The 60,948-nt window shown below is 39.4% G+C and overlaps 4 protein-coding genes across 11 annotated transcripts; 1 reads left to right on the top strand and 3 right to left on the bottom strand.

Moving 5' to 3' along the window:
* Nucleotides 1-534: 534 nt before the first annotated feature.
* clec3a (C-type lectin domain family 3, member A) lies at nt 535-2,439 on the bottom strand. 2 transcript variants are annotated; one of them, XM_041038482.1, is made up of 3 exons: nt 2,266-2,439; nt 2,089-2,181; nt 535-1,251 (listed from the first exon to the last, which is right to left on the bottom strand). In XM_041038482.1, exons 1-3 carry the CDS (start codon nt 2,375-2,377, stop codon nt 854-856), a joined length of 603 nt encoding a protein of 200 aa, XP_040894416.1. In that variant the 5' UTR covers nt 2,378-2,439; the 3' UTR covers nt 535-853. The 2 variants fall into 2 exon arrangements, with proteins under 2 accessions (XP_040894416.1, XP_040894422.1); XM_041038488.1 differs by having other exon boundaries at nt 2,089-2,175.
* Nucleotides 2,440-6,474: 4,035 nt separating this feature from the next.
* On the bottom strand, nt 6,475-16,476 carry vat1l (vesicle amine transport 1-like). Its single transcript, XM_041039839.1, has 9 exons — nt 16,262-16,476; nt 15,516-15,645; nt 15,057-15,272; nt 14,562-14,704; nt 12,760-12,863; nt 11,730-11,785; nt 11,385-11,579; nt 7,268-7,351; nt 6,475-6,573 (listed from the first exon to the last, which is right to left on the bottom strand). The coding sequence occupies exons 1-9, from the start codon at nt 16,474-16,476 to the stop codon at nt 6,475-6,477; spliced, it is 1,242 nt and encodes a 413-aa protein (XP_040895773.1).
* Nucleotides 16,477-17,191: 715 nt separating this feature from the next.
* On the bottom strand, nt 17,192-19,568 carry bola3 (bolA family member 3). Its single transcript, XM_041036677.1, has 4 exons — nt 19,429-19,568; nt 19,211-19,334; nt 18,789-18,877; nt 17,192-18,525 (listed from the first exon to the last, which is right to left on the bottom strand). Exons 1-4 carry the CDS (start codon nt 19,495-19,497, stop codon nt 18,460-18,462), a joined length of 348 nt encoding a protein of 115 aa, XP_040892611.1. The 5' UTR covers nt 19,498-19,568; the 3' UTR covers nt 17,192-18,459.
* Nucleotides 19,569-21,335: 1,767 nt separating this feature from the next.
* mical2a (microtubule associated monooxygenase, calponin and LIM domain containing 2a) lies at nt 21,336-57,738 on the top strand. Of its 7 annotated transcripts, none has more exons than XM_041059297.1 (24): nt 21,336-21,457; nt 29,181-29,553; nt 33,660-33,867; nt 34,434-34,550; nt 35,980-36,081; nt 37,740-37,895; nt 38,201-38,301; nt 38,516-38,773; nt 39,935-40,050; nt 40,147-40,273; nt 40,387-40,477; nt 41,411-41,558; nt 42,960-43,159; nt 43,890-43,993; nt 44,108-44,176; nt 44,268-44,402; nt 44,824-44,928; nt 46,214-46,480; nt 47,943-48,050; nt 50,165-50,345; nt 50,446-50,522; nt 51,677-51,773; nt 53,669-53,730; nt 57,538-57,738. In XM_041059297.1, the coding sequence occupies exons 2-23, from the start codon at nt 29,293-29,295 to the stop codon at nt 53,722-53,724; spliced, it is 3,084 nt and encodes a 1,027-aa protein (XP_040915231.1). In that variant the 5' UTR covers nt 21,336-21,457; nt 29,181-29,292; the 3' UTR covers nt 53,725-53,730; nt 57,538-57,738. The 7 variants fall into 7 exon arrangements, with proteins under 7 accessions (XP_040915231.1, XP_040915148.1, XP_040915070.1 ...); XM_041059214.1 differs by having other exon boundaries at nt 57,535-57,738; XM_041059136.1 differs by having other exon boundaries at nt 53,642-53,730.
* The last annotated feature ends 3,210 nt before the right edge of the window (nt 57,739-60,948 follow it).

Genomic DNA, 60,948 nt, shown 5'->3' with positions numbered 1-60,948 from the left:
TAAAAAATGACCAAAGCACCCAAAGAGTAATGTGTTGTAACAGAATATGGAAATAAGCATAATTTGAGTAATTCCCTCATTGTCACCAAACATGTGGACATCAATGCGAGCAGGATGTAGAGATGCATTTTCTGCACTAGACATTCATTGGGCCTGGATCATAAGAAGGATATGCAGTGTACTGGAATGCATATTAGCCGCCATGTTATGGATGTGGCTGGGATGGTGTTAAGGAGTCTATGGGATCACTGTGCATTAAAATGGAAATAGGAATAGACTTTATTTCTGAAATGGGCACAAAGCTTCTGTTTGCTTTTCATGTCATCCATTAACAGGTACCAAAGATACCAATAAGGCCCCAACAGTTAATATCCTATTGCCGGTAAAGTGAAACGTACAAATTATAACCTCCATTAGGGCCTCACAGTTAGGTTGTAGCTAAAACAAACACTGTTTACTATTTAGAACCAGACATGCTTCCTTTTTCGTCAATACATGTGATAACAGACTGTGGATTAAAAGCAACAAAACAACAACGGTTTAGATTTTTTATTTCTGTGTAACTTCATCCAGAATTTCTTACTTTCCATGCTCTTCGGTCATCACCAGAGGCTTTTGGACTCAAAATAAAAATAAAGTGACATAGCCGGTTACTACTTTGTAGTATTAAAGCTAATTTGCAACCTAATTAATGCATAGAGACAAATTTTATTAAAAGACATTTTACAGTACATGACCAGTTACAAGTCATGCTTCCACCATGAGTTGACACAGATTTGACAACACAGTTTTGGACAATTTTAATCAAAAACCCGCATGAATGATCATCAAGTTGTCAACAACAACATTCCCTTTAAGGAATGACATATTCACAGATGTACTTTTTCATGCTGCGACACACCTCATCGTACCACTTTCCCTGTGCAACCACTGAAAGGGCAACACAGCTCTCCCTCTTCGTTCCTGTGGGCTGCTTCTTGGAGCGGTCCCAGTTGAAAAAGCTGACTGGCAGGCTGTTGACATCTACATACTGGCCTTCTTTCACTATGTCTGCCACACCGATCCAGAAGTCCTTGGATCCTGGAGCGCTCCTCTTTGCATAGTCTCTCAGTTCATTGTTCTCCATCATGTCCCGTGGCGTGGCAAGAGTTCCTCCTTGTGCAATGCAGTCTTCATTGGCTTCATGGTAATGTTTGGGTTCCTCAATTGTAAGATAACACTTCCTGTGAGCTTTGATGCCACGAAGACAGACTGAAAACACAAAGCACTTACTTCATCAGAGACTTTAAAGTGAAACTATTGCAATGTTTCGTTCCCTCAGTAATAGGAAAATGATCATGAGGCACATTATCTGAAAATAGCCTTTTTGAATACTGTATTTTTTTTTAAATATTTTTTTCAATTTTTCTTTCTTTGTAGCCATTCATACAGCCATGTTCATAAACTCATGGCATAGAGTTCACACTCTGAACCGTGACTAATAAATTAGCCAAGAAAAAAGAGGGCACTGTAATAATAAAAATAATAAACAACAATAAATAAATTTATAGCTATTTGTATGTGATCAACCAAGTATTATAAAAAACAGAAAACAAAAGTTAAAAATAATGAAAAATACACAAAATTATAGAAAAAATACACTTATTTTGAATAGGTTTTGAACAGTTACCTATAAGTTGTTTGCTTCTAAAATGCTTGCCCTTGTGCAACACGTTCTATTTTACAATGTAATGATTGAATGATTGTGCTGCTGCCCTCTGCTGGTGACACCACACACTAGGAGGTTCAAAACTCTGGTTATCAAGTTACCAATTGTCTCTGAGCAGTGTCCACACTCTTGTATGACAACTTAGTGGTCTAAATTACAAGCAACACTAAAGGAAGGCCAACAGCCACATGTACTATGAAAAATTTACAATATAACCAGAATCACCATGATAGTATTAACCAACATTGTCCAATAATTTTATGTCTGATATAGCTATTTTTGAAAGAAATATAGAATGCAGTGATGCGTATGAGTCTAATTTACCAATCTGCCGTCATCTGCTCTCTCTTTAATCTGCTTTTATTTAGTGAAAGCAGTACCTGTCTGCAGCGCCTGCATCTCTTTCAGTGAATTCACCTCCTGCCACAACCTCTCAAGCTGGGACTTCACATCATCTTCCTCTGGAGCTGCATCTCGACAAAGAAGCAAAAAAAAGGTCAGATAAGCATCACTACAGAGGACATTACGGCTGAACAATATGTGATATGGATAGTTACCTCCAGACTGTCTAGCTGACACAGCCTTCCTGGTGCGAGATGGGCGACTGAAGCTGAAGTGGAGCAAGGAGAAGCAAAGAACGAGGAAGACAGGGAGGGCCAGACGTGCCATGTCTTAGGTAAGACAGGACACAGTGGCACACCTTATACTGCTGTGAAAGGAACCAAAAGCACTGCAGGCAGCCCAATATATACTAGCCCTCTGTATGGCTTTTTTGCGTACTCTCCCTACATTGGCTCCAACTCTGTTTGTTTTTGTCCAAACATCAGGAGGAGGTGAGGGAGGTATAAGGGTGGAGTGGCAAATAATGATTTCCTTGTGTCTGGCTTTTCATAAATATTTACTTGGGACAAGGTGCACTAAGCAGTATTCCCTTTCATTTCACAAACAAACTGGAAATTCATTGACTACTCCACTATTACAGAGTGTTCTTCATCCCATCCCCTTCATGTGTCAGTTTTGGAAATACTAAGTCACTTTTTGACAAATAAATTTGACACCTTGGTGTGAACGCAGAAAAACTATCAAATGATACCACCTGAAAGTGAAATACACGATTCATGTACTCTAGGTGTTAATCTAAACAAATAAGGGTTTGATTTACAACTGCCGGTGCATGAAAACAAGTAACCAAGTAAATGTTGTTGCTACTTATACACTCTAGGTATCTTTACAATGTTTCAATCACACAGACTTTCACTTGTATAATATTTTAAAATAAAGCCGTTATTAGACCTGAGGAAGTCCAGCTCTGGTGCAGGCAAAGTTATTTTTAGAGTGAGACGTTGTATACAGATGGGAGGGGGGAGCTAAATAAGAAACACCCTTGGGCATATGGGCTCAATATAGCAATACAACTCTCAAAGCCAGCTCACGTATATTTCCCCATTTTACAGGTTTCAGTGATACATTTCTGAGCATTAGCTTTCAGTTAAGCCTAAATAAAGTATTTTCCACATGAATCAAATATAATCTATAATAATGTATTCTAAACAAACATGGTGGCTAATTAAAAACTTCATGATAGTTTTATTAGTTGCTATACTTACACCCACTGGTAATATAAGGTGATCTTCTGAATGTGTCATTTTCCAGCAAGTTGTAGAAATTGTATCTTGAAATAAAAATACAAGTAAATAGAAATTGTTGTTTACTATTGGATTTAGTAGGTGTAAACAGATGTGAAAAGGTACTGAATAACATCTATTTAGAGTCCAAGCTCTCTGTTTAGTTATCATGCATAAAAAAAAGTTGTATTAGCACACGCTATTCCACGGCAATCTCTTCTAACACTGCTCTCTTTCCATCTTGAGGCACACATAACACCCAAAAGTAACACCGGACCCTGAGTAGAGAATGAGACAGGGAGCTACTTTACAGAGGATCAGTAGCTCTGGTTTAATTAATAATTAATGATCAAGACACCACATAAATAAAGCACAGTTTGCAGCAGCTCTGCCAACAGTACATGAACTGATTCCGACAACACTGCTGACAACCTGAGAACATCACGGCAAAGGTCAACAGTTGCACATTTGAGTAATGTTAGAACACATTAATTAGACACCAGCATATTCCTATTTTCCTCCTCTGAGGTACATTCATTTCAGTAACATAACAATATTTAAACCATTATCTGTAGAATGTGAAAATGTTTAAAATGTTGTTTCCATCTGGTGCCAAACTGAGGGATTATGCAAATTTGCAGTATACTACAACCACATTTCAAATTTGCAAATGTATTTTCATCCATTTTCTATACCGCTTACTTCCTTCAGGGTCGCGGGGGAGCTGGATCCTGTCCCAGGTGACTATGGGTGAGAGGCAGGGTACACCCTGGACCGGTCCCCAGTGAATCGCAGGACTAACACACAAAGACAGACAACCACACACACACTCACACCTATGGGCAATTTAGAGTAGCCAGTTGACCTTGTGTGCATGTTTTTGGGATTGTGGAAGGAAGCCGGAGCACCCGGGGAGAACCCACGCAGGTACAGGGAGAACATGCAAACTCTGCAAATGTATTTCACACTGGAAAACATTTATAACATGAGGAGCTTCTAATGACTTTGAGTACAGGTAAAGCTATTATTTCCCATTGATTTTATCAATTCAAAATAAATGTATATTTATATATTTCTAAAATGAATACATATTTCCTGAAATACATTAAAAGAGAGTAGGGGTGATGTTTTTTGATTGAAAATGGAAAGAAATACGTTCAGTGAGGGTATAAATCTGATGTGAAATAAATTCAAACATTGAACTTAAGACAAAACACAACCACAGAATGCTTTGCAGATAAATTTATTCAAGTAAACAGAGCTGTACTCAAAGAAAATACACAACAAAAAAATGTGACAAAAATATACGACCACAGGTAAACCATAGTTTATAAAGAATTTCTGAATATACTACATTGTCAAACACTTCTTTATACACATTTTTCTTCTCTTTTTTTAACAGGGCCATATGAATACACACTCAAACACATGCACTCTCTCTCTCTCTCTCTCACACACACACACAGATCTCATATTAAAGGCATCAAAACTGAGATGTACTTTCAGTGTCTACATACCATTATCTGTATTTCCTAGAAATCAGTTTCTAAAATTATTCATTTGATCACTTAAGTACACCCATTAACACTATATCTCTCCACTGTTTATCATTCACCTTCAAAGCATGCAGTGTTCACTCCTGTTAGTTTTGCTGTTGCTAAGCTGATACATATCTAATTTCTTAAAATGGCATGATCACTAAGCATTGACTTGTTTCATTGTTTCTATATGTGAGAAAATACTTTTTGTTATATTATCTGTGAAGTAGACAATCCAGATAACTAGCCCATATTAAACACACTGAAAAAGCAAGGCCGAATAAATAGTGGAAATGAAATACACTGCAGTTTGCTCTGACTTGGATAAAAAAAAAAATAAAAATAGATTAATCATCTGATTACAAGAGTGTGACTGTGTGGCAAACCTTTGTTCCTTGTCAGCTGTTCTTTAAGTAGAGGGTATTGTACTTAAATAAAGTAATACACAGTGCTGCTCAAACCTAAATCACTCTGCCTTTATATATCAGCTCACTGTAAAAATAATTTATCTTGGAGTCTTATGGCACTTTTGTTGTGAGGCACCAGCAAGTAAACAACTTTGGTCAGACAAGTAAAGCAGAGACTCGACAAACCTCGGCCTGCAGTCTGACTGACTTACTTATCTAAGTTTCTCTTGTGTCAATATGTATTCTGCAACATTTTGACAGATATAAAAACTGATGTTCTCAAACTCTAATTTGTTCTGTTTCCCCACTGTTGATAAAACTGTCAACTTTTTGCGACCTGAAGATAAATGTAATAAAGTTCTGAATACGCAGTTTAGTGGGGAAACATGTCCTCTTCACTACGAATGACATGATCACGCAAGGAAGAATTTTTAATAGTGTATGCATCCGTTTTCACATTCCAGTTAAAAATACCTTTTTTGTTAGTTTGTTCAATATGAACACGAGGAAAGCATTTCAAGTTGGTCAAAGGCACTGGTGATCCCGTAATATTACAAGGCTGGCACCTAAGAATAAAAAGTCATGCAAATATCTACATGCGGCTTTTTCTACCTCTCCTGTCTCACACATTACTGTCGTAACACGAGAAAGTGATTCACTCCCTCGGTCAGAAGCATCGAAACATTGGGGTCATTTTCTTAAACTTGTGCCAATTGTTTTCCTATCTCGTGAAAAAGGTACTAATCTTGAAGTGATTGTAACAAGTCAGCTTGGTTTAAATACTTGTTCAGTCTGTTGCTAATTCAATAAACTGCTGGCAGATGAAATTAACTATAAAATGGAAACAAACCTATTCACATTATTGGCTAGCATAATGTTACCTCATAAAACAGGAAAGAAACTAATAATACTATTTGGAGAATGGCACTTGCACTTGTTGCCTGGGTGACAAACGTGTTGTTAGTCTTCATTTACCCAAAAATTTAGCTTGACCAATCAACTGACAAACAATAGGTAACAGACAAGAGGCACAAATATACACTGTACATACATACATACATTCATGCATACATGCATACAGCACATACTGCACAACACTGGTGTGTGGTTGTGTTCCTCGATGGTGAATCTGTGCAGCCTCTCCAGTCTCTAGACGTGTAGCAGGGGGGTGGGTGGGAGGGGAGGTGTGGTTGGGTCTAATGGATGAAAGGCATTCGCTCCTTACTGTCGTTGTCTCCCTCGGGCTCCTCTTCTTCCTCTCCTGCTTCACTGGTCTCTGTGCTGTCACTAGCCATCTACCGTAGTGAGGTGAACATAAATGTGAGCTGACATCAAGTGGTACAGTAAATATGTGTGGTCTAATGTGGTCTTGAGTAATGGGCAGCTGTATATAGGGTCTATACTTTCAATATGCGCATGTCTGTAAGTCTAATAGTTTTTCTAAGTTTGATGTGAAATCACCATGGAAACGACTGCTGTAAAACAGGAGGAAATCCTACTCACTGCCTCCTTATGACCCTGAGTGGACCTGAAACTGTGCAGCAGGCATCGCAAATGTCAAACTATTTCTCAACCACAGATAACGCATTGCAAGTCAGCCAGCAAATTAGCTGCGTGGTTATTTAAGCACAGACATACAAAAACCCAACTCACACATCGTCTTCTCTTGAATACAGTATTTCCCAAAAGCATTTTCACTGCAGTTGTTCTTAAAAATTAGCTTTACCTTACATAAATAAGACCAGGGAAACCACAAGAGGGGGGTGTTTTCTTTAATCTTCAGCAACTTGTTCAAACTCCCTCAAGTCTGGTTCAGTATCGTGTGTCCTTTTACATCTGCCAATTCATTGCCATTTGTATAATCTCAACCATCAATGTCATATAATACTTTAATAATAATTTTATGTGTTGTTTTTGTCATTAAAATCATATCTGACACCTTCATTGACAATTAAGTAGGAAAAAGCACATAAAAATTATTGTTGTTACCAGAGGGGTGGGAGACTTCTCAACATCCAGAATGAGTTTTCCTATGTTGCCTCTGTCATGAATTCTCTGCATGGCCTCTTTTACCTGAGAATAAAACACAACAATAAACTGACTTTCAACAAGATGAATGTACAGACGTCAACTGTGATAAAACAAATGAAATCTCATACAATGCTGTCTCTCGTTTTTAATGCCTCAAAATAGCATGACTGTTTTAATCATTAAAAAGAGACACAAAATGATTTGAGCTGTAACATATTGTAGTAAATGTGTAATATATATGTACATATCTACATAAGAAATTAGGGCTTTTCACTTCTATTCATAAAATAAATTGCAGAGCTTCCAACAATAAAAGGTCTTCAAGGCGGAGCCTGCAGTAACATTGCACAAAATGCCGGCTGAAAACACTTCTTTTGTCAGCTGAATCCACTTTTGTAACCGCTTCCTGGTTATCACAGACACAGGACTCCTTTCTCTGAACAGCCTTAATCTAACTGACTCTGAGAGAAGAGTTAATGGCTTTAATGCTGACAAAATGATGGTGACTCATTCTGCTGGCTGACGTTTAACATCACACTGAACACCTGACTGCGAGTAGTAATGATTCAAGAAGCTTTACATCAAACTAGCACACTGCTTCATTTTACCGATGGCTACAGGAACTATATAGGTTGTATTTCGTTTAGGAGACTTGATTGACCAGCTTTAGATCAGCAGGGCACAATGGGCTCTAATGACAAATAAATGACATGAATAATCACTACATTCTCATACAGTTTTAATGTGAGTCACATCCTGCAAAAACAAATGATTTTCATATTCACTTTCTTTAAAAAAAAAAAAAAAAGTACACCAACATAATAAAACGCCATGATATCTTTCTGGAATGGATTTCATTTATGAGAGGATGACTGAAGCGTGAAATCACTTCATAGTAATTTTAGTATGGATGATTTATTCAATACTTCAGTGTAACATAAGACACAAATCTCTGTCAACTAGACTCACATTTTCTCAACTCCCATCTCTGAGAGTAATTACCAGACTCCATTTTTAAAACAGCTTTAGGCAGTGAGACTTTACATTGTGTATGAGCACAGAAAAACATAACTTTAGAATGACCCACTGAATGAAACTGACCCATGAATAGAACACTGCAAAAAAAAAAAAGAAGCAGTAATTATGTTTCTTTCGAAATTAGACAAAAATAGTGGATGGTATTTCAAAATGAACAATGACTGACTCATCAGCACCATTTCAACATGACCAAGAGTGAAGCCAGGATCTGCAGACAGGGCTTTTTATCAGTCTACACTCAAAATGAAGGCCAGGCTTCTGTTGTCGGGTAGTCTGTGGAAACACCTGTCCACAGCGCGATTTATTGGCTGACATTTGGTTCAGATTCAACAAACCTTATCCCCTGCTAAACTTAACTGACAAGAAAGACAATATGTCATATATCTTTTAAGGCTGCATGACCTGGTAAACGTCAGCTTAAATAAATCAGAGTTTTGGTCCATATTTTCAATCAACTGCTATGAGCAAGTGTGGTGGAGGAGAAATAGGAGAAGTGCAAGTGCAAGGCCTTCGTGGATAGCACCCCAACAGTCACATCATGGTAGGCTCAAAGTGCAGTCTTCATTCATTCATTCATTCATTGTTTTGCGTACGGTAATACTCAACTCCAGAAAAAACATGATTTGCATTTGCATGACAATAATGAACACCCAGTCATATGATGTATAGGGCAATTGTGCATTATACATTGTCTGGGGCTTCAAAACAATCGTTGTCATATGTTAAAACCCAGAAATCACATCATGTTGCACAACAGCACACTCATGTTTAACAAGTCTGAAATTACGAAGTGGTGGGAGCCAAAACTCTCAGGAAAGAATGACTCAAGCTTTAACTGGAGTAATTTTTGTAAAGCTTTCATGAGGATAACTAATAGTTAACCTTTTTACAACAATGGACCACCTGTGGCTATCTAATGCCTGTACTTTTTGTGGCTCTGTGTCACCGTCTAGTTGGCAAGTGAATTACAAATGTAAAGTTTGTTGAAGGCTGCTAGACCTAACAAAACTACAATAACCTAGCAGGTCCCAACAATAAACAATGAAAGATAAGTGTAACTCATTACAGTGTGTCTGACTTATTGTGTAAAGAAAAATGCACACATCACAAAAGATTACTCAGGATGCCATATCTTGCTTTCTAATTACAATCCACACAAAGACACAAATCAATGTGCCTCTTTGTCTGAAAGCCATTGTGTCACAAGCATTCATTTGTCAAATGAAATACTGGAAATCAAGCCAAGAGCACAATTAGGTCAGAAACTTAGGTCCAGCTTTTGGCTGTGAGGTAGCAAGTTTGCAGAAAAGCAGAAAAGAGGGGATAATTTCTGCTTGCATTTTGGGTAAAATAAGACTTTGTGTACAATGACCAATAATTACTGTGAGATAACGTATGCAGTATCACTTTTATTTTTTAGTATCTTAAACTGATTTCTCCCTGGAACCAAGGGAACCTCCCAAGTGATAGAGAGAGATTAATAGTTTCCTCACTGCAACTGCTGGTGGTAAAAAAAACAACCACTTATTTAACTTCTTATTCTTTTCTAGTCAGGCACCTTCTCCAAGTTTTCATTCCAGAAAAAAAAGGTTGCCATGGTCTACATGTAAACTAATGCCCTCTGAATTCTCCTTCCAGGCACATAAACGAGGCAGGCTGTGCCCCTGACACTACATCCCACGCCATCCTCCCATCTAATGAGATTCTTCATGGGCAGTGATTCTGGTGAATGGCCTGAGCAATCTGCCAAAGTTTAATGACAACAGAACGGGGGAAGTTTCCCATGAGAAATGAAAATAATTTACCAGTTTGACTCTACAATTGTGGCTTATAGTTATATTATATATAAGTACTACCTACAGTGACTGGATTTTTAGGAACTGGGTGTAAAAATGCCCAGTTTAAAGGCAGAGCTACATCAGATTTGACGTGAGGTCACCAGACTTCATGAAACAATACGAATAATGAAGGTGTAAACTCTCACACTACAGGTGCAACAAATGAATAAAACGAGCACAGTATGTAGACAGCCACAGAATCCTCGGTCAGAAATGGTCTAGTTAGGCAAATTAGTGACACCTGTGTAGGTAGAAACCTTTTTCCAGATATGCTGACTGTATCTATCATCTGACCAAAGGAGGAATGTCCTAAAAAGTTTATGCAGCTTCTACTCTGTACTGTAGACCCTGCAGGTAGAGAGTTAGGAGTTTTCTATTCAGCAAAGGCATTTCCTGTGATGTGAAGAGCTAACATCCCACAAAGGGGCCTTGCAAAAATACAAGCATTAAACACAAAGAGCAAATCAAGAAGCAAATTGGTTAACTTTCAGAGGCAACATCTTTGTTTACTCGTCTGCCTGTCTGAGACAGTCCGGCCCTGATTGTCTCATTAGCTGTGGTCCCAGATACACCACAACTAATGAGACACTACACTCTGTGAAAGAGATCACATCTAGTGGTGTGTTTAAATGACCCATATCGTCTCGTGAAAACAAACTGTCCAGTTCTGGGGCTTCGTTTACCAGTTAGTGGTGTCCACCCAAACACAAATACCAAGTAAATGTGATGCTGTCATGCAGTATTTCCTTTGTTAAGAATTAAGGAGGATTGTCGAAACCCTGTATCAACCAACTGAGCAGCACACAAAAGGATTATGATTGAATAAGGGAACCAAACTTCCTCCAGTGTGACAACAACCAAGACAGGCGTCCATCTACAAGGATTCACCAAAAAAAGGGGACTTTGAGAGATTGTAGAAATTCGAGAGTAAAGTGATTGAAATATGGACTGTCGGGATTTATGTAGGTGTGAAATACTGGTGGAACAGGGAGATGCAATCTAGCCACTATCTGTGGAAGAATGTCCAAGAACAGATGACAATGTCCCACAGAAATCAACAGCGACAAACAAAAGATTATGTGCTGTCCATGATATTTGCGCTAAATCTTTTCTTAAATCTTCCCATTTATGTTACCACTGTGATCAGATCTTTTTTTTTATCTCATCAGCACTGACTTCACAGTTTTAAAGCCTCTTACCTCCTCCAGTGCCCACAGGGAGTCCACTACCGGCTTGATCTTCTTTTGGTCATAAAGACACAAAAGTTTGTCCATCACTGATCTCACAAGACCGCATCTCCCTTGTTTGAAGAGGAGGTTGAGGAGCGAGAATCCAGCTATGACTTTGTTCTCCTCATATAGTTTAATAGGGTTCACCTTCTCCACCTGCCACCACTGGAAAAAGAAAAAAACACAGAGAGACACGTTCATCCTGAGTGACTCATTATTAGTGCTACGTGTTCTATTTGCCATGAAATGTTCATTGGGTAGATACTGGGTACTGTTTCCTTCAAATGTTGATGACAGACTGCATCTCTGACTCACAGATTTTGCAAAGCTGAAGAAACTCTTTGTTTCCCCAGTTACCATGTTTGACGCGCCTGAAAAAACAAAAATAAAAGGATTTCTGTATGCTGTGCAAATCGCTTGACAGAAGTGACTGGTCAGTAACAGGCAGCCAAGGAGCATGAAGGGTGAGGTGGGGGAGAAACAGTTGGCACCTTGAGACCCTTGGATTTGTGCAAGCATGCTTTTGCACCTACTCAGTATAACTAAAACTAATGAACTAATCTTCCTCTAATGTTGTTACTTGATTCATGAGGCCCGACAGGAACTTAGGTAATTAACAGAAATCGGTTAAGAATGGCAGATGTGAAAGACAGTACATTTCATTTTCAGGCTATGGAGTATGTTTTATTCAAGGGAGTCTAATGTTTCAGTTGCCAGCACACTGAATGAATGCAAGGCCAATCTTTAAAGGAAGAGTTGGACATTATGGGAAATTCATTTATTCACTTTCTTGCCAAAAAGCTAACGAGAAGATCGATACCACTCTCATGTCTGTCTATTAAAAATGAAGGTACAGCCAGGACACAGTTAGCTTATCTTAACATAAAAATTGTAAACAGTGGGAAAGAGCTGGCCCAGTTTTGTCCAATGGTAACTAAAATCTACCTAGAAGAACCTCACAGATTAGCATGTTATATCTTGTTTGTTTAATCCACACAAAAACCATAGCGTTTTACAGAAGTTTATGTGCAAGATTATGTCTTGGCAAAAGTCTTGTTGTTACCAGGCAGCTATTCTAACCTAAGCTATCTGTCTCTTGGCTCAAACTTCAAAATAACTGGACAAATATAAGAGTGGTATCAATCATCAATCTTCCCATGTAAACTTTGGTAAGAAAACATATAAATGCACTTCCAAGGGTTTCAGACTATTACTTTAAGTGCTAATATCAACCTCAAATGTAAAGTTTGACTAATACACTGATGCTAAAAAAAATTTCCACTTTGACGGCACTAAATGAAAAGATTATATTAACACACGATGAAAGCCTAAGTATTGATCCCACCATAGAGGATGTAGGTTCCCAATGGCTTCAGCAGACTCAGGCCTTTCCCTGTGTTCTCCCCACACAGGCAGTCCAACAAGATGTCTACTCCCTCTGGAGAAATTCTAAAACATTAAAAACAAAGTAAAGTAAGTCCACTAAAAAAGGGGATTCATATAAACTAATACACATGTAAAAACAAAAATACAGTCTGAACATTAGAGCTGCAAATAACAACTATTTTCATTATCCATTAATCTTGGGAATTAGGAAATTGTGATCAGTGTTTTTCACAGTTTTCTGACATGTTACAGGCCAAACAATTAATTGGGAAATTAATCAGCAGATTAATCAATAATGAAAATTAGCTGCAGCTTTGAAATGGTTGCAGATTAAGCTTCTTGTTGTGAAGAGTTCATCTATGAAAAAAAATTTTGAGCAGTTGAGATAAAGTACAATCAAAGGCCAACCTTATACATTCACAGTGATACGGCTGTAGTTCCTTGTTTAAGACTGTGAGCACTAAATGTCCAGAGCATATTCATATATTCAGCCTGTGATTCACATTCTTGGTGCAGCTTCAGGTTTTGTCTAATCATGGATTCGTAAGACATGAACATTGACTCTCCAGAGTATAACTCTGAGAAAAAGTTGCAGCATGCAACCCACGTTTTTTCTTTTGACTCTGCCTACAGATTTCTTGTAAACAGATTACTGATGTTTTGCAGTGCCCACATAACTCCTCATCATTAAGGCATTTTATATCATGTTACAGAAGCTTTATGCTCTTATTGCACACAAAAACAATCAGACAAAAAAGTTTGGCATAATGAGACTCATTAAAGGTACGGATTTGAAAGAATGCAAGGAATGTTATTATCAGGGGCACCTTAATTCCTTACTTTCCGCCTTGTAGCCTTGGACACCTGCTTGGCTAAACTGCTTGGTGGTCTTGTGATTCCCATGGTTTTTGCCTTTTGTAAAAAGATTAATTTAACTGTACTTTGCTCTTGATCCTGAGAAGAATGTGTGGGCCAGAGAGATGAAAGGCTCATTAATCCACTACCACTGTTGAAATGTAAGTAGAAAGCATGACACAATCAGTGCTGATGAAACAATACTCGAATCCCTATGTATTATAAACAGATGAATATAGTTATACAGCGTACTTCATGTGTAGAGTGGGTAATGCATTTATCCTGGTTAAATGATTCAACAGTATAGCCACAAATGGTAGTGAATTACTGCTTAAGCTCTGTAAAGCGGAGGAGGCTGTGGGGTGATTCTCAAAGTAATCAAAAGCTCTGCGACGTCTTTAGAAAAAGACTGAGACAGTAAAGCATAATTGCAGAAAACCTGGGGCATATGTCATCAAATCTCGGGCAGTGTTTGCTACAAGGTGTTTTCTTTGTGGTGTAAACTGGCTAACAGCGTGCTGTGTTGTGAATGAAATGTGTGGGCTATCAGTGCTCAGACCTAATTGGTTCAGTTGTTCCACATTGACAGCGCAGACCTCCGCCCTACACAATGCTGCTGCTCTCTGAGATGAGCTGTGAGTTGCCATGGGGACCGTTGCCACACAAGACCAAATAAGGCAACAGGTAACATCTGCATCCTCGCACTGTCCTCTACTCACTCAGCGATGACCACGTTATCACATTAGATCACATGTATAACATGCGACAGCAAACCCGCCCGGTGTTGCCTTCAAATTCAATCTCATTTTAAATGAACAAATTAATTCTAAAATACATCATGAGGAATTAAATACAGACTCTTCAGTCTCAAATCAACAATAAGACAGACAAACTTTCCATGCTTACTTTTTGACTTCTTGTATATAATCAACATTTCGATCAAATAGGTGAGTCACAGAGTCTCTGATGGCTGCGTGTTTGAAACATGAGGCGATCCCAAACACAGTTACATTGGGAACAGTGGAGCACAGCTGAGCCACAGCTTGACCCTGAAAATAACAAACAGTCGCAACAATTTATAAGTGCCTGAGAGCACAGAGGTTAACTCTGAATGTACTGCACAAAACCTAACACAGAATCCACTATCACATAATAAACACACATCCATAAAAAAATGATATACTGATATAGAGGTAGCATGTTGTCTTAATCATTCATGTTTGTATATGTCAATTGTTAATTACTGTAAAGGATGTTTAAGATGTTTTTTTAGTTTAAAGTGATCTGGATATTTTCATTTTCCACTGTGACATAACCAACAGCCATTAAGCAGCAACAGGGAACAAACAACTTGTTTTTTGTTCTGTGGCGGTGCAATTGTCATATAAGAAATGGACTTACTACACCACCTCCCGCTGAGTGCACCAACACTGACATCCCCTCTCGCAAGTTGGCAACCTCAAAGAGCATCATATAGGCGGCCACAAAGTTCAGGGAGAACGCCGCCGCCTCAGCAAAAGTCATTTCATCTGGCATCTCGTAGACAAAATCCACTGGTGTGCAAACCACCTCTGCCCAGGCATTGTAATTCACAAAAGCCATAACTCTGTCACCTATCTGAAAGAAACATGTTAGGGTAGCAGGATAGACAGACACTAATGTGAAACAGTCAGGTGACACTGAGGAGGAAGTTATTTGTACAGTACATTATGGATTAACTCCAGTGTATTTCTCATTAATACACTTTCAACAAGTGTTTACAACTCCAGTTTTTTGTTCATGCAGGCTCTGTGGTTCAGAAACTGGCATCATTTAGTCACAGATCACCACATTAACAAGTGTAAGTGTAGTTTCACTAACCTCAAACCCTTTTGTGTTTTCACCCACTGACTCCACTATTCCAGAGCATTCAAACCCAGGGACGAGAGGAGGTTTTGGAGGATTATCAATAATCCCCTGACGTACCATCAGATCCAGGAAATTCAAGCCACTGCAACAAGGAACAAATAGACCCTTACTGTCTGTTGACATCAAATTCCAATGATTCAATATCTGGATGGAAATCATGCACTTGAACTGGATCTGACCATTGCCAGCTATTTAATCAATAGTACAAATACTTAGTATCAGCTCTGAAGAGATTTTAGGTTTTGCCCAGTATTGTTTATTTCATGATTATCAGCAGTGAGTCATTGGCTATACCTCTGTGAATACAGGCATTCTCCATCAAATAAAATGGAACACACTTCAATTTTCCAAAACTGTGAGTTTGCCAACACTGGCAGAGGCTCAGCCCGAGTCTCGAATGAAACCAGCTGAAAATAGAGCAGTTATACAAATAGAAATTGTATTTAAATGAGTGAATCTGCTTGAATAATCGCTGCCTGGACTGACATCAGTTTTGCTTGTTTTGTATGTGCGGGCCAGCCAACCAACCTACTGCACTAGAAAAAGACCTGTGGCTTCATGAATGCGAAATCCTGCGATAAGACGTGCCATTCAGCCTTCATACTAGTCAGAAATCCTGTGGGAGTGAAGCGTGAGAGCACATCACAATCTATAAGCACACACTGTGTGTCATTTATCGCTGATAGTCTCATATTTACCACGCTTTGACGCGGATCTTCACTTCACCCTCCTGAGGCTCGGGCATTGCCTTCCTGGTCACCCTGAGTTTGTTTAGACCTCCGAAACCTGCCAGTATCACCGCTCGCATTTCTTTGGCATCGCCAGAGGATTCAACATTTTCTGCTTCTTTCCCCATGTTTTTATCTATCATGAACTCAGTTTCCTCCGTCATGTCTGCTCCCTCTTTAGCCATGTCGGAGACCAGCTGCTCTCCTCTCCGCTGCGCTCCGCTCCTCCTCGGGGTTCAGAGTGATGTGGTGCGCAGCCTGCACACGGACAGGCGCTGTGTGGATGGATGGATGAATGGATGCATGGTGATCCACGGTGGAGCCTGAAATCTCAGTCGTCTGCAGTTTTTTTTATTCAATCATGTGAATTTTAAGTCCTGGATAATCTTTTTTCTTTCAGTTCACATAATTGAATTGAATCGATTAATTCAGCTAAAGTTTGCCATTTCTCTAATCTGAAATATAATTCATCCCTGTGTATTGTCCTTGCTTGCAGAAGAGTGAGTTATGAATTGCACCATCTGCTGGTGAAGAGTGAACAAACTTTATGATAAAACACCCATGATTTCAGTGGTACATTTTCTCACATACTTTAATGCAAATTTGCTACTATTGCGACTATAAACTATTTCCTTTTCATGCCAGTTTACACTTCTAATACTACTACGTTTTACTCAACTGTATTTACTTTAAGAGCTTTAATTACTACTAAATTTTAACCTGTATAATCACTAATGGTAATTTTACAGGTTAAAATTTAAATTAAATATAATGCCTTACTATAAATCAAACTACTCAACAGTATATACAAGTGGAGCTGAAACAATTAGTCCATTTCATTGCTCCAGCTTCTCAAATGGAAGGATTGCCTTTTTTTATTTTTAATAATTGTAAATAATTTTATTTGTGTTTAAATATTTAATATGTATTTGGACGATTGGTTGGACAAAACAAGCACTGTGAAAATGTCTCTATAGGTTCTTGTTAAATGCACTGGGCAGTGCTCGCTATTTACATTTTTAAACCAATACTTGCTTGCTTAAATTTGGAAGAGAAGTGAAGAATTGTGATCTACATATACAGAGCAACTACAAAATTGTAAATTGCCAGCGTCCTGTGCTGGACAATATATGGTGACACAGATTCTACATTACTCCAAATATATCTTTGGCTTTTACATATCAATGTTTCCTGTTTCTTATCAGCCCAGTCGATGTATATTGGTCAAGCTTTAATGCTCAGAACACATACTTACTAATTGCTTCCTCTGTGGTCAACTTCAATGCTGCTGAACTGTTTAAACAAATGCTTTAACCCAAAATTACCTATTAATTAACTTTAGCTTTTTTCTCCAAAGATCGCAAACCGAACTTTTCGTTCCAACAGCCTCAAAGCAGTAGCATAATATAAACAATGTTTATGTTTTCAGTGCTGATATTCCATATAAGTGTATAACCACTAAAAGCGATAAATCAAAAAGTGAATCCAATCATCTTATGATTTTTACGTACTGAGATTAATTTAACTAGATGATTCCAGTTTTACCATGTCAAGAGGCGTGTGGGAGAAAAGCAGCTGCTTTTTATTGCAACTTGAATTATCGGTGCATAGGTAGCATAAATACAAGGGCCATGTGCAAGCCAATGGACTGTCACCAATTTAAAATCAATTACCTTTCAAGGGACTGTAACACATGCATTGTGACAACAGAGGGAGTGATGTTGCAAAGTAATGCTTCACAAACTGAATCTTCCCTCTGTTTTAAACGAGGGTCTCCACAGCAATTCTCCAATATTCAAGATGGTTATATTTATTTCTTCCTGGACTGCTTTTCATTACACTAGCATCACTTCAACCCTGAGAAGACCAACATGACTTGACATTTCACTAGCATTTTGCCAAGTCGTTTTGTGCGTATCATAGCTTTCATTGGCTGTAAATATTATCTCACAAGTTAAAAATAAAAGGCTAGCTTCTTACATGTGTTACACATTTCTCACTGTCTCACTGTAACTGCCAGAGACAGTGTCCTTCTGTATTTCTGCCACAGGCACATCAACAATTATCACTGGATTTCATTTACTACACAATATCCTCTTTACAACTGTACATTCATAATAGTGGTGAACAAAGGAAAAAGCTGTGGGTCAACAGTGGAAGGACTTGCTCTAATGCTTTGGAACATCAGTGAATATTCGCAGTCCATGCATTCCTTGAATCTCATCCTTGAGAGCCTGTGAAGGACAAAACACAAAGTAATAAACACAGCAAAAAAAGGAAATTCAGTTAGTATAAAATATTCACATTTTCATAAACATTTCCATTACATCTTAAAAATTTCAACAAGCATGGCTGACACACAGATATGGAGCACACCAAACAAGTGCAAGAATATGTTTCAGTATAATTAATAAATAAAACAAAGACTGAACAATATGACACACCTAACTTTAAGCTATTCATTATTTTATAGTGTCACAGAATGATTATGATTTACCTGATTGACTAACTGGTGTTGTTGCACTGTCCTTTTTCCTTTGAACTCGCTGGACTCAATATGAATCTCATACATGGCCCCACAACCACCTAAACACAGCACATGATCCCACACAATACAGTCAGCCTTGGGTGGAGTTTATTTAATTCAGTGTAACCATTAAAAGTTCAGTGACGAGCTGGAATTGCTGCCAGTTTGTCTGTTACATGTAAGGGAAGTGAAAATGGGGGGAACTGGATGTCAGGGGACAGCAAAGAAAATGTGTTCAGGCTCTGTTTTATATCATATTAAACTGTCAGTTGTAGTCCTAATCCCAAATCCTGATTGTGTGCCTTAGCGCAATTTTACAATGCATTTTGTTTTCATAACAAGTCTCTCCGCATAGCTTAATGCAGTCGGTCACATTGTAGCTCCGTGTTTACCTGATATATCCGCAACTTTGAGTGACGAGGCCGACGGAAACTTCTCCCTCAGTATCTTTGCGATGCGGACTTCTCCGTCTGTTTGCGTGGAGAGATGCCTCTGCACCTGGCTGCACACAACAACCTGAGGAGGCAAAGACGAGCAGCGGTCAGTGTGTTGAACTTAGCTGCTCCCCCCCTTTAAAAGCAGTGTTAAGGACTGAGAGGAGTGTTTTTACTCGATCACTGCGAAGAACCCGGAAGGCAGACGCCATGGTGCTGGTCAAACTCCGCTTACAGGCCAACATTATGTAGAATGTAGAGCGAGTTTATTTACACCGGTTACTCAACAAGTCAGCCAGTCCTCCCGCAGCTTCGTCCCAGGAATATGACGTCAGACATCCGAGCGTGTGGACAGCCGGCCTATCTCCCAGCATGCACCACAAGTAGTGATGGCTGATCAAGGCTTTGTTGAAGCTTCAACACTTGATGGGGGAGTAGGACATCTAGTGGTCAGAAAAATGAAGTGCAATCAAGATGTGTCATTTATTGGTTCATGGATTGTTTGGGATTTGATTGCAGCTGCAGGCGCTCAGAAGCTGTGTGAGGAGGGGAAAGAGGAGGGGGTCGGGGGAGGGCGCGGGGGGCAGTTCACCTCTGGGTCTCCAGACAAGCAGTGAAGAACAGATGAGAGGAGGTACGAAAAAGCAAAAGCAACTGAAGAAAAACAACTTGGAGGGACGGTCACAAAGAAGAGAAGGGCTCAGGGTTTTAAGGGTCAGAGGAAAGGTTTAATTTATTGTTCACAGGCACAAGCATGTTTTTCATTGTTCATTAAAAAAAAATTAGAAATTTTCATTTGAAAATTTATAGTTTTTGTCCTCATGGATTATGCAAAACTACTGCTTTTCAGATATCTCAGATATTCTTTACAATGATGTTTTAAGGGCAGAAATGTGAATATTATTGCATTAAAAGGGCCTCACCCAGCCTCCCGCTGTCAGGGTTTTGCTCATATACACTTCCTTGTGGTGGCTGGCCATCACTGAGGCCCATCCCAGCCTCCCCCCATTTACAAATCCATTCCACGTTTTCACTATTACTTTTTACTGATACACTGCACACACTGTAGTGTAGTGACGGTACTGAGAGATGTTTGTTATGATTAAAGATTAAATATGATTAAAGAGTCCCTTGTCAGTAATAAACCAAAGTATCCTCCCTGTTCTGACAAATGAAACCTGGCCATCAGCCATCATTTTACCAATTTAACATTCTGTGCTTGCCTAGCCAAATGGCTAGTGTAACTGTCAGTGGTGTTTGCTCTCAAAAAGAGAACTAAGCTCCTTCACTGGCTGTTATCATTATCATCAATGGAAAAGAATAGCACAATAAATAACAATCAATCCACCACCCCTCTCCACATCCAGACACTGACTGAGTTAGAGCCAAATGACAGGAAGAGTGAGAGAGAGTGACAGATCTCTGCTGCTATGGTGGGTCAAAGTGATCTGACAGTCATCTGTGATACAGACATCATTTTATGGAAATTAACAGGGATATTTATAGGGAACATTTCAGTTAAAGTGCACCATATAAAGAGTCAGTTAATGATACAGTGTGTTTGAACTTATGTCTAAGGGTCAGGAAGAAGGAGAAGCCAATAGAGAAAAGGGTGAACAGCCACAATGTTACAGTCAGAGAGAGCAAGGAGATCCAGAGAGAGAAGAGCTGCATTAAAAGGATTTCTGATTCTGGATCACGAGTTCCTTTGTATGTTTTGGTTGTATTCCAGTAAATAATACTGAATAAATTACTGTTATATTTGCAGTTTTTCCTGACAGTTATAAATAGCTCCCCCGAAAAGTGGCCAAACCCCCCGTTTCCAAATCCTAGTGACGTCCCTGTTATATGCCTTACAGTGAAAGTCATACAAAAATAGTAGCGAAACAATTTGCGCATTAATTGAGATAATTGGGCTACACATCAACATTTTCTTTTACGCATCTACGTACAGAGATACAGGTTCATAACTCACACATTACCTAAAGTTGATACTACGATATCGTCCATCTGGATTAAACAGTAGCGGCTCAGGGATGTGCCCGACTTTGTAGCACCGCCCTCAAACACTGGACCCAGCTGCAGAGAGAAACAGCCGCTTGTCAGACTGACCGAGGACCGACAACACTTCACACACCAATTCAGGACCTTGTTTGACGGAAGACACTGGGAGTAAGGAGAGTTGGGATTGGACTGAAATATGAGGTAAGTTCTTTTGTTTTACATTTTGTAGTGTTTTTTTCTTCGTCTTTCCAAATCTAGCGGCTTGTATGAGGCTGAGGCACCTGACAGAGATTTTGACCTGTTACCGTTTGCAATATGAACACCCTGTGTTTTAGTGGCAAGTTGGGCAAGGTGAGACTTTGCTATATTAAAAGTCAAAACACAGTGAATGAAAATATGCTATAATCAAGTAGCCGGTGGTAAGATCACTGTACGAATTCACTATAAAGTCACATTGACCACTTCTTCAGGCGCTGTTTGGAAGTTGTCAGTGAGATAATGCTTATTTATCCTGTTGACATTTGGCTGTGAGCAAAGTGTCACCGTTTCTGGTGAGTTTGGACTTTTAGGAACCCAGTGAACTAAATCTTTTATTGTGAAAGCCTTGATTGAACTTTGTCTGAGTTTAGAGATCCTGTCTTGTCTGTACACCCTGCAATCAAAAAAAGTTATCTCCAGTTGCACAACCTACATTTTTGTTATGCTGATAAGCCACAAATCGCTTCTGAGCATAAATCATATTCCCATGGAGCTGCTTTTCAAACATGCCTTAAACATATCTACACAAAACTGGAATGACAACTTCACTATAAGTTCAAAGGTAGTAAAGAAGAATAGAAACTGGCAAAACTAGGTTACAGTCATCCCTCACCAAGGGTTTTCTGTTTTAAATAGCACCATTAGTCTTCCAGGTGTTTTAATTCTTTTAAGCCTTTCTCAGTCTGACTCCACCTGCTCAGCGACTCTTTGACAGAAAATATCCCTAGGCCTGTGTTTTGGGGTTGTAGTGACACCGACTGCATAATAAAGAAAGGTGTGGTGCTGACAGGCTGTACTGACAGGTTACCGAGTGAAGCTCAGTGAGTGACAGAAACTGCCTGTTAATGTTTTCTCGCGTGACTACAGGTCAGTGCAGCCACTGCTACTGATCAAATACACAGCTGAACGATTGATAAACACTAGATTCCTCACGAAGCAGGACAAAACAGCCAGACTCAAAAAAATCTGGTACAGTGAGGGGGGAAAAAAGTCATAAAGTAAGTATCTCATGATCAATATATGAGCCCTTATAAACTCTTCAGTGAACCTAATCTCTTTCTTCCTCTCCCGCATTTCAACATACTGCATGAGCACTCAGTCTGGTATGATTCATATGTCTTGCAAGATGATGCATAAGCAGTCAGTAACATTTGTAAGGAGGGTCAAAAAAAGTCATACAAACAGTGTTATTTCTGCTTCCCACTGTAGTGTGAGCAATCATTTCCTGTGTATTTTACGACTGTTTAAAATACAGCATACCGTTCTTCATCCAACTGGTAAGATTCAAACTGTGTTACTCTGCCAGTGAACGTGCTAACATCTAAACAGCGGTCATATATATAGTTTCTGGTCTCTGGCCCATACACTGATGGATTTATACTCATACAGTTTAACAACATCTTTGTGCATAAACATTCCACTGCAACCACATTACTCTCCTCTTGCTGGAATTTCCCTCCCAACAAGCCTTTTGTTTCGAGTCATTCATGAGCTGTGATATAAAATATGGGAAAGATACAATAAACAGGGACTCGCTTAGTAAGCTAAGTAGTCTTTTGGCGAATATTTCATCAGACAGTCTCTTGTGTTTTTCCAAATAGCGGCAAAGCTTATGTTCTGAACATGCTCAGTAATTACAGGTTTAACTCTGATTCATGTCCCTCTCCTTGCAACACATAGAGTTACTGTAGAGCTGAGAGAAGATACAAACATCAGGAGATAACAAGGCAGTATGTCAGATATGTATGAACAAATGTAACAGGTATGCTGGACTTCACTGTGTATAATTAATACTTCAAATGTGGTACTTAACATGTTTGTTTTAGACACAACAACAATTTCTGTATGTACAAGGATACATATTAAGTAGACAGATCAAAGTATGAAATGGATGAATGAATGAAAAGAATGTCCAAGTGAAATAATAAATCAATCAGCTGATAAATCAGAGTAATAAATATATGTGAGGATGTCATGCTGTGCATGAAAACAACACAGATGTGCTTCACGCAATCCGATATACTGACTGTGAGTGGAAGCTTGTGCTCATTATTGCCAGGGAGGCGTTGTGAACTTTCTCCTTCCTCCTTCCTTTCTGCAATATGTTTCCTTCCTTGTTCCACAGCATAAAAACGGATGCATGTGCCCAGGCATCAGCTACACAAAAGAGATAGGAACTCTCAGAGATAGGTGGGGCCTGTTGTTCCCCGTAGTCTACTTGTCCGTAATCGAACAAAAAGTTTGCAGCTGTATGAAAAAATCAAACAAAAAAGAAAAACACCACAATTTAGCCACTTGTAGCTACAGTTAAAGCTATCATCTCTTTGGTAAGAATGCTACTCTGCAAACTCAGATCAGATTAAAATAGGACACTCTGCTTTCTTTAAAGCTGTTGCTACATTGCAACATTGGGCCATATCACATCTAAACCAACAGCACAGCTTAAGATGGAGCCACTGAATAAGGTGCAGGGAGGCTCTAGTTAAGCCTCCACAGGATATCATTAATGGGCTCCCTCCGGCACAGACAGGGGCACAGTGAAACGGGTTTTAAACATATCTCAGTCAAGCTTTAAAATCACAGAGGTAGAATTTTACAGTGGCAGCTCTCTGAGGAGCTTTGATCTGGACAGAAAACCAGACACACTCCACAGGAGAAGAGTTTGGATGGAAGGCTTCTGAGGAAGCTCACACACTTTCTCGCAGCACTCAGAGCTTTGTAACTGTAAAATAAGTCATCTTCTCACTTTTTCAGTGCATCACCGTGATTCTTAGTATTGCAGCAAATCGATAAGACATTTTTATTATTTAGTTTTGTGAGAAGTGTTAATCTGTCTTGCCTCAAGGCCCTGCTACAGTTAGACACAGGCGAACCCAGAACACTTGACTGTTATTGAGTTGAACTTTGTACATATTGGTGTTCATCTGAGACAGTCTTGTTTACAGGTTGTAGTCCTGTTGATATCTTTTCAGGTCATGTGCTGTTTTCTACTGCAACATGACACTTGTCTATTCTGAGCCTGGCTTTACTGATTGTTGGCTTACTGAATCCTGCTATTCCTGCCACACAGAAACCTGTACCCCCCTACGATATGGATGAATTAAGGATTCCCTCTGATCTTTTGACCCTCAGTTTTTACTTTTAAAAGATATTGTAACATGTGAGTAGGTGTAGTTAGGGCCAGAATAATTGTTCAAGTGAACTGTTTGTGTCAGTAACTGGGCAGGCATCACTCTGTACTCAGCATGTCCAGATAAATCGTTCTCCAAAGAAAGCATGTGGTGAGCACACCTCGTGGGCCAGACAGGCCTGCAGGCAGCAGCCCTGGAGCTTCACAAGCCAGCTCCTGTTTGTGTAAATTAGCAGTTTCTCCTCTGAAGTTGACTGACATTTACTGTGTTCTGCCAGTGTTTCTACCTTGCTCCTGACAGATCTTCTTTTGTTTTGGCACTGCTGCCCTGACACGTAGCCAGATTTCAGAGTGTTGAGATAATACTGGGGAGCTTGTGGAGCTTGACAGATAGGCCTGGTGAAGGGCAGAGCCGGCAGGCTGAAGTCCACATGAGAGTACTGTTTTCTGAGGCATGCTGCCTCCTTATCAGTCCTACAGAGGGTTCCTTCCTGGTTTTCTTGAGTCCAGTCTGTAATTGCTGTTACTGGCTGGCCACACTGTAGTGTGTGCATTTCCCAGCACTCCCAATGTTTTCCTTGTGTTGTCAGCTTCCCATTGTATTCTGATAGCCTGTAGCTACGTGCTCTGCATAAACAAATGAATACATTACATCACTGGTTTGACACTCAGTTCAGTGTCTTTACAGTTTTGTCAGTGTCAGAGTTATACTGAATGTTTTAAATGGTGCATTTAAAGCTTCTGGGAAACACATGGTCACTTTTGGGTGGTCATGTCCTGCACATGTAATTGTGATGTATGTGTTATTTTGAGGTAAGAATAGCAGTTAAGGCTGAAACAGTTAGCTGATTAATCAGTTTTTCAATCACAAACTATTCTGACAACTGATTCCTCATTTTGTGAAATTGTGAAAGTGTGAAATGTTGCTGCTTTTCTTTATCTTATATGATAATAAACTGAATATCTTTTGGATATTTTAAGACATCACATAGGAATTCAGAAAATTGTGATTGTGTGAAATTTTACCATGTTTATTAAAAATTAATGATTTTATAGACCAAGAAACAATTAGCAGGTTAATTGACAATGAAAATACTTATTTGTAGCTCTAATGATAATGTTATGTAGTTATTTTTAGTTATTTCTATAGTTAAACCAACAATGAAGCGACTGTACTAACGAGTATTGCCTGTGTAGCCAAAGCCCAATATAGCTTATTTGTCTGTGCCATGGACCTCCATTGTGTTCAAACAGCTCTTTAAAAATATAAATGATCCACATATTACACTGGGTGGCATGTTCCATTATTACAGTGAACATGGACAAGGTAGTTCGTTTTGACTGCACTTCTCATACACTATATAGGTGGTCCTTTTAAGACCTGAAATTGTTCATTGTAAGGCTATCCATGTTGTTGACTAATGAGTTACATTGGCGAAAAAAAACAAAACATGTTTGTTACGAGAAATCTGTATCTTTAGGGAATATTTTTTTTTTTTTTTTTATCTGCCCAGGTGTTACAGGTGCATTTTTCACATTCCTAACATTCCCCTTCTATCATACCGGAAAGTGATCGCTTGCAATGTCTGTGAGACACACAGCAGTTCTTTTCTTTATATACAGTATATTCCATCCTATGGATCTGTACTACACTAAGTCCAGACATTTTTTTTCTTTGGGCATTATATCATAGTACTGTAAAGTGATTGCATGAATAATGATAAAATGATACATGAGGTATCAGTAATTAGAAGTGCTCAAGTTGCTAAATTAAACTAACAAACCACAGATATCAGTGTTTAAATTATTCACTGTTTACAAAGACATTAATCACTGCCCTTGACTTTCTCAGTTAGTCACAGCTGGGTTTCCCTCAATCAAATCATTTTCTAAACAGACAGGAGACTTAAAACCTGCACGCTATTAAACTCTCTGATCCTCTTAAGTATTATTGGTTGAGTTGTGATGTACAGTATGATGTGTGTGTGTGTGTGTGTGTGCATGTGTATTCTTTCCGCTTCGTCTGTCATTAGTTGTGTTTTTACAGCCGTTCTGTGGGTTCAGTCTGTCTGCCCACAAGTGACTTTCCATTCTGTCAGACTGAGATGGTGAAGTCATGGTTCTCTGTCTGAGACAATGTAGTTTGAGTGTTGAGCACTGACTTGGCTTGGAAGACAGTAAGTGGTACCTTTTCATTAGTCCTCACAGACTCATACAACAGATGGTTCCAATAATTGTGTCTTTTTTTTTACCACTTTACTTGGACTCAAATGTGAAAGCATAAGTGCGGTCAACATGTCTTTATTTGAACTTTCCACCAAAGGCATGAGAGATTATTGAATGCTGGCCAAAGTTTAGAATAAAATGAAATCAACATAAAAGTATTTTAGGAGATCTGTAGGGGAAAATAGAGTCACTTCTCTGCAGTTAACAAAATGAAAATTTGCTTTTGTTGAGCGTTTTTTGGCAGGAAATTTACATCCATGTATCTCAAACTAACTTATTTTTACCTCAGCTCCGTCATTTATCGGGATTGTCTCAGTCATCGCTTGTCACTCATTGACACCAGAGAGTAAATTCCCCGAAAAGCTATGAAGGTGTTCCTGTGACTAGGTGGCTGGTGAAGCCAGCGAGAGGGTTAGCACAGTGTTGGACTCCTGCTGATGGAGCAGTTCTGGGCTGCTTTGGCCACGTGGCAAAGGAATGTCAGCTCGCTGAGTTTGAGGCTGAATAGTAATAGTTTGCGGTGAAAGGCCTTAGGGGACCATAGTATCTTCCCACGGGACAGGAGCTTTGTGAAGCTACAAACATACATAAAGGAGGCTGAGGGTCACCTGAGTGTGCGGTATTTCTGTGGGCTGGTTGGTGTTCTTTTCTCTGCCTGATTTTTTCTCTGAAATGTAAAATAACAAACAGCATCAAAACAGGATGCAAACATGCAGCCAAACAGGATCCTGTGTAAATTAATATGCTAATTTTAGCTAGGGGAAATGGTGCTGCTGTGGGAACAACTTTCAAACATTCAAATTATCACCATATTCAAATCACAAACATGTTGTGACCCAAGACTTGTTGGTCATTTAACTTTTGCATTCACTGTTGCATTTGTCCCTGGCTAAAGCTCTATATGATCAGTTTCATGTCACAGTCATGTTGCCACCCCAGGCCTTGGGGCAGAGTGTGACAGTGATAGTGGATTACTGTGGAAGACTGTTTGAGTCCTGCACAGCCAGCCTGACCTCTACTCTAACCCTGCCTAAACCTACTCCATGGGACATTAAAATATCAAAGGCAGACTTCTCCCAAAACTCACGGAAGCTGTGGTCTCCGCCCAAGTGAGCACACACATGCTTAATGCAGAAAATTTCCACATTTTGCTTTGATGTCGAGTTCTGGCACAGATTTTCTGGCATGAATTTCAAAATGCTTGATGGTTGATTGGAGGACAGAGAGAACTATTTTGTATTTAATTCAGTAATTCAGTCAGTTCAGCTCTACTCTGACACAGCATGTGTTTTACTAACAGTGTCTTTCACACGCAGGCACACATGTAAGCGTACTGCGTGCACATACCGAAGTAGAAGGTGGACTATTAAACATGCATAACAAGTCACATCCAGTCAATCTGCTGAACAGTTAGTTTCAAAGACCTGTCTTTTTACTGCTGAAAACATTGTCTGGTTTTCACCTGGAACAAAGATTCCACCAGACAAATGCTTTTCCTGTCTGTTCATCCATGTTCAGTGCTGCGCTCCAGGAACAAAAGGTCCCTAACAGAAACAAACAGTGGTTTTTTGGTTTGCAGTAATAGGCAAATTTTTTTTTACTTTTGTTGAAGATGGTATATACAGTGGAAATGAAGCTTAACATAAAAAAAAAATGCTACGGTTTTGGTAAAGTCCAAATCTCTTATAACAATGCAGTATAGTTTCGTTTGTTTGTCCATGATGGATATTTCATGTTGAAGTTTGAACTGACTGTTTTACTCTTTATAAAGCCATCCCTGAACCTTGAAGTTGTTGAAAAGTTTGGTTGAACCAGTAAGTAGTATTAAGAACCACAAACAGCTCCTTTTATAGGCTGACATGGTTATGCCTCTGTAAAGCAGAAGTAGTAAACATGCTCAACAGCTGTCTGACAGCAACAGATTGGCACATTTAACTCCCCCAGCTTTGTCTGTTCTTGAAATGTTATCTAGTCAATGTTGGTTTAAGCTTACTGTCTCTCAAAATGCATGCTTCTTAGATGGTGAGTCTTGGGATAGTGAGGAATGGTACTGCGAGCCTTCTTGATAATTCGGCAATGTAAACAGGAGTCAGAGTGTAGATAAAATACAGCTGTTTTGTCAACTTAATTTAAATTACTTTAACGTCCTAATCTAGACACTATTTCAGTGAAGTGAAATGATGAAATGAAGCAGGACCAGTTTTATCAGGCTAATGAAAAAATATGGAAAAACATCCGTTGCTGAAAGCCATATGTGCAGGATCCTTTGCTATGAGATGACATCAGATGTAATGTGTCTTGCCTCCTCAGACTGGGCATGACGGCGCGAGCCAAGCTGAGGGCGTAGCCACATCTGGCAGAGAGCGCTGGCAGAAGTAAGCAGGAGCCTCAGCAGTCCAAACCATCTACTGCAGCAGGGAAGATGGGAGAGACAGAGGAGGAGAGGGATAATGTGGGGAAGCTGTTTGAGAAGTTCGTCCAGGCCTCGACCTGTAAAGGAACTCTTCAAGCCTTCAACATCCTCTGCAGACAGCTGGACCTCGACCCTGCAGACAATGCCACCTTCTACAGCAGTCTGAAGGCAAAGGTCACCTCCTGGAAGGCCAAAGCACTATGGAGTAAGCTAGACAAGAGGATGTCCCATAAAGAGTACAAGAAGGGCCAAGCCTGTGTGGGCACCAAGGTAAGTTTAACCTTTGTACAGCTGTACTTTATACCACAAGAGGTTTACCAGTTATAGGCCAATAGAGATGGTACATTTACAAAGGATACAGTAAGACATATCTAAATTAAAGCACCTTATAAATTATTTTACATATTTTGGCCAATAAATACCTATATGTTATAAATATTTTTTAGTATTTTTTTTAATATTTTTGTTTTTGCTCCCCATTCTCCAAAGTATACCATATTTCTTTTATTTGTTTCCCCCTTCCAGGCACAGATTGTTTTCTTTTCAGTTTGGTATTAAGTCAGTCTTTTTTTAGTATTGCAGTAAAGAGGCAATTCATCTCAGTTCATGCGAACTAATTGTGCACTGTTATTTTTGTTATTTTTGGATGGTCATGCAGCTATTTTAAAACATCTGCTTGTAAGCGCATTCAAGAGTCCTCCCCTATTGCAGACTTCGAGTCAACTACTGAATAGCAACAGCAATAGAAGAAACAGCAATATTCATCATCCTTTTAAAAATTTCCTTTTTGGCTTGACAGTATACTTAAACTTATATATGCAACATTTTCTTTGAGTTTACCAGCTGAATTAGGAGTTTTTAAAACTGTTGTACCTGCAGTAACGTCCCAATAACCAACTTTTGCTAGAAAGTTAAAACTACAAATATAAAAATCACTCATGTCAAAGTTAATTTTCATTATGTACTGAAAACTAAAACGTGTTCACGGCTAAAACGTGTGCAGTCTTCAAAGCCTATAATGACGTATGTCATGTGATATGTGTGTTAAAAGATCTGAAAAAGAATATCACAAGTGTTTGTTTATACATCATAAAAGTTAACATTTTATGATTTAGGAAGTGCCTCTTGTGACTGTACCTCATGTGGTTCCTATTTTGTTTTGACAATCTACATATTGTTCCTCCTCAGCGATGTCAAAAAACAATTCAAAGTCCTACAGCTAAGGCAATATCGTGGTCATCACTTTAACCTCTACCTGCCAAGACTCAGCCATTAACTACATTAACACTCACTCTTTCTCTGCAACACCTCTGAACAGATGGAACAGGAAATTAAAGAGATATATACAGTACATATGCTTTGCACTCATTCTCTCTGAGCTTCCACCATGTATGTATTCAGCCTTACAAAGAGTAAACACACTAAAAAATCATTATACAGTAACATACAGTCTCAAAACATTAAGTAGAAAATGTTCACATAATCAAATGAAACATGAAACAAAATTACATAAAAACTCACAGACAGAAAAAGCAACATTACAGCTGTGCACTGCTCCATCCTTCAACCTTGCAATCAAACAACACACACACACAAAAAAAATCAATCACATACAGAGAGTAAATTACACATGCAAGAAGAGAGCTATTCAAGAGCTGTTCTTGAAATGAATTATGAAGAGGTACTTGCAAAGGGAACAAAGCAGTCATATTAGGGTGTGTGGTGTGTATGGTGTCCTGTGTGAGTGGCGGGGTGGCGGGGTGGCGGGGTGATGAGGAAAAGTAGGAAAACCCGGAGGAGTGTGATTACCCTTCAGCCATCAACTACCCCCAGCACGAGAGAGTGTTTTATTACACAGACAAAGAGACAGCATCACTCAGCAACTATGATTATTTGGTCCAAGCTATACTGAGGGTGTGCTCTGCTCTTTATAGGCTCTTCCTAAAAGGCTGGAGCCAGTGTTGTTAAAGTGTGTTTTAAATGCTTGAGTGTGAGCTACGTTTTACGGGTTTCTGTCTGATTTAAGCCAACACCAAAATAGGTAAGAAGAAAGAGTGTAAATGTTTTGTAGAAAGCATGACTTTCCTAAACTTCTGAGCCAAATGTTTTAGGTCAGATTTCATAATTCTGACAATCTGCACGGATATGTTGTAAAATAAAAAGTGGGAGTGTGCGTACCAAAGTCATAAACAGTGGACTGTGCGCATTACCGAAACACTAACTTATTGTGAATATATGAGACTGTCTATTCATTTTAAAAGCCTGAGATGTAATGAGTTGCTCACACACGCACACACACACATACACACATACACAGTATGAGTGCAGTATGCCGCCTGTTTTAATCACTCACACGACAGACAATCTGCTTTTACTTAATTACTAATTTCTCCTCTCCCTGGGAGAACCATGAGGTGACGACTCATGTTTTTATGGCAGCTCAGCCATTTGAAAGTGACAGATGTGATATCACTCAGCACCTCGTCTTCTTATTCCCGCTGTAGCAGCAATTTTTTTAAGGATGTGACGTCATACATGTTTTATGGCCTGACACAGCTGGCTGCGGCAACACTGACACGTAACCACTGTGCGTTTCTTTCTCATAAAAATTTACTGTGCCCAAAAAATTGCTAGTTGATCTTTATCTAAATCCGTGATAGTTGTAGTTTAATTTTATAGTCAAAGTCCTAGAGTCCGAGCATTAGCTCGTGATGCTGTTATAGTAAAGAGCTCCTTGTATTCTCTGCACTGTCCGCTGAGATGAAAAGGTAAATTTGACTGACCAATAGGATTCATTAATAAGGTGGGGGACTGATGTGACCAGGGCGAGGTGGAGCTGGGATGAGAATGAGGTCACAGGTGGGAAGGTGAAAGGAAGTGCGTGTGTCCTGACTCAGCAGATGTTGAACAAGGCCTCAGGAAACGCCTCATATCTGGAAAAATATACCAGTGAATGGAAAAGTACCAAGACAAACAACCCATCTCTGCCCACGGCTGATAGACAGATCAAAACAGCTGCATGAGCTTTGATATAAAATGTGCACATTGTGAGCATACTTCTGAATAAACCGAGTTAGTACTGTGCACAAAAAAACTTGTCCAGGCAGAGCTTCCACCACCTGTTTGTACTTCACACCTGAGAATACATCATCCTGATAACCTCAGGCAACCAGTGATGAAACATTGTGTTCCTCATCACCCTCATGCCCTGTGAAACCTCCCTGGAGCTCAACCACAATGCTCAGAGAGGGAGAATATAGAATGACTAAAGCCCAATCATGTTTTTAGTGCTGGAGCAGAGAGTCATTTAGGGTATGATGTGGGTTTTTGGTTAGTTGACACTGGGCGCTCTGTAAACAGCACCCAGTCTGAGTGTCTCACAGAACTGACATGAGTGGAACCACCTCACCCTTTGGTATTATTCTGTTGGTGGACGCACAGAATGGTAGGAAGTGAGTCCTCCTGTTCAAATATGTGGCAAAATATGTCTGCACACTGTAGGGATTCAGAGGTCGGACAAAATGATGACTCTTTGTTCTGGTGGATAAATGGAAGGCCAAGAAATTAAAGTCTTTTCTGGAAAAGTGAAAGAAAAGGCATTTCTAGCACTAATTTGGTGAGGCTATCGAGACAGAGACTGTCCACCTTGTTGAGCACAGCAGGGGTGACTTTCAGAGGTGGTTTGGTCCTGGATTGAATGTCAAAAGAATCAAGACACACACACACACACACTCAAACACATCTCCCTTCTACAGTATTCGCTATAATGTCTCTTAATCTGTTTAGAGGGAAAGAAGATAGAGTTTGCCAGCACACATGTGTCTGTTCTTTCATCTATCATTCAAGAGGATGATGTCATGTTTGACCCACACATTCTCAGACAGACGCTGTAACCTCACTGAACTGACTTCATGCATTTTTGGGTGAAGCCGATACATGAATCACACCTTTGATATGCAAAGGTTGTAATAACGGTTTAGGTTGGTGGAAGTTGTTCGCAAACATTCCCTCTGGGCAATTTCCTGATTAATGCACTTCTTTTTGGCCTGTGTACACTCTGTTCAGCATGTTTAATGTCCTAATAACAATCCTCGCAAACAACAAGGTGGCCTAGAGAGGTTGTCTCAAAACTGGAATGATCTTCAGAGTCAGTGTCTACCCTGCTAAAGTGTCGAGTCTCTAAATGTTCCAGTGATGCAGTAAAATGCTGCTCCCATTTTACTCCCCAGAATGTTAATAAACAAGTAGTGTGAGCCATTTTTCATCTCAAACTCTTCTGTAGGAAATGTCTCAGCCTTCTGTTATTAATACGACAAAGCTGTCATCATGATCTAGCTCATTTCTCTGAGGTCTGTTTGTCATTCTCCTTAATTTAGTGCCTCATCATCGGAGGAGGTCCCTGCGGCCTGCGGACAGCCATTGAGCTCGCTTTGATGGGTGCCAAAGTGGTGGTGATTGAGAAGAGGGACTCGTTCTCCAGGAACAATGTGCTGCACCTTTGGCCCTACACAATCCATGACCTGCGGGGCCTTGGGGCAAAAAAGTTCTACGGCAAATTCTGTGCTGGGGCCATAGACCACATCAGTGAGTATCTGACTTTACCGATACAAAACAAGCTGCTGGGTTTTACTTTTCACTTACCTGTGATCACAAATGATCAACCTCCCTGAACCCTGGTCTTCTCTTTAAATGTACAGTATGTTGGTGGACACTGGAATTGTAGAGTCTATATTCAGGTCCTCCACAATGCTTATAGGATCTGTTCCCAGTTTTTGTTTCGCTTTTTTTTTTTTTTTTTAACATTCTTATTGGTATTTTATACTATCTGGCTTTTGTTTTTAGGTTTCTATTTGTTTTTTGTGTTTGATTCAATTTAGTTGCTGTAACACTGTATTTTGAGAATAAAAAGTACAGTATACAGGGCATAATGATTATCATGATATATTAAATTATTAAATGAAATGTCATCACCTTTGATCATTGATTCTTTTTAATCAGTCCAACATAAAGAGAAAAAGCCTTAGCACAGACAGGACTGAGTACTGGAGCTTGGGGTTTACTCTCAACAGTGTCAAGACAACATAACATAAAACAAAGTTTGGCAGAGCTTTACTCTTGTATACATTAATGTGTGTCTGTGTGTTTAATAGGCATTCAGCAGCTGCAGCTGATCCTGTTGAAAGTCGCCCTCCTCGTTGCAGTCGAGTTTCACATCAATGTGGAGTTCATCAAGCTTCTGGAACCTCCAGAGGATCAGGAAAATGAAGGTATTCATCCACACATTCACTTAACTTAAATGTCCAAACAATAGATTAACAGTGCTTTTATATTCACCCACTGACAGCTGTTTATGGCCTGCAAGCTTTGGGCAGTTGAGGAGATTTAAACAGCTGGAAACTGTACAACTGGGACATTTCGTAGGATGAGGCTGAGAGGTTTAATAATGTCTAAAGTTTGATATAAACATCAGGCAGGCTGCATCTGTCAGCTTGTTAGACAGAAATACAGTGTAGCTTCCTGGAGGGTCTATATTTACACTCCTACTCCTTCAGCTTTGGCTCTACTTTAAGGCTGGTCAGGCAGCAGGGGACTTGTCATCCCGCAGTATTTAATTTCCCTGACATCCACCAATAAACATGACACAAATATTGGCACGGAGCCAATTGATCATATTTAGATGAGGTTTGTGTCTTTCATGTTAGTTATCTTTCTCAAATCTATACATATTATATGCAGGGGTGTATCTTTTGCTCTTATGAGAAATTTATGACATTGAATAGATCAACGTAGATTAGATTTGAAAACTTTTTAAAATAGCTTGACCTTCTGACAGTAACATAGCATTTAGCACATACACTGCACTGTGGATGACCCTCTCATCCTGCAGTGGACTATAAACTCTGAAGCAAGAAAATAACTTGCACAACTTGTGTCATGTGTTGTCTCTTCGGCTGTAATATCAATACACTGATAACAACGAGAGCCTTGCCTAAATTTAGACACAGACTTATCCCTACTGTTCTGCTGTGACGGACTTAGCTGAGCCCTTGACATCATGGAATGCATTTTCCACATGGTGATATTACATGACAAAGTGCCAAGCTGTTACTGTGCTGGTATCACACTTCTGTAGCACCGAACACTTAAAAGGGCTAATGTTGTTTCATATTTAATATATTATACTGTTTTATTTGGACAACAATCCACACTGACACTCAGCAGGCTCGATGCAGTGGAGCACATAAACATACTAACAGCCATCACCGTTCATTTTCCTGCATCCAAGACATTTGTTCATGTCGCAGTTCTTTTTAAAACATGGCATGAACAGCCATATTTGTCCTTGTTTTACTGGCATCATAGCAAGAGCAGTGTTACGGGAAAACAGCAACATAGCAACCTTAAACAGCAACAGTATTAAAGTGCTTATTCATTCTCCTCATCTCTGCACTGACAAATTTAGAACTGGTCAGGCATGGCAGGTGGCAGAGTGGTCCAGGAAGGAGAGATGTTTTGATAGAGAATGTTGAAGTGTCCTTGCGCAAAACACGAACCCTTATCTGCTGGCATTCCAGAGATGATTGTTCAGTGGAGGGGTATAGCTCAAAGGGAATGTTGCTAAGATTTATACTCTGTGGGGTGTTTTTTTTTTTTTTGCCCCTTCACTCTTTCTCTGTCTTTGTTTCCCTCTCTCAGGGCTTGGGTGGAGGGCTGCAATCCGACCCGCAGATCACCCCGTGGCTAACTTTGAGTTTGACGTCGTGGTGGGGTCTGATGGGCGCAGGAATACTCTGGAAGGTGAGAATACAGCAAACAAAAGACATGAACAGTATAGACGCCTCAAGGATGTACTGTGCTTGTAAAGACCTGACAACAAGGCATGAGCTGAAGAAACAGGCCATGATCCAGATGTTACTTTCCCACTACACAGGGTTAAACCTGCTGCCACTCCCAAATTGTTTGACATAAAAAAAAAAGAAAAACGTGAAACTGCAGCAACAGCTAACAAATTCTGCACAAAATGCTAATTTTTCATTTCAACTTTTTAATTGTACAGTACATATAAATGTTATCTGTATCTGTAAAGGCTGCCAGGTCTTCAGTCTCTTGGCCTCTTCTTGTTTTAGATGTGTGTCTTAACACAAGTATTTAATGCATGTAGCAGCAAGCAACATGTTTACCATATCAACATATTTTCTCTCTCCAAAGTTGTTTTGCCACTGAGTTCATCTGTTTGCATTATTTAGAAAATCCATGAGTCATCATGTGGAACAAAAAGTGATTTTAAAGAGTTAGGACTTAAATCAGATAAAACCCAGCACACCTTCTGTTTACCGAACAGCACATGTATCCAAGACATCCCACGGGACTGTTTCTGGACTCTCACTTTGAATAACTTGTACTTCATTATCTCTGTTGTGAGGCTATAAATGAAACTCACCTTCTGTAAACTTATACTTGTATGAAGCCATTGATCTCTCCCTGTGGGAAAGGTAACACATGAAACCACTAAAAGTAGCCTACATAAATAGAGCACAGCCGGGGCTCAGTGCAGCAGCTGATGCATGCATGCTGGACTCTCTCCATCTCTATGTCTTGCTGTTTTGGTCTCTCTCCTAAAAATGCTGTCATCTAACAACCAATTCACATCAGATGCTTATTCCTAAAAAGGGCATTTTTGGACCGTACAAGACGTCTAGCTCATTCTCAAATTATGAAGACGCCTAGGGGAAATGATTTTCCCCTGCAGTCAGCCTGCTTTCATGGCATAGCTACGGTAACACAGAGTTAAATACAATCAGATCTGCACTCTGCGTTGATTGTTGCTGCCTTTGGTAAAGAACAATGAAGTGTAAAAAAGGGGAAAACACCCTCCAAGATTTTTAACTGTGAATATATGGAGAGGTTGTGGCACAGCTTCAGGCCCTTACTCTGCTTAGGGTTTTTTTCTGGCCATAGATGGTTAATACGGAGAGAACCCTTGAATTATGTTTCCTATGTCCCTGTTTTCTGTTTCAAAATAGCTGAAATAGATGTCTATCAAAAGAGCTATTCTGCCAGTTCAATATTTTATCTGTTTAGATAAAGATTCCTGGAACATATGAAAAAAATTATTTCTATTTTCAATGGTACTAAACTCTTACAAATGGTCCTTCACTGCTACACTTGCAGTTCTGACGGGTAATTAAGCAAACAGCATTTAACTTTGATGATAGCATTTAATTCCTGCTGTTTCTTACAATCCATGGCTTTTGTTCCCCCGGCTGCATGAAGGCTCACCTTGGTAAGCTGCCTCTTATCCTAAAATAACTGCCTTGTAATTATGGTTTAAGGCTAGATTGCCTTTGGTTTTAACAGACAAGCCGATAGGCCTGCTTTGCTTGGGAAGATCAGCGTGTTTTTTCTGTTTCTCATTCTCTCTCTCACTCTGATCCCCGTGTCTCTCTTTCTCCCAGGTTTCAAAAGGAAGGAGTTCAGGGGTAAACTGGCAATCGCCATCACAGCCAACTTCATCAACAGGAACACCACCGCAGAGGCCAAAGTAGAAGAGATCAGCGGAGTGGCCTTCATCTTCAACCAGAAGTTCTTTCTTGACCTCAAAGAGGAGACAGGTATGAAAGAAGCACTGTCAGACTGCCACATTATGCTTTGACAGTGACTTCAGTTGTTTAACATTAAGATTGAGTTTTTTGTTGTTTGCTGTGGCTGTAATCAGTGATCATTAATGTCATTTTTTAGGTGATCTTCTCAACCTCCAGCACTACAGAACTAGAATTTGGCACGATAATCACAAAAATTACAATTATGGGTTAGAGTTTATTGCTTTTAAAAATTAGAAGCATCCACCACAACAGGGGGATGTCTTGTCGGTGCGTTTTATACGTTGTAGCTGTGATTACCATGTAATTTCTTGCAGGTATTGACCTGGAGAACATTGTGTACTACAAGGACAACACTCATTACTTTGTCATGACCGCCAAGAAACAGAGCCTGCTGGACAAGGGAGTTGTCATTAACGTAAGCAGAACACATTTAGGTTATTTTTCACATTTTAATCACCAAAATTACACAAAAATACAGTAGGACTTTTATTTCACATCTGTGTGCAGCATTACAAAAAAACTCTCCATGGTAACAGATCATAAAGAAGTTAATCTTGGTCTATAACAAATGCTAAGCTCCGACTTAATCTGTGTGAACTCCTCCTGACTGTCATGCTTCTGTTCAACAGGATTACATAGACACCCAGATGCTGCTGAGCAGTGAAAATGTTAACCAGGAAGCTCTTCTGTGCTACGCCCGAGAGGCTGCTGACTTTGGCACCAACTATCAGCTTCCCACGCTGGATTTTGCCATGAACCACTGTGGGCAGCCAGATGTAGCAATGTTTGACTTCACAAGCATGTACGCCTCAGAGAACGCTGCTCTGGTCAGGGAGAGATTTGGACACCAGCTGCTGGTAGCACTGGTTGGCGACAGTTTGCTAGAGGTAAGAAAAAGCAAACTGTATCATGTGAGTTTAGGGAGGTAACAGGGTTTTGAGGAGCCTGACTGCCTAGGAAAAGAAACAAGACACAAAATGTTGGCAGTCACGGCTCAGATGCTCCAGTTCATCCTGCCAGATGCTGCAGAGTGAAGAGTCTGTGGAAGAAGGGAAGGGTCTCTTGCAGTGCCGACAATTTTTGTTTGATTTATGGTCCCATACTGGTAACTATATATGAGCCACTCCACCTCGTGTCTCCAGGCTGACTAATTGCTGTTGATGATGTTACCAACAGTCATCGAGGCAGAGAGAGATGTGACTGTTATTCTAATCTGCTGAGCACACATTATCCAATAACTGTTCACTAACTGTAATAATAATAATAATACTGACCCACATTGTCTGTATTATGCTGCATGTCTTTCTCCCCCTCTCCTCCATTCCTAGCTGTCCTATCTTCCTCCTTTTCCTCCTTTCACCCAGCCCGGCCATCGGCAGGAGGGTCCCCCATCTGAGCCAGGTTCTGCTCAAGGTTTCTTCCTGTTAAAAGGGAGTTTTCCTTGCCACTGTCGCCTTAAGTGCTTGCTCTGGGGTCAGGCTCTGGGTCTCTGTAAAGCGCTTTGAGACAATTTTGATTGTGGAAGGCGCTATATAAATAAAATTGAATTGAATTGAACTGTTAAAAGTTTTTAATAGTCTTATTATTTTCCTTTTTTGTAAGCCCCACCAACAGTTATTCATTCACGTTTTCTCTTTTCTTTTTTTTTTTACCTTTCATTTATCCATAATATTTTTATTATTTTCACACAGACGCCCACGAAATGCCCATCTGTTCTCCTACTGACACATTATACCCAAACATTAATTTTCCAACTATATCAACCCTTGCCTTGCCCCTTTGCAGAATAATGACCTGTCTACATTAGATCACTTGTAATGTTTCCTGACCAATGAAAAAAAAAGCATGTGAAACAGTCTCAAAATCATGACAGCATATACCTGACAATATTTTGTGCTGCTAATTGTTTTGCAATCTAATCCAAATATTTGCAGTGTTGTTTTTTGATACTTTGAGGTAATGTTGTTAAGTGCTGATGTTGTTTTGTGTCCTCGTGTATACTGACACACACAGTTATATTAATATATTTTTTATGTGCACCTGTGCAGCCCTTCTGGCCAATGGGAACAGGTTGTGCCAGAGGCTTCCTTGCTGCCTTTGACACGGCCTGGATGGTAAAGAGCTGGGCTCAGGGTCGGACAGTTCTGGAGGTGCTGGCAGAGAGGTATATAAACACACACACACGCACACGCACATGTTTATGAACATACACTATGAATTACACCATGTGCCTTGCACTATGTTTCTTGCTTGTCTTCAGGGAGAGTATTTACAGGCTACTTCCACAAACAACACCAGAAAACATCGCCAAAAACTTTGAACAGTACACCATAGACCCTGGAACTCGTTACCCCAACCTCAACTCCTCCTGTGTGAGGCCACACCAGGTGAGAGGAAGTACTCACATTGACAAAATCAGATTCTTACTATCTGTCCTTTGGTACTGACAAATCTTGACTGTCTTGATTGTTATCATTTTCCATTTTCCTTCCTGTTTCAGGTGCGTCACTTGTATATCAGCTCGGAGCTGAATTCCTGCTCTCTGGAGCGTGCTGCTACCATACGACGACCTGTCAATCTCAGCAGGCGAGGTAAGTTTAACAGGAACTGATAGAGTCTTGTGTGTTATGTAATACCTGTGACATCCCTATGTTCTGCAAAAACACTTGCCATTAACCAACGCCATAACTCAGGCACAGAAAGGAAGCTTGTGATCATATTTCCTGCAACTTGACAGCTTGGTGGAAGCAAACGGCCATGAGGTGATAATTGTAGTTTTTATGAGTGAATCTCCAGGTAAAAGCTTGCAAAGACTGCTGCTTACTCATGTCTAGATTATTCAAGGTATTGATCTGACTGACTGATAGGGTTTCCACTCTTTTGTTATTTTACAAGGACCCTCATGTTAACATTGTGGCCTGCGTCTCTCCTTTTCTTCTAACAAAAGTAGTGAGGAACCAGGATTAACCTCAGTTTAGGGAATAAATCACTATCTGAGGTTTGTTTTTACATGTGGCTTCATTGGGAGGAGGAAGCTTTGAAAGAACAGCTGCTGGGTTGTGGCAGGAACTGTCAAGCCCACATTTCTTACTCTCCAAGTTCAACTTTTTTTTTGTTTTAATGTTCCTTCCTTTAAACTATAAAAAAAATAACTAACATCATTTTAAAATGCATCTGTATGTGTATCATGATGAAATATGTGAGGCAATAAATAAACATTTGTCCATATTTGTGACAAAATGTTATTATAGTTCTGCCGAGATCCAAGTCTGGTTTAGATCTCTACTGGGAACTAACAGTAAAAACAGGAGCTCTTCATGCTGAACTGAGCTGCATGTTCGACTGAAGTAACTTGAGCCATTCGCCAAAAGCTTTGAGGATACACGTCGGGACAGAGATGTGTACATACCTCAGCAACCACTCCCACCATTTCTGTCATGACCTTATTTACTGGTACAGAATGTGTTGGTCCACTCATTTCTTCTTGTTATATTGAAAAATATGACTTTTTTTTTTTTTTTCAGAGTCAGAGATCAGACCAACGAGGCTTCTTACCTGGTGCCAAAAACAGACAGAGGGCTACAGGAATGTGACAATCACAGATCTGACGTCTTCTTGGCAAAGTGGCATCGCTCTCTGTGCTCTCATCCACAAGTTCAAACCTCAGCTAATGTATGTACACGCATCAGATAATAACAGCACCTCGTGAACATCTCTCTTTACACTATTTAATGCATATATGAATGAACCCTGCACCCTCTTTGTAACAACTAGCTGTGAGGAAATTGAATTCTCATGGGTGTGTTAAATATGCACGGCATGAGAGCCGCTCTTTGATCTATGTATCTTTTCTGCTGCGCTCTCTACCTCCTCCTCACAACATGTAGAGCACTTGAGCCTTTTTAGAGTGCTGATAGATGTGAAAAAGACATTTATACATAGCTGCCCTATATGTAAAGCCAGCTGGTAGTATAGGGTGCAAACAGAGAAGCTGTCAGAATGCAGCTGTGTATATTTCAAAACTTTTTTATCAGTTTTGTCCTTGAGTTTCATCAACCCAGCTGAAAAACGTACTGATTGTTACATTACAAATGCAAAGCTGGCAAAACATATTATTATTGTTTTTAATTCAAAATAATGCTGACTGAGAGAAAAAACAGCTTATGTAGGACTTGGTGTGCTTTTGTACCCACTTACAGGACAAAATTCTCCCTAAAAAACAGACTGTACCTTACATTCCACTTCTTAGGGTTAGACCATCTAGCACAGCATGGAATTAGTCAGTGTGACTGTAGATTAGTACATTTACAAATCTAATTATATCCTCTCAGTCTTTAATTATTGCCCCTCATACCTCGCCACATGCCACTACAATTTCGTGAGGTACTGCGAGTTTCCAGGAACCACTGGTATTTTTCCCCTCCGCTCCTCCATATGCATGCCTGTCAGCGGAGAGGGTAGCAGGTCCATAGAAAAGAAAGGAAAAGAAAAGAAAGAATGAGCCTCTGTACTTACAGAGTAACACCAAAGTTTGTGTGTGCTGCTGCTAGGATACTGCTCTCTCCTTTACATTATTTCTGATGGTGACTGCACACTGTCAGTGCAGGCTGAGATGTCAGAGCTTTTTTCTTTTCTCCCTTTAGAAGGCATTTACTGCCACTTGCAATGTAAGAAAGAAGTTTTTCTACAAGGTTGAACATTGACTGCGTAAGATAAGTTTCTGTGAAAAGTCATTCCGCTGTGCTGATGTTATGTTTTCTTATCAGTGTGCATGCGATCTTATACTCGCTCACTGTGAGTCACCTACATGTAGAGATAAAAGCCTCTGTTTCAGTTACAAACCTCGCTGTTACATTCCCGACTCATTACTCAGGACATCTTTAATAGATGTGATACTTGAAAGTCTGAATTTTAGAAACAGTGATAAGTAAAAATATATTAAAAGAAAATCCAATTACACTAATAATATAACCATTAAACCGTAAAAACTGAAACACTAATATATGCTGGCACATTAACTGTTTTACCATGAGGTATTTAGCCTGAATCTTTTTTAATTCCCTGCCCCTTCAGAGATTTGACTTCATTAAATGAAGAAGACCATGCTGCAAACCTCCAGCTGGCTTTTGACATCAGTGAGCGGGAATTTGGGATTCGATCATTCACATCTGCGAAGGAGCTGAGTGCTGGTGAGGAGCTGGATAAGACCAGGATGACTGCCTATCTGTCCAAGTTCTATGAGCTCTTCCGGGGAACACCTCTGCCTGCATCAGGTACTCTATTTGCCTCTATTCTGCTGTACACACTGTGTACTGTGCTGTATTCTTCTCTACTCTACTTGACTCAGCTCAACTCAACTCTGCTTTACTCTGCATCACATTACTCTCTGCTTGACTCGTATCTACTCAACTCTATGCTCTACTCCACTTCACTTTGCTCTGCTCTATTCTATTCTATTCTATTCTATTCTATTCTATTCTATTCTATTCTATTCTATTCTATTCTATTCTATTCTACTAGATTCTGTTTGACTTGACTCAGCTTTGCTGTACTCTACTTGACTCTGTTCTGCCCTCCTTTTCTCTGCTTCTCTCTGCTCTACTTTACTCTACTGCTCTATTTCATTAGTTGCAGACACTGAGGCCTGTTGTTGATACACTGTTTTTGTCTTCTCCTTTGTGTCTGGATGTATTGTATGACTGACATGTATAATTCCAGTCAAAGAGAAGGTACTAAATGTCTTTTGGTTTCCCTTGAAGTAGTCAAGTACAGTGGCATGAGAGGAATGTGTGATTGTTCTATAGATGGGGACTGCAGTAGTCAGAGATTTTTTGACAACGTGAAAACAGCTGCCTGTCTCAACAGATTATTTAATGTTTATGTATTTTGTATTATTTAATCTCAGACAACTACTTTCTTTCCTCTTACATTATTATCTGACATTTATGGCTGTGCACAGTGGAAAATGTGAAAAGTCTAATGCAGTCACGTGTTATACAACAGGGTCCAGAGGCGTGGATGAAAACAATGAAGATTATCCATCTAAGGAAGTCAGAAGTAATAATAACATGCTCAATCTCACAGTGCCCAGGAAACGGATAACACAGGTAACTCCACACTGATATTTTAAAATCTGATGTACTGCAACAAGTGAACTCTCTCTGTCTTCCATTTCCAGTTCACTTGGGATTTATTTTATATTTCTCGCTCTGTACTTTTAGGATGAAAAGAAGTCAGACGGTACAGACCCCATTTACAAAAGGAGGCGAAAGTTCTGTTATTTGGAGGAGGTCTGTTAATAAACTACTTTTAATTACAAAAGAAACCAGTATGTGGGACTTCTGGCATATTTACTAAGATCTGTTTTGTGTCTCGCCTTAGGCCACTAATCTGTCCAGTAATGGCTCCTCAGTGCGAGAGGGACAGGATCCTAAGGAAAATAAAGTCCGCTCAATGGCTACGCAGTTGCTGGCCAAATTTGAAAGCACACCCAACTACACCATCCGCAAAACACAGGTAAAACAAAACACACTGTTTAATATGGGCCTGTAGATTTTATTTTGGTTTATTTTACCGTAGTAGTAGTTTTCATTGTGGTTGCTTTAGGATGTAAGTATATATATATGTATATACTTTATTTATCTTGTCATCTGTTTATCTTTCTACAGCCATATAGTTTACGCATCTTTCCTGACTACAGAAAGTTAAAAATGGCTTTTTGCCCTCTTTTTTATGGATCATAAATATTTTTTAAATTTCCCTTGTTGTGAGCTGGATCTCTGACAATCGTCTGTGGTTTTAATCTGACAAAACTTTTCTTATGCTATTGCTACAAAAATCTTCTCATCTTTTATTTCCAGCATTTAATCTTTTCAACCTTTGCTATTTCTGTGCCTTTTTATTAACCGTCTTCCTAACATTTTCTGCAAAATCTCAGTCAGACTGTGAGAGGTCCCTCCTGCTGCAAACTCTTGACCTGCCTGAGCGTCTGCACGTAAAACGCAGGCCCCCGGTCCCACCTAAACCTCCTCCTGAGAGACAGGTAGTCAGGAACAGCCAGACGACATTCAAACTGTACAAACAGTAGTATTTGTTTGCTCATTCTGTTTCACTGTCCCAACAACTGTGTATATGGCACACACACACACAGTTGAAAGCACATTCTATATATGTACATATACCTCACATATACCACCCATGCTTAAAGCCCAAGCAATATTATTTACCAAAAATAGCAGTTTGGATATTTAACAGACCATACCGGTGGTTATACATTCTTTAGTCATGACAGACTTAGACCCTAATTTCACTCCTGGACCCTAACTGTATGTGATTCCTTCATGTGTTACTGCAGTCATAGGTAGCACCAGAAACTAGACCAATATAGCACAAAACCAGATTGAAACTTAAAATACAAATTATATTGAAAAATAAAATACAAATATGAATGCACAGTAATACGTCTGTGGAATACTCTGGAACAATGGAAACGATTAGGTCTTCTGCATTAAATATTTTTATTTCTAATTTCCTCCAGTTTGAAGTTTGATATAACTACCACTTTGGAGGTAAATTCAAGGCTGCTTTTATGTTTGGTCAGTAGTTGCTGTAAAGCTGACATGAAGGTAAATTGACTTTATTAACATTAGCACATCCAATAGTTGTGATCCCATTTCAAACTTTACTCCAGTTTTTCAGATTTAAGAGTCACCAGTTTGAGCGTCTTGATTTGTGCTTAATTTTTTTTTCTGTATAGCGTGAACTATGTCTGATAATTAGAAACTAGTGCAGTGTACACTTACATAGTATTTCCCCAATAATGTTAACAAACCAGACAAAATCACCCCTTACACAGAAGTGCAGTTGTTGAAGTCAAAGTATTGCATTCATGAGCTAAGCTTTTGGAAAGTCAGTTCTTGACCACCCCAAGAAGAAAGTTGTAAAAACAGTTCCCACTCGCAACTGCATTACCATGTCATGATTACATAACGTTGGCATAACATAAAGCAGGCAGAATATCCTCTGTAATGGATTACCTATGCAAGTTGATATTCCTGCTGTGCTGGCACGACTAACGCCTGCCAGGACAGTAAGAAATCTTAAAACTTGTGCTATGCTTTGAAAATGGCTGGCAGCATTGTAAAGTATTTCAAATTTATGATTAATGGACTGAAACATATAAAACCACCTGTATGGTTCTGTAAAGGACCTTCAGCCTCTAAGTGAAGGAAAGATAATAAACTCAAGCTCCTCATTGTTTGCCTACTTGTTGAGCAACCAAACGTGCCACAGCTCACATGTGCACCACTGTATATTATCCCTTTCAGTTTGAATTCAGTATCAGAAAAGCAGCAGAGCAGTTAGTCCGCCTGCCACCAAAGACTCTGCCCAAACCCCAGCTCCAGCCTCAGGCCCAACATCCATTTTCCACAGTGAAGCTCAGACATGTTGATCAAACACATGCTGAGACGAAGGCCCAGCCTCAGCCTGAGAGTGCAGACCCCCCTGCTTCTTCTCCCTCCTGCCACTCTGCAATCCAGTTCATGTCAAGAATCCTTCAGCGCCTCAGGGAGGTGGATGAATATGTCTCTGAGGTGAACACTATCTGCTCTGTCATAGCTTTAACTTCTTTCTTCTGTTTTCTTCTCTGTCCTCTTGCTAAAACATTGTGATTGTTGCATGGTCTGATCTCCAGAAAGGCCCCTGAGTGAATGCTGATTATATATTATGCCCTGATTATACATTTAGCCTTGTGTAATGTGCAGTCAGAGGGTGAAGTCAGCCCCTAATTATCCTGCCTGACGAAAATGGAAAGAGCAGGCCTACAGACCTGGCACGAGCTGAGACAGACACACAGTTGGATTATTGGCCGGACTGAGTCGGTGTGGAGCAGGTCGGCCAGGGCCATGCTGCAGGCACATGCTTATATCTGTAAATAAGCTATTTTGGTTATTACTGCCTGCATTGGCTCAGATCAGCACTGTGAAATTGTTCACCTTATCATGTCATTTGGTGTAGAACTGAGGTTTGTAGTTTTTTTTAAATGGTGACGTGTGTGCAGTTTCACTTGGTTTTAAAGTACAGTGAGCCAACAAAATAACTAAACAGAGCCCTTGAAGATGGGTTATGTTACTGTTGTTAGCTGGTTAGTTTTAAATCATGTCCACCACCACACCTCTTTGTCAGTGCAGCTTGTCTGCATTTGTCATGATTTATGCGACTTTTTCTTCTTACACAATTAATTTTCTTTTTTTGACAAATGCATCTGCAGTCTTAGTGTGAATGAATTGGCTTGTTTGGAACTCTAACTAAATGTTGCATGTTGTTCAGTTCCCTCCAAGTTTTCATTGCAAGAGGCTAGCAGTGTTATCACTGAAGGCCTGCTTTAATGATAACACTGTCATCATATTTATCCTAAGCTAGGCTAACCATACTTTGGCTCCAACTCCATACTTAACATAGAGACATAAGAGTGACACTGATCTTGAAACTCCGCTAATAAAGTGGCCTTATTATCACTGTGTAGGTAATATAACTTTGCACTTCGCCTTCTTTTGAACTAATCTTGAATTTAACGATTATACTTTTAATTAATGTGCTGTGAAGTCTGACTTTGACTCACTTAGGCCTTAAAGACTTGATACTTCACCACGTGATTTATTAACGTTGATATTTTTTGGCTGAACTTGTTTCTGATTTCTCTGCCAGGACTGTGTGGCTGTCTCAGTTTTCTACTCCAGTGCAGTATGAGTAACCACATCAAGTGGGGTGTGAAATTAACGTAATAAGGCAGCCTCCATTCCACACAGTGACGTTATTGTCCTCCTCCCGGCAATGCACGCTCAGCTGTCAAATCCTGCTTCTTATTGAGAAAGCAGAACAGAAAGGTCTTTAATCGTTTAATTGTGTAGAGCTTATTAAGTAGATATTAGTCTACCTAATTATGTCTACACACAGAAAGCTCCACATTTGTTGGTGGAAGAATGCGTCTCACTGTACTGAGGGAGCAAGACTGATGGTTTTTCCTTTGTTCCTGTGCTCTGTGTCATCCTGCAGAAAAAAGCTCAGACACAACAGACTAGAGAGTTTCACACAAAGAGTATAAAGGAAAAAGCTGTTCACCTTAGTGGGTTGTTCTCAGGAGACAGCTCTGCTGTACTAAAGGTGACCATCTCAAGCTTGATCTGTGACCCCACCCTGGTCTTGTGTTTTGCACTACCTGCCCCTCACAGTGTGTTTGTTTGCATGTTGAAATGTGTCATGTTTGGGATCACAAACGTTGCATGCAACCGTTTTTTTCTTTTGTCCTTTATTTTGTACACCATAGATTTTTTTTTAGACTTAGACTTTATTTAGATGCAGGAATTTCTGTTAGAATAATTCAATGTTTTTTAATCAAAGTAAGAATAAAGCTAAACATATATTTTATGAGCCGTTGTGATGTTTGCCTGCCTAAACCAGATTTCTTATTCAAACACCCTGCCCCTCCTTTAATATACCAAGAAAAAGCAAAAACATTTATTTGAATTCTTCCTGTGGTGACTGGCCTTTTCCATACTGTATGCACAGAACTGGTTTCTGGTAGAGGCAAATTTACTAAACTCAGTTGCTAGTTTACTAGATGTAATGAAATACAAACTCTAGCCTCTAAAATGACCATAAAGTTGAATCAACACCCCACAAAGTTAGAATTTACTGCAGGGCTGTTGTATTAGACTGCATTAGTTTTATCTATGTGTATATAATAAAGTGGCATGAGAGTGTACTGTATGTTCACAATGTTGTGTTAGCTCCCAGTGGTGAAGAGTCAACTTACTGTGCGCTTCCCAAAGTCAGCACACAGAAATATTCCAGCTAGAAAGAAGAACTGTTTTAAAAAAAGCTAAAAAAAAACATTGTTACATTGTTCTTGTGCGTCTTCTTGATTATATTAGGCAGATTTATGCAAAGGAATCGTGTTTTGCATGAGAGCTTTGCTTTTAACTGCTGTTTCTGCCCCTTGTGCTTTTAATTAACAGCAGTCCTCACAGAGCAGAAGTGTGTGCTCTTGTGGTGGCACTTTGTGGGTTTCTCTGCTCCACCCATCCCAAACAGCCTGCTCCAGCTCAACAGCCTCATGTTATAGCAGGACTTACACACTAGTTTAATAAAAAAAAAACACGGTACATACATTTTTTAAAAATGTTTGGATCAGATTTAATTCCTGAAGAGCAACTGGAAATCTATGTAGAACCATATACCTGGTGATTATCCCCTTTCTATAATTATATTACTTGCCTTTTTTTAAAAACTATGTTTTCCTCTTGGCTGAGTGGTTGGAAAGCAGTCTGAGGCTGTAGGCTTTAACGTAACGATGATGTTCACTGTCTCTGGAGATGATCCCAGACACAGAGTCTCGTTGAGCTTGTCTTCAGATCATCTGTAACTCAAAATATCCCCACTATGATATCTGAACAGTCATCAGCCAGAACAAGACATTCAGGGAGCGACACTGACAAAGAAAAACGTTAACATGTCTATGTGTGCTCTTTGTCTTCTCACATTGTCACTCTCCCTGCATGTTATTACCCACCTGTGGTTCTACTGACCATGTCAGCACCTCCAAGAGTTAACTGAACAAAGAGTTTACACATCCAGCAAAACATAATGTGACCCAACAAATTTCATTCTCAGGTTTCATGTTGCAAACTTATAACCATAACAAAAAAGAAAAGATGATGTTATTACACTTTTACTGACATGTTATATTAACATCCCTTGAAGATTGTAAAAAATGTCGAGCATGAGAGTTTATTCTTGACCTAGCGTTTTCCAGAACCTCACTTCCTTTGAACCTCACTGATATTAAGAAAAAGCAAGTAAGTGGACCTTGAGGCAAGAAGAAATGATAATAATATTATATAATATGATAATAATAACAATAATAATATATGTAAGGCATTTTTCTTAACATGGCTACAAAGCACTTTACAAGGGGATGAAGGAAAAACTGAGAATATACAGAAAGTTAAAGATAAAAACAAAAGAGATAAAGACCTGGTTCAACATATTAAATGTTCACAAAGGCTTTTCTATAAAGAAATGCTTTTAAGTATGTTTTTGTGAAGAAAAAAAAGGTAAAAAAATAAATAAATAAAATAAGCCAGCGACAGTTTAAATTCATTACTGTGTGTGACAGCTCACATCATATCACACATCACATATGCAATTTCCCCACTGAGGGACTAATAAAGGATTCTCTTATCTTATCATCAGTCTGACTATGCTCTGTTTCCCAGGGTGGCTCGGTACGACGGGCGTTCCCCCAGTCGGGTGACAAGTGTCACTCATGCGAGAGACGTGTTTACATGGTGGAGCGAGTCTGTACTGAGGGTCTCTACTTCCACAGGGAGTGTTTTCGCTGTTCGACCTGCAGCTCGGCTCTGCGGCAGGGAGCGCATGCTTTCGACTCTGAACAGGGTTTGTATCTTCAAATGGTGGAGCCACTTAGAGAACAAGCACCAGCATTAAGTTGGTTTTGCTGACGTACTTTGTCCTGACGTTTGCTGTAATCTTACAGGAAAACTGTACTGCAAACTTCATTTTGATCAACGCAACAATGGCACAAACCTGCGGAGGAATTTCTCCCTGCGCTCAGTGAGTACCTTGAACTTCTATTCATCCAATAGGTGGGTTTCACGTGACGTCACGACGCAGCGGCGCGAGGGCGCCACATTTAGATGGAGGGCAGGAAGTGTTTCAGCCTTTAGCTGACTGGCACACTGAGAATCTACGGTGTGGAAAAATGCCGATGTTTTGTGTAGTTTACCGGTGCTCAAATCGTTCCAATAGAGAAAAAGAATAAAGCTATTATAGGGTACCAAAAGTAGTCACCCGCAAAGGTGAGAAATATAAAAAAAACTTACCGAACAACGCAGTAAAAGGTGGATCTTAAACCTACGTCTGCGGTCGGGAGGAGCAGTCTGCTAATGCCCGTGTCTGCAGTGACCACTTCGTCAAAGGTATGTTAGCTAGCTCACTTGGTTTTTGTGGCTGTGTTTATATCATTAGGTTGTGGCTTAATGCTCATTTACATAGTAATAATTATTAAGTTGCCGGTAGTCTAATATGGACTGCATTGGGACTTTGTTGGCTGCCCTCGCGTTTTAGGAGACGTTGACTCAGTAGTCCAAATACTATTTCGCTGTCATGTCATACATTAGTATTTCTATGTAACTGACAAATAAACCCCCTTGTATCCCTGTAAGATGTGTTTGTTGACATTATAGCCGCTATTGCTAGCTGCTAGCCATACATAACCAGTATAAGAATAAACATTCACCCTGGCGAAGACCAAACAATTATTGTCTTGGAGCCGTTTGATATCAAGGTTGTGGACCCACACGCTCACAAAAAAAGTTATATGCCTCCAGTTATATGCCTGTAGGCTTTCATTTGCTGTTTCGTATAATAAGTACGAGATAATTGGTGATCTCAACAGCCTCGATTGTCGGCAAATCTTTAACGTCCGTTAAAAACTCGCTCATCTTCATGAGGTACGGGTCACGTCCAGCATATTGTTTGATTAATTGTGTGTATCTCCGTCTCGGCTGGGGATCTAATACCGTACAGTACGGACTCTCTGCTGATATTTCCTCCACTGGCTTTGACATGTAACTTACTTCCTACCCTCCATGAGAAATCGCTCCGCCTACGTGCGTCATCATGATCACGTGACTGAAACCCAGCTATTCTAACAATACTTATTGTAAAGAGTCTAACTTGTCTGTCTTTCACATCCTCTGTCTTAGAATCGTTGTGGGGCTGGAGTTCAGGAGCAATGTGTTGCTAACGGAGACAGCTCCCAGTCCAGCAGCACAGAGGACGTGCAGAGTCAACCCGCAGCAGGTACCTTCAGCTCGTTCATAAGGAAAAAGCTGAGCTGGCCCCTGAGTGTGACTCGCACTGTGTGTAATGCCCCCTGGTATCTGTCCTGTCGCGTGCGTAGTACAGCACAGGCCCTCGCCGGCCACATCAGAGACAACGCCCAGGACTATACATTCCTGTATGAGCTACTGAGCATGAGCCTGCCCCTGCTGTTTGTTTTACAAGAGGTACTGCTACAGATGTACACAGAGGCTGTGCCTGATGGGCCGAGCTCTTTACAGCCTCTACTGCTGTGGCTGCAGGAGCATATCGGGCACAGGCTCATCTAGACACTAAGCAGACACCATCTGTTAATATTGAACATCACTGCAAATGCCATTAAATCTGTGGCTGAGGTGCATATTAGACGGAGTGTTCTCATCATATTATCATTTGTGGCTGGGCACAAGCACCTTTTTAATGTTTACTGCCTGTTATGATGATACTGTAGTTAGATTTGCTCCCAGTGTGTTGGATGTATCTGTGCATCAGCCAAAGAAGAGACACTGTAGGTTGCCCGTGCAACTTTTCGCAGTTTACTATAAGAGTTAGTTCAGTTTGTCAAATAATGAAAGCTGCGACATAATTTTGCAGTGGTTAGATGCGGAAACTGTACAGTTCTTGTAGGGTTAGAATAAGTTAAATGAATAGATTAATAGTTAAAATGCAAACAAAACAGGCCACAGCCGGTGCATTAAAGACTTGAGACTGCTGAAATGTCCAATCATTATTGCTGTAGAACTGAAACTTTTACACAGTCTTTAAAAATGGATCCTGCAGTTAAAATTTCTTAACTCAGGTTATGACTGACTGACTAACTGGATGCACTTTATCTTTGGGAACTGCCTTGTGGACGTAGCAGGAAACTGTCACATTAGATAAAAGCCTGGTCTCATTGTTAACCCTCATCACCAGGCAGGTTTTCCTTCTTTTCTTTTAATATATATGCAGGTATGTGTTTTATGCACATTGACAATTTTCTCATCATCTTTTTTTTTTTCACTCTGTTTACTTTAATGAATTGTTTTTACTGATTCTTTTTTTAATGGGTGACACCAAAAAAAATCTCACAGATATGTTTGATGCTGTGGACTCTGAGTATTTAGTTCTACTTTGCTGCCATCTACTGTTGACTCCCAGAAAACCCATGAAGGCAAAATGAAATCTGCCACTCCTCTCATTACAAACAGCTCTGTTTTAAACAACTGACCTATGACATGTTTTCAAATTTACTGTAGACAATAGAAGCTGGTGAGCATGCTGTGATGTGTTTGAATGTGCTTGCCATTCTTGCCATAATTTTAAAGCATGTTGTTGGAAGGTCAACTGCAAACCTCTCTGACCGGAAGCCACATAGTTGTTTCCTATTTACATAGACTCTATCTAATGATGCTTATGAAGCACTTTGGTCTTTTGTTTAACTCTAAAAATATTTGAAAAGGATAGTTGCAGAAATTTCAGGCATTATTTTAAGTGTTTACTGCATGATAGATTGGATATGTATTTTGATGTTTGTGTTTTGTTACCAGCTACCTAATATTCCATGTTGAATTACTGAATCTGCTGCATGTAATCTGAACTAAAGGTTTTGTTTACAGTGCTTAAAACTTAAGTGTTTTAAAATACCAAAGAACTGTTTTCGTACACACTGACTGGACTTGTAATAATATAACAGTTATACATCTGTTTAACAAGACGACAGTCATGCAAGCTGTAACATGTACAGTGGTGCCTACATACAGATATCCTCTTATTATGAATGTCAGTATTTTTTTTCGTTTTCATAAACATTTTCTACTTTTGTGCATTCGACTGTCTTTATTTATGTGTGTATGTTCTCTGTGTTATAGATTCTGTTTCTTTTTTCCTCCCATCAGCTGGAGCCTTTTATGAAGTGTGTAAGACAACCGGATGGTTAGGAGAAATGACATGAATGAAGGTGATCACCTGCATGGTCACATGGTTGTGTGTCACACTTGTGATGTTGCTGCAGATACTGACTGAACAACATACTTAACAACATTGACAGCACTAATTGAAGATTTTCCTTTGAAGTGACATTGAGGTTTGGCTAAACTCAACTAAATGAACGGCTTCAGTCTTTGTCTTTGATATTCGAGCTGTTATAGGAATGAAAAAGTACTAACAGCTTGGTTTGAAGCCTCTTATTTGTTGCCTACATTTCAGAGTTTGAATAATTAATTCATTAACGGATAATGAAGTGGAACTAAATGGCGGTTCAGTCTTTTCAGAAACTGCTAAAGAGAAAAAAACTTGAAATCAGGTTTTATTCCAACTTTTTCATGCACTTAAGTGATATCTGACTGATAACATCTCTAACTTCTGTAAAGGTCCATTCAGTAGCTGTTGGCTGTATCATAAAATCTCCTTCAGCAGAAAGAACTTCCAGTACGCACTTTAAGAAACACCTGTTTTCAAGGTCAAGAATGAAGTTAACACTTAAATTCAAAGCCAATATGCACTAGTTGCCCTCAAAGTGCTATGGAAAAATCCACAATTCAAATCCCTCTGCTGAAGGAGATCTGATTGAAAGCTCCAGAGCTGCCACTAGATTTAATGGACCTTGTGGCAAGCTTGTTTTGTCAGCTACTTTTTCCAAGGTCAAGATTCAGCTGTCAAATTCAGCAATTTACAACAAATGTATATTTTCTTGAACTACCTGTGTCCCAGGGGGAAGAATACATGGAATGAAAAAAGACACTATCTCAGGGTCGGCTGCATCAGCTTTGATATCTTGTGTTTTTTGGGTGCCCAACAGTATTTTAAGAGGAACCAAAGTTGTTCAGTTTAATGTCAAACTTACCTATGCCTCTTTACCTACATGCAGGGTATCTGCTGGTCTCGAAAAGTATTTAAAAGCAGTGATTTCAGTTTCCTCAAAAAATATAATAAAAAAAACAGGTAATCTTAAATTTCATTTCATTGCCTGCCATTCTGCCTGTGTTAATGTTACATATAAATTATTTTTATAAGTGATTTTAGCAAAAACTGAGTGCAAAATCTCCAGTACCTCTGTTTCAGACCTCCATTCATTTTATTATCAGAGTTATTGTAGAATAAGTCAAAAGCTGTCCATTATACCTTCACCTATAAAAATTTGGGCAGTGGAGGTGTAAAGATTGGAGAGGGATAAATCAGGACGGATACAATGAAGGAGCAGCACTTGTTGCCCTCATCCAAGGGGGGAGTTGTAGGTTTCAGCAGTGAGGATCACTTCCGCGTTCAAAAAGCTGCAGTTCCTCGGCTGCCGCTGGGGGCTGGCTCCAGAAGTGAGCAATTCTCCATTGACCCCCATGTTAAAACAGCCAACTTTACAGCCTAAAAATACATATTTACAGCCTGGTAAATTTTATGTTTTTGGTCTCTATTGATAGGTTCCACCTCCGTGAACACATTTTTTGTACCACAACCGTTTTAGTGTTATTTAGGCTAAAAATTCTTACACAAATTAGGGTGTGGTTACGTTGAGTGACAGCTCATAGACAGGCACTGGCAATTAGCTCTTTGCTAAAGCATCGGCTGAGCTAGGCGGCTACATCCAGAGGCCTCCGGCTACCTCCAGCGCTTGACAGGGGCTGCAGTGTCCGTGTTTGTTTGACAATGTTCGAATAGGTTTTTGTGACAATACGGCTTGTTGTAGTGTAGACTGTACTAACCGACCGTCGAAGGAGTCTGTGTTACAGTTTTTTCGGTAAGTCAATTTCTTACTATTTTACCTGGATGTTTGCACTAATTAGCATGTATTAGCATATTTTACCGCTGGCTTATGCCGATTTCTGGTCGCTGCTGATACAGATAGAGGACCAGAGCAGCTAATGTTAGGAACGCTGTTGCAGTGTGTTCCGTGCTCTCAGAGTCCGTTTATTGTGGGAATACTAGGCTACAATTTTATTTCGTCTCATTTTTCTGTTTAAAAAGTCCATTGCATGGACAGAGCAGCTCCGTCAGTCAGCGGCTGCTGTGGTTTGTGTGCTGCTGTAACTGTAAGTGGATAGTGGGTGGAGGCAGCGGTGAAAACCGGTAAATATGAAATATTTACAACTCCATCAAACCTGCAGCTCCACCTAAACCTCTCTATCTGAAACAGTCATGTTTAAAACACAGCAGCAACATTATGATCTCTGTTATATGCTGTTTTATGCTCCTACTAGCCCGACCCCGTGTAACCGCGACGGTCGGACTTGGGGACTGTTGTGTGGTGGATGTAGCTGCGTGTAGCTGCCGCTTAGCTTGTTAGCCTAGCTGATTAGCCTTAGCCTAGCTCGGCTGCTCCGAGCTAAGTGGCCGGGTTCTCGACCGGCTGACCCGTAGAGCAAATATGGAAAGTACACTCTCACTAAAATCCAAGATGGCGCATTTCAAATGCCCATGGTTTGGTCACAAAACCGACTCCCCGAAACCAATGGGTGACGTCACGGGTGCTACGTACATGTTTTATACAGTCTATGCCCTCATCACCACTACTGAGGAGCTCTTGAGCGAGGTCTTTAAAAACTCCACCCGCTTACAGTGGAGCTGCTCACAAGCCAGTTACAATTTCCTGATGACCTTAACGTTCATATACAAAGGTTTAATGCAGCATTTAGGGAAACGTCCTCTGTATGTGTGCTCATTGACCTCTGTAACTTAATGTTTTGCCTGCACAATGGGGCTAAACACCCAGTAAATAAAACACATTAGTGGCATTTCTCTGCTTTCTCTTAAGTATCTTAAAATGAAGGCATACATCTAGATTGTGTTAGAAGCTGTTCAGGAATGCATTCAGCGCTCAGAGGACTGAACCTCCACCTCCAACCACCTCTATCCTTCTAAAAAAAATGCTGTTACATGATTCTACTTCTAAAAAAGTCCTTGACGTCTGTACTTCTTTTGCTTTGAGAGAACATACTGATGATTAATTACGCTTTGAAAAGCTGCTGCCACCACTTAATATTTCCACAGATATAAGTATTATAGTTGTATATAAGTTCCAGACATTAATTGGAATAAAGGCCTGACTTACTGACACAGCCGATGAGTGTGTCCCAGATAAACTACCGTGCTTCACAACAAAGACCTCTACTCGTTTACGACAGCCAACAAACTGACAGGTAACTTTGATAATAATCTGTTCCACTTTGTTCTTCTGTAGCTCTAAATTGTCACGAATATGTTTGAAATTTAATCGAGCTCTTTAGACAATACTCTTGTGCTTTTCGGTCTCTAAAAGTTTATTTTATGAGCAAAATATGTGAGAGGCTCGTTTTCCTGTTTAGAATAAAATAAATAAAATTAAATATGTGTATATTCAGATGTGCCTGTAAATCTCTTCACACTATGTTTTAAAGTCTTGTTACATTAAACACAGCATCTCATCGCGGTCTTATGGAATAAGAGGAGGAGATTAACTACATTAACTACATAAACATATATAAGGCTGTTTATTTAATTAAGTCTAAAATTTTTTTCTTTTGATAGATCTGCCCCCCTTAATTCTCATCTGGCAAACAAAAAATGATCAAAATTGTTGTGTTTTTTCCTCTTTTTTCCACAGCTATTTCATTAATTCATATTACTGCTAGTATTAGACATTACCTCAAAGATCTCAAAGATTCTTGACAACTTCAAGAATACATTTTCTAAATAACTCTCTTTCAGTGACTGTACACAGTTTCAGTGATGGATAGTGTGCTTGTTTACAGAAATATTCAGATTTATTTTCTGATGTCTGCTTTCCATTCAGAAGCTGCCACACAAGAGGGATCTCACTTCATTCGCTCAGGACAGAGGATCACAACTTATAATACTGATCATCATTAATGATGTGATTACATAAAATGTGACCTTTTGAAAAGTGTGTCACAAATGTTTCCCTGTGCTCTTTTGTGATCCCTGCAATGCCTTTTGTGCGGCTGTATTGCTTTATAGTCAATAAATGTATATGTTGTTGCTGACTTCTGACCTTTGTTTACTTTCACTGATTTTTAGCAGGTCACAGATTAGAAAATGCGTAGAGCAGATTTTTTTGTTGACCAAAGTAACTGTTTTTAAACGAAAAACCATAATCTGAAATGTAATTTTATATAAAAACTTCTTTTTACAGTGGTATATTTAAAATAAAAGATTCCCTAGGAAAACTCTCTCTCTCTCTTAATTGCCATAAAAAACAAAACAATAATTAACAACAAATTTCCTGACACAGTTGTTGACCTGCAAACTCAAGTACTATATTACATTTCCACAAACATTTGAAAGTAGTAGTGAAGACCCATTAGTTGCTTCTGTCCAAAGGTTTACAACAGAGCACCACCAGCATCTCATGAACATCCTCAGAGGTACAGTCTTCCTCCGTGTGCAGGTATTGGCCTCTGTGTTTCTGAAATAAAATCTTGTTAATGGAGCATAATTCTCTGATTCCTCTTAAAAGTAAACTCATATGTTGTGTTAAAAACTGTTCAGGAATGCACTTACTGTTGGGGGCAGAGGGCTGAGCCTCCATTATAAAAAAAGAAGAAGAAAAAAAAGCTTTTGCAGTACCAGAGAAAAAAAGTCCTTGACTCTAAAAAGCTGGTTCATATGCTGAATGAAAGTCTTTATCACCTGGCTTGGTTAATTAAACTTTCAAGTTTTGAAGTATCAAAGTGAGAGAGAGAAAGACTAAAAATTGGACTGAGAGTCTGAGTTATTTTTGAATTAAAAAGGGCAGGTTTAGATGGTCAGTCTACCTGGATTATAGTTTGAATGGTAATTAAAAGGCAAGAACAAAATTCAGCATCTGCAGCTGAAAGTTACTGATTCCAACACAGTAGGTGAGTGTGTGCCATTACATAAGAACCAAAAAAAGTCATTCTGAGCAGGGTTAAACTAATTTTTGGTTAATTTTCTAGTTGTTCTAGTGCTGAAGCTGGAACATGGAGAGTTGTGTAAAAGATTCAGCGCAACACACTTTAGATAATTTGTTCCACTCTGAAGGTTCACTGATTGTCAGAAAGCCTTTAATTTCAATGCAAATGAACATTTGAGGGGGACCCTTGAAAAGTGCTTAAGTGGGTTTAAATATTTAACATGTGCACAACATTATTCTTTATGAATAACTTGAAACTGCTGAGAGCATTTCAAAGGTGGAAAGAGCAAATTATCTATCATCTCAATCTGGAGGTGTCTTCGCCTCTTCATTCAGAGCCTTCAGAAACCAGCTACAAACTGTGATTGACTTTCTAACACATTCCCGCTATTCATTTTTCACATATTTAACAGGTTTTGTTTCAATTATTCATATTGTTTTCCAAAACATTCCATATAAAACATAAAATATACATATTTTATGCAGTTACCTTGCAGAATATGGCAAAGATAAAAAAAAAAAAAAGGTTGCTTTCTCTTTCTCTCTGAATGGATCAGAGCTGGTAATTTAGACCTGAATAATTCTCAATGTACAAAAATTATAGGGGTTTTAAATCTGAATTTTAAAGATCCCCCCACACGTTTTAAGATACAAAAAAATATATCAAAAAACATAAACCAGTCTACAAGCAAAATAAAAACGTCCTTTATCCATAAAGGAAAAATAAAAACAGGACTTTTACAGCTTACACTGTTCTGGTCGGCATATAACATTTTTTACTCGAAATGAGGTTTGAGTTTGAGTTTACTTCGAGCAAAGGTTTCCTTAACTTGAGGAAAATAAATTCCTGGAGGAAATAAATTCCTGGGGACGTATTTCTTGTTTCACTTTAACCTGAGAAAAGGCTTCATTCATGTCTCTGATGTGGCTTTTCCACAGAAAAAGGTTCAAATACGTAAATAAAACACAGAGCGAATAGAATACAACAATAAAATAACAATAAAGTTCTTAAAATTACATTTACCCCCTTCTCTCTCGGTGAAAAAGATTCGAGATGAGCACAGAGAAACTCATACAGCTGATGAATATTTAAACACCCTTCAAGTTTTAAACTCTGCATAGACGTCATTCTGCACAGTGAAACATCTAAGTGAAGTAACAACAAAGAAAAAACATATTTGCACCAGAGCATAACATAAATTACTGAACGCAAAGCTAATCACTTTTATTTAGATTGATGAAAACAAAAACTATTAATAAGCAGGTGCCACCTCATGTTCACCAAATCTAAGTCATATATTTTAAAATTTTCTGTTTGATGCTTTCGTGTCTCTGAATGAACCTGATCGCTCTGCGGTGGGCTGAGTGGTTGTGCAGTGCTGTTTTGGTGTAAAACTGATGCTGCTTTTCCACCTGCTCAAACTACATTTAAAAGGAAATGCAAATATGAAGACCAATTCTTTCTTGTGTCCTCAACCATAAACTTTTTTCTCACAAATCCTCTTCTTCTCTTTGGTTCTCACCATCTCTACTATGTTCACAAGCTGGTTGCCAACCTTGTTGGTAACATTCACCCTGTGGTGAGAATCAGGACTCCAAATAAATTAAAACCTTGCATCTGAAAATGTCTGCTTAATGTGTGATTAAGCGGTTCACCATAAAACCTAGAGGTCCCATTTTGTGAAAATGGGTTTAGATTATGTTTTGTGTTTTTTATGGAGCTGTGGAAAGTATCATTCCTCTAGCTTCCCCACAACAAGATGGCCCTCCGGCTTTAAAAGAAATGTTATTTTTGTACACACCAGAACAAAAATCTTTTAATAGAAACACTACAGAAGATGTTTATAAATCGTTTCTGCTGCCCTCAAATGGCCAAAAATTCAGTTATTGCTACTATCAGTCCACAGGTCACTGAAAAAGAATTTAATGTGCTTAAACATTCAAATATTTGTTTAAATGATAAATGGCACAAGTTTAAAAGTTAAAAAAAGACAGGACAGTAATACTGGTGGTACCATGCTAGTTCACCTCAGTGAGTTTTGTCATGAGCAGGAACATTTATGTGTGACTTGCTGAAGGGGTTCATCTCAGAGACGTTTTGCAAATCTTGAGTGTCATCATATCAAACGTACACAAACAGTTCTGTGGATACAAGGTGTATTACTAACATGATGGAGACATTCACTAAAAAAAATTTTATTTCATTTTTAATTTTAAAAATTAATTTTGAGAAAGAATTTCAACACAAAGCTCGCGATCCGACTAATTTCAGACAAAATGTCCCCCAGTCATGAAGATGCAGGATATTTTTCA

This window comes from Toxotes jaculatrix, chromosome 1 (genome assembly GCF_017976425.1).
Source record: "Toxotes jaculatrix isolate fToxJac2 chromosome 1, fToxJac2.pri, whole genome shotgun sequence".
In the NCBI taxonomy this organism is placed as follows: Eukaryota; Metazoa; Chordata; class Actinopteri; family Toxotidae; genus Toxotes; species Toxotes jaculatrix.
Note: the sequence above shows the minus strand (reverse complement) of the source record. Positions and strands in the feature narration are given on the sequence as shown.

Bases quoted from the DNA above. Each gene is read 5' to 3' on its own strand.
- vat1l (XM_041039839.1), bottom strand. From the start codon at position 16,476: ATGGCTAAAGAGGGAGCAGACATGACGGAGGAAACTGAGTTCATGATA. The intron at 12,864-14,561 runs GTAAGCATGGAA...TTAATGTTTTAG, and splicing joins TATATACAAGAAGTCAAAAA to AATTTCTCCAGAGGGAGTAG. The intron at 7,352-11,384 runs GTAAGAGGCTTT...TTTTATTCTCAG, and splicing joins CCCTGTGGGCACTGGAGGAG to GTAAAAGAGGCCATGCAGAG.
- bola3 (XM_041036677.1), bottom strand. From the start codon at position 19,497: ATGTTGGCCTGTAAGCGGAGTTTGACCAGCACCATGGCGTCTGCCTTC. The intron at 18,878-19,210 runs GTAAACACGGAG...TGCTGTGTTTAG, and splicing joins CAAAGTTGCGGATATATCAG to GTGGTTGTGGGGCCATGTAT. The intron at 18,526-18,788 runs GTAAATCATAAT...TGTCCTTCACAG, and splicing joins AACACCAGTTAGTCAATCAG to GCTCTCAAGGATGAGATTCA.
- mical2a (XM_041058969.1), top strand. From the start codon at position 29,293: ATGGGAGAGACAGAGGAGGAGAGGGATAATGTGGGGAAGCTGTTTGAG. The intron at 33,868-34,433 runs GTGAGTATCTGA...TGTGTTTAATAG, and splicing joins TGGGGCCATAGACCACATCA to GCATTCAGCAGCTGCAGCTG. The intron at 43,994-44,107 runs GTAACTCCACAC...CTGTACTTTTAG, and splicing joins CCAGGAAACGGATAACACAG to GATGAAAAGAAGTCAGACGG.
- clec3a (XM_041038482.1), bottom strand. From the start codon at position 2,377: ATGGCACGTCTGGCCCTCCCTGTCTTCCTCGTTCTTTGCTTCTCCTTG. The intron at 2,182-2,265 runs GTAACTATCCAT...TTCTTTGTCGAG, and splicing joins GTCAGCTAGACAGTCTGGAG to ATGCAGCTCCAGAGGAAGAT. The intron at 1,252-2,088 runs GTACTGCTTTCA...TTGTGTTTTCAG, and splicing joins GATGCAGGCGCTGCAGACAG to TCTGTCTTCGTGGCATCAAA.